At 33.3% G+C, this 72,089-nt stretch overlaps 1 long non-coding RNA gene across 1 annotated transcript; it reads right to left on the bottom strand.

Annotated features, from left to right (window-relative positions):
• Positions 1 to 24,308: 24,308 nt before the first annotated feature.
• On the bottom strand, positions 24,309 to 52,329 carry LOC141564815 (uncharacterized). The gene is made up of 3 exons (XR_012488739.1): positions 52,305 to 52,329; positions 50,930 to 51,038; positions 24,309 to 24,600 (listed from the first exon to the last, which is right to left on the bottom strand). It is a non-coding gene; the product is annotated as an uncharacterized LOC141564815 (long non-coding RNA).
• Between the last annotated feature and the right edge of the window lie 19,760 nt (positions 52,330 to 72,089).

Genomic DNA, 72,089 nt, shown 5'->3' with positions numbered 1-72,089 from the left:
TAAATTCTCTGATTTTCATCTCTTGAGGAATGTAATTGAGTTGATAATGTTAAAATACACACACACATTTTTAGGTGTATGCATATGCACATACAAAACACAAACAATATCAAGCTTGTTTGTACTTCTTCATTAAATTATGATCTTCTCAAGGGTAAGTATTGTCTTTTCCTTTTTGTGTATCCCCAGTAGTTTGGACAGTGCCTGGCACATAGCAGGTTTTTAATCAATGTTTACACACACACACACACACACACACACACACACACACACAAACACAATAAACACATAAACACTCCACTCTTCATGAGAAGAAAACCACAGGGATTTCCTGAGCTAGAATGTTGGGGAATCACTTTCTAAATTAGCATCAAACTACTAATGAATACTCTTTGGGACTGATTATTCATTTGTTTCTGAATCCCTCAAACTTTTCTATTGTTAGCCTATATGCTTCCATCTTATTATCTTATATCAAATTTTATAAATCCTTTGCTGGAATGTAGGCAAAATTCCCTTCCATGATAGAGTCTATTTTTTACTATCTTTATTATTTTACTATCTTTCTTCTCCTAAGCCATCGAAGGGCCAACTTGGAAGTTAAATTTCTTAACAAAAAACTTCCTGTACACAAAAACACTGGACTCACAATATGTGACACATAGGGAACAAAGCATAGAGTCAGAATCTTCTGTGATGCTATGGCATATAAGCTATTTTTTCCAAGGTTTGATTCATTTTTTTTTAAAAAAAAAGACAAATCATTGACAAAAATGTTTAATAGTATAAATAAAGATTCCTGGAATGTTCCTCTGGAGATGTCTCCCCAAATTGACACCATACTATTAGTGACTTGGGTCTGACCATTCAAGCAGCTCTGAATTCACCTAACTGGATTACTTTTTAGCTGCTTCATCTTTTCTATGAAGTAAACATATAGACAATTATCTAAAGCTTTACAAAAAATCAGGTAGACTTTATCTATTCATTCTGCTGTCAATTAGCCTTGTTGAAAAGGAAAGGAATTTAGTTTATCCTTATCTGTTCTTGAGGAAGTCAAGTTTGCCTTTGTGATAATGGAATAGAGATAGGGGATAGAGGATAAAGAGAAGATTTTCCCTTTAATGATGTTACACAATTTTTCCAAGACTCACAACCATTATTTGCAGATTTCACACTCTTTCCTGTTTTTGAAACCTAGAGCACCATTAATCCTCCTGGCCTAAAATATCTTTCCTTTTCCCTTCTGTTCTTCAAAGATCATAACAGCTTAGCAATAATACCCACCAGTTCTTTCAGCTTCTTGGGTTGTAGGTCTTTCATATGTTCATTTCTACAAATTTTTAATTTTAATATTTTTACAAGGGCTACTCACTTGCAGAAAAATATTTTACTCATGAATCTTATGCAACCAAGACTCATTCATAGCTATGAGGAAAATTGTTTCTCCTTGAATTAAAGTACCATGTATCTTCCTTCTTAAAGAATGTTAATATTACAGATAAAGGAACTGAGACTTGGAGAGGATCCAAGACTTACCTGTGATTATACTGATAAGAAAGTGTCAGAGGTCAGTGGGCTTTAAATCCAAAATTTAGAGCTCCAGCCAGTAGTGACAAAATAACTGGAAGTATTAGAACCCTTTTCCCATACTGTCATGTGATATCATTCAACACATATTTATTAGATGCTTACAGTATAGTCAACATTACTCTAGTATCTACAGATGTAATGAGGGCTTGTGGTTGAAGACATTGAAAGGCATTAGATAAGATACTGAGTTGAAAAGAAAGATGTATTTTAAAAATGATGAATAAAAGAAGACATTGTTATAGGAGAGAGAAGTGATGTTGTACATGGAAAGCTGGCCTATCCTAATTATCAACTGAACCCTGACCCAAGAGGGATTGTGGGTCCAATTCTTCCTCTACAAATCTAATATATCATTACAGAAAAATAATGATGGTTCTATCTCATAGCTTGTGGATTGCTTATTTTTAGAGTTCTTCCAATGCTTTAGTGAGAAAGAGACTAGTGAATGGGTAAGTAAGGGATATGTCTCACCCTTCCTTTACATTTCAGGCTGCTCCTTTCCCTTTCTGTTTCAGTTTCAGATCATATGACTTATTTCTTCTTTCTACTGATTTGGTCCATAAAAGAAAAAAAAACTTAGAAAGAACAAGATGGTGTCTCCTGACATCTCTGGCTTCCTTTCAGTCCTAACTACAATCCCATATTCTACAGGGAGCCTTTTTCAACCCCCTTTTAATTCCTGCGCCTTTCCTTTGCTAGTTCCTATTCATCCTGCACATAACTTGTTTTGCATCCTGCACATAACTTGTTGTCTCACCCATAAGATTATAAATTCCTTGAGTAAAGAGACCCTCTTTTGCCTCTTTTATACCCCACTCCTAGTGCTTAATACAGGGCCTTACACCTTGTAGGTCCTTAATAAATTTTTTAATTGATTGATTGTTTATAATATGAAAATGAATTAAATTATTCCATCTTAATTCAGAGGACAGAATAAGAATCAATAAGATCAATACAAAAATGGAAATTTGGATGTGATATAAGGAAAAGAAACCTCACAATTAGAATTACCTCAAAGTAATCTCGATGGCTTTAGACATTGTGGTTTTCTTTTACTTATAGTCTTCAAGGAAAGACTCGATAATCACTTGGCACATATTTTGTAGAAGAAATTTTTTCTGCAGCTACTGATTAGAATAGAATATTTGAAGCATTACCTGGCTCCTTCTGTCTGATTAAACTACTAGCTTTCTTAATGATGTGGTCAAGAGCATATAGACACATTTTTTTTTTTTGCACCTTAGCATTTTAAGAAGATATATTCTTTTTGAGAAGACACATGAGTTGATTCAAGGGGAAATAGAAATGGTTTTCAGATTACCTTCCTAGTTATAGAGCACCTACTTCTATTCAGAGAACCTGTGTTCAAAATGTGTTTTTGCTATTGATGTGGAGTAATTAAATTTAACTCTGTAGGACTAAGCTTCCTTATCTGTAAAATAAGAAAGTAAGTCCAGAGAGCCTCTAAGACTTTTGCAGGTTTAAATCTATAACTTTATGATGCTGTTTCTCTTGGATTAACTCTGTTTTTAATAAAGATAATCAGGACATATTAATAATTCAGTATTGACTTCTATAATAGTTGATAAAATATGGGAGATGCCCCATTAATACAAGAATTCAATGGATTTCTTTCAAGCAATTTACTATATCTACCATTATGGGCAACCTCATTCCCCAAGGGGCCGTGGGCACCATCACTGAAAGCATGATTGAAATGTTCATGCCAGTATAGAAATATAAATAGAATTTAGAACAAACACAAGGACATGATGAAAGCATTCTGGTTTATAATGAATGGAGCATTTTACTGGGAATCAAGAGCACTGAATTAGTGTGGTCATGGGCAAGAAATTTCCCTGCCTTTCATTCAATCCAACTTATCACAAGAATTTATTAAGCATCCACTATGTTCAAGATGCTGCTACTTTTTGCCTCAATTGCCTGTTTAGAAAATTAGGACAGGGACAGGTTTAGTAGATGATGTCAGAAATCCTTTTCAATCCTAAAGTTTTGTTACACTACTCATTTAAATTGTATTTGCACAAACATTTCTCAAAGCACTAAATTACTTTATTTACTTTTTGCAGTTATTTATTGTAATAATTTCATAAGGCTAGTTTCTCTCTTTTGTTACTCATATTAATTGCTGGAGGGGGAAGAAGAGTTAATTCAAAGATGTTTGATTGGGTTTTTTGTGCTTGAAATGTTGGAAACTTGCTGCCAATTGGTAGTAGGGATGCTCGATCACTGCACCACCATGAATAGATCATATCCAGATCCATGTCTCATTAACGTAGTGATGGGTCTGCCAGAAGGCCTTTAATACCCTAAAGAATAAGATGTGTTAAGCCCCCAAATGAGGTACAACAGACTTTAGGCAGGAATTGGAGCTTTGCAGGGGTCTTGATGGGGTGGTTTGAGTTGATCTAGAGAGTCCCCTGGGGTGACAAACACATAATTGCACTTATCAGCTTTAGGCTGCTATGATTAATGCAACCCACCATGATTTATCACCTAGAAGAGTTTTAAACTAGTTTTCTCATCATGGTAATAGAGAACACTTGAGTTTTAAAGGAATAAAATAGGTGCCTTAAGTGATTTGTTAAGTTGGCTATAAACAGACAAATCCCCAAATTGCCCACTCATTTTTAAGAGACCTGGGGTTTGTGGATTTCAGATACTGTCAGCTATTCACATGAACTTTCTGTTTGTTCCAAAATGAAATCTAACTTTCTTTCTTATTTAGTTTTTTTTTCAATCTCCATAAACAGATCACATTCAATGACTTATGAGATGTGTAATAAGGTATCTAAGTATTAACTTAGTTAATAGATAGGTGAAAGAAGTGTCCTGCTTCTGCACATGGGTTCCTGTTCCCTGGCAGTGGTGTCTGAGACAGAGGAACTGAATTTTTACATTTCATCTGAGATATCTCCTAGGTGATAAGGGAAGGAACAAAAGTGTATCATGCAAATAGTGGTTGTATGGGAAACATCCCCAAAGTAAGTTTACTCACACAGTGAACATGCAAACCCTTGCCTTCTGGTATTTTACTAAGACAGAAAAATGTTCTATAGATAAGACTTGGCTGTATACAGTAGCATTTTATAAATTCATAATTTATTATCATTTGTACCTTGCCTGGAATGAAATTACAGTTAGTACATGAGATCAAATTCATGATGCAAACATGCTTGACATAAGTGTGAGTAGGGTATGCTTAAAACTGGAATGACTTCAAGATATTTGTCAGCTACTTAGTAAAGTTTGGAATAAAACACTTGGAGTTTTCATACCCCACCCCCATACAGTGCTTTCGATATATATCTCTTATTCATCCCTAAACCTGAATGGGAACTCATTTTTATATTATAAATGAGCCAAATATCAGCAAGTGTTTTAAAACACCTACTATGTACAATCCATTTTGCTAAGCATTGAAAAAATAAAGAAAAGCAAAAAGCCTTAGTTCTCAAGGATTTACATGGTGGAGAATACATGCAAACTCTGTAAAACTATTGTATTTACAAGTTGATAATCTCAGAGGGAAAGCATTGTCTAACTCTAGGTATCAGATTCTTTAAAGTCAAAGACATTATCTTACTTAAATTGTGTATCTCCTCCAATACTTAACACAATGCTTTGCACTAAATGGGCACTTAGTGAATTAATAAAGAATTCATCATCAATTACTTTAAAAAGACCTCCAGGGGCAGCTAGGTGGCACAGTGGATAAAGCACCAGCCCTGAATTCAGGAGTTGAAATCTGATCTCAGACACTTACACTTCCTAGCTGTGTGACCCTGGGCAAGTCACTTAACCCCAGCCTCAGGGAAAATAAATAAATAAATAAAATAAAAAGACCTCCAGTGATGGGAAGTCCACTATTAGAGAGGCAGCTCTCTCCATTTTTAAATAGTTTTGCTTCTTATGAAGTTTTTCCTAACATTAAACTAAAATCTAGCTTACTTCTCACTCAGAGGTCCTGATTCTGCTCCTTGTGGTTCAGCAGAATGATTCTAATTCTTCTCATTATTATCCTCCATTCTTCACATCTCTTATTTGAACTAAAATATTAATGATTTCTAAAATTAAATTCTTATAAAGCTTGATCACTAAGTCCCACCTTGATCATTTCAATGTGTTTTTATCATTACTAAGGAGAAAGACATCATATTTTCTGGGAAGATATAAATTAATCATCAGAAAAAGGCTCAAAAGTTGTGTCCCAAAGGCTCATGAGACATGTAACAGAAGTGTAAAAATCTGACATAAAATACTTTTATTTTGCTTTTTCATTATATCTAAACATTTAGTTGGTGCATGCATTTGTATTAGACCTGGAGTAAAGAAGTCCCTGAGTTCAAATGTGATTTTAGACACTGACTTGCTATGTAATCCCAAAGTAAATCAGATTCCCCATCTTTAAAGTAAGGATTTAATAAAGTACTTATTTCACATGATTGTTGTGAGGATAAAATTTGATTATTTTAAAACTGATTTTCACACTTTAAAACTATGTAAAGGCTAGATATTTATGATGACTATGATAATAATCTGTTTTTCCCTTCTTCACCATTATTCAATTATTATTTGAGTCTCTGGGAAGGTAATAATGGAGGAATCTGAGACTGACCAACAGTAGGGTAAGTAAATGAACATCTGATTAAATGTGACTAGAAAGAGGTGATTATGTCTGAGTCAATCTCTTACTGAATTGCTTTCCTTTCAAAGTAAGAAAAGCCCTTATTTGTTTGTTTTTTCTCCCTCCTTCACTTACATGTTATTATGGAAAACCAACTTTATAAATTAAATTAATTATCTTAATGTTATTTATTTAATATAATGATTATATTTGAAAACAACTATCTTTTTTTTCAAGATTTAGGTAGGCTTTAGTCATTTCAAGGCTAACTATCCACAGTTCCTTCAACTAATTCTTATATATTAGTGATGAGAATTAGATAAGGAGTATCTAAATGAAATTAGGGTTAATTGAGGTTAAGTGGCAGGTTCAGGGTACAGGAAGTCAAATAGAGCTCTCCTGCAACCCCTTTGGAGTCGGTGCAACGATATAGAGTTAAATGAGGTTTAGTAGTGGCACAAGAGTTCTCTGTAAAGGAATTTACAGACCTGAAAACCTAGATTGATAAAAAAAGGTTTATTGTGGGGTTTGAAAGTAAGGTTAAAGGTAGAAAGACACCAGGGCCAGAACTGGCACCGGGCGGGCAGGAACCCTTGACAAAGCTGGCATAAGGATGCCATATTTGGGGCTCCTGCAAAGAGTGGACTCCAGTTTCCCTCTTTTATAATGGGGGCTTTTGGTAATCTTGAAGGGGCTCATGTGTGGAGTCCCAGATTGGCTCCTGGCTGGGTTTCAGCCAAGGTTAGAATTTGAATAGAATTCAATGGGTTTTTAGATAAGGAACTGTTTGTGCTTGGGGTGGGGCTTGGGGAAACCTGAGTAGATCATTAGAATGGGAGCTGGGACTGCCCAAGTTAGCTCAGATCAGATGGGGGCTGGGAATTAGAAAGGAATCTTAACCCACATCATTAGGAGTCAAAAGGTTTAAAGTTTCCAGTTACAGGGAGTTACTTATTTTAGGAGAAGTAGGTTCTCATTTTCATATTTCGTGGAGTTTATTCAAGATATCATAGTACTAGAAATTGAGAAAATAGGACTCCAGATGGTTACTCTTCTACTAGCTGTGTAATGTCCCACTAGTAACTTAAATAAACTCTCTGGACATCAGTCTCCTTTACTTTAAAATTTAGATCAGATGATTTATACTTATATTACCTCAAAGGAAATTACATGTTGACAAGAAGTGGGAGAATATATTTTAAATGTATCATAGGCATAAAGCATTCTATAAATATGAACTGTTATTATTATGATTTCCATCATGACCATGGCTAAGAAGGTCAAAAAAATATTGCAAACAGAATTCACTATGTCTAGGGCAAGTTTCAGTTATATCTTTCTTAGAAACTAACTTTATAGATTCACAGAATATCAGAAGATTTCCAAAGACTTCAGAAGAATTTTTCTCAAGAATCAGAAGAGATCTCAAAATGTGTACAATTAAACTCCTACCTGAACAAGTAATTAATCTACAAGATAATGAAAACATCCTTGCAAAACATTGTGTTCTAATTTTTTTTTCTCCTTCCCTTCCCTCCAGCATCTTCCCTAGACAGGAAGCAAACCAATATATGTTAAACATATACCATTCTTCTATACATATTTCCACAATTATTATGCTGCATAAGAAAAATCAGACCAAAAAGGGAAAAAATGAGGAAGAAAACAAAAAGCAATCAATTAACAAAAAAATGAAACTACTATGTTGTCATCCACTCAGTCCTCACAGTTCTCTCTCTGGGGGCAGATGGCTTTCTCTATCACAAATCTATGGGAATTGACCTGAATCACTTCATTGTTGAAAAGAGCCATATCCAATAGAATTGATCATCATATAATCCCGTTGTGCTGTGTACAGGGTTCCCTGGATCCACTTGCTTCTCTTAGCATCAGTTCATGGAAGTCTCTACAGGCATTTTTTGAAATCATGCTGCTTATCACTTCTTATAGAACAATAATATTCCATAACATTTATATAAAATAATTTATTCATCCATTCTTCAACTGATGGGTATCTACTCAGTTATCAGTTCTTTGCCACTACAAAAAGGGCTGCTACAAACCTTTTTGCACATGTGGGTACTTTTCCCTTTTTTATGATCTTTTTGGGTTACAGACACAGTAAAAACACTGCTGGATCAAAAGTTACGCATATTTTGATTGCCCTTTGGGGATTGTTCCAAGTTTCTCTCTAGAATAGTTGAATCAGTTCACAAATCCACCAGCAATGTGCCCCAGCTTTCCCACATTCCCTCTAACACTCATCAATATTTTTCCTGTCATCTGAGAAGTGTGTAGTGATACCTCAAAGTTGTCTTAATTTGCATTTCTGTGTTCAATAATGATTTAGAGCACTTTTTTTCATATGACTAAAATGGTTTTAATTTCTTCATCTGAAAATTGTCTGTTCATATCCTTTGTCTATTTATCAACTGGAGAATGGCTTATATTCTTACATATTTAAGTCAATTCTCCATATACTTTAGAAACAAGGCCTTTATCAGAATACTTGGATATAAAAAATGTTCCCCCAGTTTGCTGCTTCCCTTCTAATCTTGTATGCATTGGTTTCATTTGTACAAAAACTTATTTTTTAAATTAATTTTATAATTATAAAAAATTTTTTGACAGCACATATGCATGAGTATTTTTTTATAACATCATCCCTTGTATTCATTTTTCCAAATTTTTCCCTCCCTCCCTCAAGTCCTTCCCCTAGATGACAGGCAATCCCATACATTTTACATGTGTAACAGTATAACCTAGATACAATATATGTGTGTAAATCCAATTTTCTTGTTGCATGTTAAGAATTAGGTTCCAAAGGTATAAGTATAAGACAGTAGTGCTAACTTTACATTTGATTCCCAGTGTTCCTTCTCTGGGTGTCATTGTTTCTGTCCATCATTGATCAACTGGAAGTGAGTTGGATCTTCTTTATGTTGAAGATAACCACTTCCATCAGAATACATCCTCATACAGTATTGTTGTTCTTCTGCTTCTGCTCATTTTACTCAACATCAGTTCATGTAAATCTTTCCAAACCTCTCTGTATTCATCTTGCTAGTCATTTCTTACAGAGCAATAATAATATTCCATAACCTTCATATACCATAATTTACCCAACCATTCTCCAATTGATGGACATCCATTCATCTTCCAGTTTCTAGCCACTACAAAAAGAGCTGCCACAAACATTGGCACATACAGGTCCCTTTCCCCTCTTTAGTATTTCTTTGGGATATAAGCCCAGTAGTAGCACTGCTGGATCAAAGGGTATGCACAGTTTGATAACTTTTTGGACATAGTTCCAGATTGCTCTCCAGAATGGCAGGATTCTTTCACAACTCCACCAATAATGCATTAGTGTCCCAGTTTTCCCACATCCCCTCCAACATTCATCATTATTTGTTCCTGTCATCTTAGATGTGTAGTGGTATCTCAGAGTTGTCTTAATTTGCATTTCTCTGATCAGTAGTGATTTGGAACACTCTTTCATATGAGTGGATATAGTTTCAATTTCATCATCTGAGAATTGTCTGTTCATATCCTTTGACCATTTGTCAATTGGAGAATGGTTTGATTTCTTATAAATTAGAGTCAGTTCTTTATATATTTTGGAAATGAGGCTTTTATCAGAACCTTTAATTGTAAAAATATTTTCCCAATTTGTTACTTCCCTTCTAATCTTGTTTGCATTAGTTTTGTTTGTACAGAAACCTTTTAGTTTGATGTAATCAAAATCTTCTATTTTGTGATCAATAATGATCTCTAGTTCTCCTCTGGTCATAAATTCCTTCCTCCTCCACAGGTCTGAGAGGTAGACTATCCTCTATTCCTCTAATCTATTTATGGTCTCATTCTTTATGCCTAAATCATGGACCCATTTTGATCTTATCTTGGTATATGGTGTTAAGTGTGGATCCATATCTAATTTCTGCCATACTAATTTCCAGTTTTCCCAACAGTTTTTTTTTTCAAATAATGAATTTTTATCCCAAATGTTGCTATCTTTGGGTTTCTCAAACACTAGATTGCTATAGTTGTATTCTTTTTTGTCCTTTGTACCTAATCTGTTCCACTGATCTACCGGTCTATTTCTTAGCCAATAACAAATGGTTTTGGTGACTGCTACTATATAATATAGCTTTAGATCAGGTACACCTAGACCACCTTCATCTGACTTTTTTTTTTAATTAATTCCCTTGAAATTCTCAACCTTTTATTCTTCCATGTAAATTTTGTTGTTATTTTTTCTAGGTCATTAAAATAGTTTATTGGGAGTCTGATTGGTATAGCACTAAATAAATAGATTAGTTTGGGGAGTATTGTCATCTTTATTATATTCGCTTGGCCTATCCAAGAGCACTGAATGTCATTCTAATTATTTAAATCTGAATTTATTTTTGTGGCAAGTGTTTTGTAATTTTTCTCATATAATTCCTAACTTTTCTTTGGTAGATGGATTCCCAAATACTTTATACTCTCAACATTTGTTTGAATGGAATTTCTCTTTGTATCTCTTCCTGTTGCATTTTATTGGTGATGTATAAAAATGCTGATGATTTATGTGGATTTATTTTGCATCCAGCAACTTTGCTAAAGTTGTGAATTATTTCTAATAACTTTTTATTAGAATCTCTGGGGTTCTCTAAGTATACCATCATATCATCTGCAAAGAGTTTGATTTCCTCATTACCTACTCTTTTTCCTTTAATTTCTTTCTCGACTCTTATTACCCAGGCTAGCATTTCTAATACAATATTGAATAGTAATGGTGATAGTGGGCAACCTTGTTTCACTCCTGATCTTACTGGGAAAGGTTCTAGTTTATCTCCATTACATATTATGCTTACTGACAGTCTTAAATATATGCCCCTAACTATTTTAAGGAATAGTCCATTTATTCCTATACTCTCAAGCGTTTTTAGTAGGAATGGATGTTGGATTTTATCAAATGCTTTTTCTGCATCTATTAAGATAATCATATGGTTTTTATTAATTTGATTATTAATATAGTCAATTATAGCAATAGTTTTCCTAATATTAAACCAGCCCTGCATTCCTGGTATAAATCCTACTTGATCATAGTGTATTATCCTGGGGATGATTTTCTGAAGTCTTTTTGCTAATATCTTATTTAAGACTTTAGCATCAATATTCATTAAGGAAATTGGTCTATAGTTTTCTTTCTCAGTTTTCGATCTACTTGGTTTAGGCATCACTACCATGTCTGTGTCATAAAAGGAGTTTGGTAGGACTCCTTCATCCCCTATTTTTTCAAATAGTTTATATAACATTGGGCCTAATTGTTCTTTAAATGTTTGGTAGAATTCACATGTAAATCCTTCTGGTCCTGGGGATATTTTTCCTGGGAAGTTGATTAATAGCTTGTTCTATTTCTTTTTCTGAAATGGGACTATTTAAGCAATTTATCTCCTCCTCTGTTAATCTAGGAAGCCTATATTTTTGGAGGTAGTCATCCATTTCACTTAAGTTATCAAATTTATTGGCATAAAGTTGGGCAAAGTCACTCATTATTTCTCTAATTTCCTCTTCATTGGTGGAAAGATCCCCCTTTTCATTTGTAAGACTAACAATTTGATTTTCCTCTTTCCTTTTTCTGATCAGATTTACCAAAGGTTTATCTATTTTATTGGCTTTTTCATAAAACCAACTCTTGGTTTTATTTATTAATTCAATAGTTTTTTTTTTTAACTTTCAATATTATTGATTTCTCCTTTTAATTTTAGTATTTCAAGTTTAGTTTTTGGTTGGGGGGTTTTAATTTGGTCTTTTTCTAGCTTTTTAAGTTGCAGGCCCAAATTACTTCATTATTTATGATGCCCTTTAGAAAAATGTAATTTCCTCCCTTATATCTTTTAATTAGATCTACTTTTGCTTTTGCTTCATCTGAGATCAGGATCTCTACCCATGTTTTGTTTTTTGTTATTGTTTTTTTTTACTTCGACTGAAGCATAATAGATTCTGCTCCAACATTTTCCCTTTATTCTGTATGTATCACTCTGCTTTAAATGTGTTTCTTATAAACAACATATTGTAGGATTCTGGTTTTTAGTCTAGACTGCTATCAACTTTTGTTTTATGAGAGAGTTCATCCCATTCACAATCACAGTTAAAATTACTAACTCTGTATTTCCCACTATCTTATTTTTCCCAAGTTATACTTTTTTCTTTCTTTTCCCTCTTTACCTCTTTGCCTATGTTTTCTTTTGATCACCACCCTCCTCAATCTGCCCACCCCTTTTATAGCACCTCCAGCATTCTTATCTCTTTCCATACTTTCCCCTTTCTTTTCCCCTTTCTCTTCCTACTTCCCTATAGAATGAGACAAGTTTTTATATCAAACAAAAAATTCCTGATAATCTCTCTTTGAGCTAAATCTGATGAGATTAATGTTCACACAATGCTCATCCCCTCCCTTCTTTCTCTCAACTGTAGTCTTTTTTGCCTCTTTATGTGATGTAATTTACCCCATTTTCTTCATTTAGTTTTTTTTTAATCTCTTTTTGCATTTGGCCAATTGAACTTACATGAGTTGTTCAGTGCATTGTATTTTTTCCCCCCATTTCACAAATTCTATTTTTCAAGGAGTTGTTTTCTTTTTCCATTTCATTAAAACTATTTTTAAAGAGTAATTTTTTTCATATAATTTCTCTATTTCCATTTCCTGAGCTTTCATTTCCTTTCCTCATTTCTTTTCTAACACTCTTTTGGGATCCTTTTTGAATTCTTCCAAAAGAACCTTTTGAGATGGAGACCAAGTTATATCGCCCCTAAAATTTTATCTGGAGATGTTTTGCCTTTAGTGCCTTCATGGTTGGAGGTCTGTTCTTTGTTCTCCATAAAAGCTATCTATGATTAGAACTCTTTTTTGCTTTCTTGCTCATTTTTAAGATTGAGGTTTGCATTTAGGGCAAAGGGAATATTGTCCAAAGCTTCCTCTACAATTGACAGCAGCTTCACAGTACACTGGGGCCATGCTTCCAGTTTCCTCATGCTGTGCCTCAGGGGCTCACTATTTGCCTTCTGTAGTCATGTTGAAGGTCTCATAGGTAATCTGTTGATCCACTGGCCTTTGAACCAGGACAGAGTAGCAAATGTTGCTGCATTTTGGCTAAGAGTTTTTTATTATATTGCCCCTACACAGAGAGGCCTCTCTGCCCTGGGTCTCCCTATGCTGCACTGTATTTGTGCTGTAACCTTACTACCATCCTGCCCCCCCAACCCCTGTCCAAATTGAGTCAGACCATTCCTGAAGTTCTTTTTAAATATTCTCTGCTAGAAATTTGTTACACTCCAAATATTTCTGGGTTCTGTCACTCCAAAAACCATTCAGAGGGTAGACCTGATATTGATCTGAGGAAAGTGAGGAAGAGTTCAAACAAAGATTTGTCTACTCTGCCATCTTGGCTCTACCCCTTAGTTCTTTTCAATTCTACATATTCAAAGTTCTTCAAATCAATTCTTATACAGCATGATCTCACAAATATTCACTCTACTGGCACTTTTTAATTATACTTTTCCAGTTTATCAATGGCTTTGCTAAAAGATAGTACTCAAAATTGACGCAGTAGTCCACATGTGGTCTGACTAGAGGTAGAGATTAGTTGAATGATAGCTTTAGACCCTAGGACACTCAATACCACCTACAATTGCATTATACATTTTGCCTGCCATATCAGACGATTGACTCAAATTGAACTTAGGGTCCACAAACATCTTCAAGTTTTATTTTTTTCAAGTTCTTAATTTTTTATGCTTTTGAATAACATTCTCTCTAAACCTGTATTTATAAAATCTCTTTTTAAACCAATGTACAACTTGACAAATAACTTTATTAAATTTTATTTTAATCCATCTGACCCAATGCTTCAGTCTATGAAGATTTTTTTTTTCTTCTTTTTATGCCATTTAGCATGTTTTCTCCAATTCCTAGTTCTGTGTATTAGGCAATTTTTAAAGTTTCTCACTAATGTGGGTCACAGATGAAAATGGTAAATAGCACAAGGCCAAAGCACAAATTCCTAGAACATTTTCCTAGAGATGGCAGTTCATGTTCATACCATACAATTAATATCTATGACCATTCTGTCCAGTTAATGTTTTGAATCAATTTAATCATACTATTTTATTCCATGGCTTTTTTAACTTTCCCATTCATGACCCCTTTTTACCAAAAAAATTTTTACACAACTCTGGGCATATAGGTATATAAAAAATATACAAATCATGCTTTTACTGATGATTTCAAAACCTTCACATTCAATTATGTGAGCCCCCCCCCCCAATATGGGGTTGCAACCCACAGTTTTAGAAGATTTGTTATAGCCCATATTTCTTTATCTTTTCCATAAAAATTGCATGAGGACTTTTTCCTCAAATGATTCCTTCAACAAAGATTGCCCTTGATAAAAGCATGTTGGTACTTTCATCACTGCTTCTATTATTTTTTTCTTTAATATTATGCTATATTATTTTAATATTATATAATATATATATAAACATTATATATATTAATATATAATATTAAAATTCTTTAATATTATATTTGGCCATTTCCCCAGATACTAGATGGCCTGGCCAAACTTTTCTCTATGTTGCTTATTCCATATTCCATTTGCATGATTTTTGAATGACTATCTGTGTAGTGGATTCTCCCTCCTCATTCTTTGTTTAAGTTTTTAAAATTTATTTCATTAAATATTTTCCAATTACATGTAAAATGCTCAACAATGTTTTTTAACTTATGATTTCCAATTTCTCTGCCTCATTCCCTCTCCTGTGCCCTCATCCTTGAAAAAGCAAGCACTTTGATTTCAATTATACATGTGAAGTCATGAAAACATATTTACATATTAAACATGTTGTGAAATAAAACACAAACAAAATAAAATAATTAAAAATAATGTTAAAATATGCTTCATTATGCATGCAGAGTTCATCAGTTCTCTGCAATTGGATCACATTTTTCATCCTATATCCTTTATCATTGTCTTGGAGTATGGTACTAATAAGAATAATCAGATTTTTCATAGTTGATTATCTTTGTAATATTGCTGTTATTATGCTGGTTCTATTCATTTTACTTGGCATGAGACCATATAAGTCTTCACAGATTTTTATGAAACTATCCTGGTTGTCATTCACTATAGCAAAATAAGTTTCTATCACAATCATGTACCACAAGTTGTTACCCCACTTGATGAGTATTCATTCAATTTCCAATTCTTTACCACCACAAAAAGGGCTGGTATAAATATTTTTAGTACACATAGGTTCTTTTTCCTTTTCTCCTATTGGGATACTAATTTAATAGTGGCATTGCTGGTTCAAGGGGTTCTTAGTTTTATAGTTCATCGTATATTGTTCCAGGACTGGTTCACAATTCAACCAACAATGCATTATAGCCCTAATTTTTCCATATGCATTCCAATATTTTCCATTTCCCTTTTATATCATGTTAGCTAATCTAACAGGTATAAGGTGGTATCTTATATCTATCTTATTTTTCATCTTTTTAATCAATAGTGATTTAGAGCATTTTTTTTTAATTTGACAATTGATAGCTTTGATTTTTTCTTCTGAAAATTAGTTGTTCATATCCTCTGACCATTTATCAACTGGAGAATGGCTCCCATTTTTTAAAATAAATTTGAGTTGGTTTCCTATATATTTGAGTGACCTATATATATATAATTTACCTATAGTTTGCCTGCAATTTATTTACTTATAATTTACCAATTTATACAATATTTGGAATTAATTGTTTCTTAACTGTTCACTTGTGAATTCATTAATGCCTTATTCAGTTTCTTTTTTTTTTTTTTTGAGAAAGGCTTACTTTAGTGTTCTATTTTCTCTTCTCTTAACCTGAATAATTTATTTTTTGTAAATATTTATTAGCTTCATTTAGATTGTCAGTTTTACTGGCATATAATTGCAGAAAATAACCTAATAATTGCTTTATTTCATCTTTCTTGTTGGTATATCTATTCTTTTCATTCTTGATACCAATATTTTGGTTTTCTTTTTTTTTTCTTTTTAATAAAGATAACCAATGGTTTCTCTATTTATTACTTTTTCCATAAAACCAGTTTTTAGCTTATTTATTAGTTCAATTTTTATTATCAACTTCATCAGTATCGATTTTCAGAATTTCCATTTTGCTATTGATTTAAAAATTTTTAATTCGTTCTTTTTTCTACTTTTCTTTTAGTTGCATGCCTGATTCATTGATCTCCTCTTGTTCTCATTATTGTCAATCACTTTAATGAAATTAATCCTTTTGTACTTTGTTCTTTGATACTGTCTCTCTTTAGAATTATGTTAATTTCTTTCCAATTAGCTTTTGATCTATACTTTCACAGTCGTTCATTAAATGTAATTTTATTGCATTCTAAATTGAAGTCTAAAAGTATTCATATAATATTTCTAATTTTTTATGTGGTTATGGAGTTTTATGCCCTAATATGTAATCAATTTTTATGAATGTACCATATGCATCTGAGGAAAAGATATATTCCTTTCTATTCCCATTTAGTATTCTTTTCTAAAATTTTATTCATCTTCTTAACTTTTGTTTCTTGATGAGTTATGGGACTGTTAATTCCCACTTGCCAACTTCTAGTTTTTAAAGAATGTTTTTCCTTAGTGAATATCTATATCTCTTTTTTTAATTGGCCAATTCTAATTTTAAGACATTTTTCTTCAGTATTCTTTGTGCCTCTTTTAGCAAATTTCCTTTCATAATTTTCTTCCTTTTCATTCCTTTTGAGATAAATTAATGTTATACTATTTTATTAATATACCAGTTATTAATTTGTGATCAACTCTTTTTTTATTTCTATTAAGAATCAACTTTTGAAAAGATCAGTCGCTGAAGGATATGGTTCAATGCTAAGATTGCTTCTAGCTCCCAAGGCAGATGCTAGTTAACTAGTTTACCAGGAACCCACCCAATTGAATATAAACATACAATCTGGGCAAGTCTTTGATCTTCTCTATCAGAATTTAGAGTAATGAAAATCTTGAAGAAAAAAAAAAAAACTAGCCAGAGATCTTGATGGAAATGGCTTCCTCTGCTCAGATTCCTGGGGACTGTTTAATCTCATGATTAAGCCATTTTCTCAGCAAGAGAAGCTGAAGACTTTTAGTCCACCTCATTAAATGTTCACCAATCAATTATAAGTTTTGTTAGGGGAATTCTTTTCAGACAGTACTTAAAGTCTCATTTTATATCTTTTGTACTGAGAGAAACTACTAAACAAAATTTTATTGATTACTGGTTAAACAAATTAATAGGTTATTAATTACCCAGAAACTCTGTCTCTCAGGGGCTTTCCTTCACCATTATTTCATTACCTAATTTTTCCTCTGCCACTTTTTTCAATTACAAATTTTTTTTAACTCTTCTAGGAATTCTTGTTGGGCTTGTGTCCAATTAATATCTTTTTTGGAGTTTTGCTTATAACTGTTTTGACATCATTTTCTTCTGAGTTCATGTCTTGATCTTCTCTGTTACCAAAATATGTTTGTAATGGTCAGTTCTTTAGAGGTTTTTTTTTAATTTTTGCTCACTGTTTATTCATTTTCCATGCTATTCATTATTTTTGAACTTTTTAAAATGCTGGTCTCTGTTCCTAAGGTGAGAATACTCCTGTCTCTAGTTCAGGTTTTTTTACACTGATAGTTTCAATTGGAATTTTTCAATGTTTCCAAAGTAGCATTATCTGAGAAGATGTGTTGTCACTACTCTCTTGGTCTGAAATTCTTTCACAGGAAGGGCCCCTAATTCTTTTGTATTGCAATTGATAATGCTCATCAATACCTCTCTGCTTTTGGGACCAGAAACAATACTGTTCCTTAAGATTCTGATCCATTGTGATCCTGATGTGTTATTAACTCCTCCTGGCTTCTACTTCCTTTTGAATGAAAGTACTCCTCATCATACTCTCCCCACCCAGAAGTGAGTGCAGGCAATGGAGCTGCCAAATAGCAGCTGGTTCTGCATCTAGTGCTGGTACAGGATTATCTTGTGATCTCTCTCTGACCAGTTTCCAGGTACTCTCACCATTTCTGATATAGAAAGGCCTAAAGCTGATCCTGCTTCTCTTTCTACTAATTAGTTCCACCATTGGTGTGTCACCCATGTAGACTCCAGGTTAGCCTTCTTCCCTTCACCCAATTCTTTTTCTTACTTCCTACATGGGTTCTGTTGGCTCTATGACTCCAGAATTTTGTTTTTTCTTATTTTAATTTTTTTTTTGTGTGTGCAAACAATGTTAGGAGAGCTTAGCTGAGTGCTTGGTACATTGCCATTCTGATTCTGCCCGTGAAAATGGGCAGAATTCTTCACTCCCTCTCAAAGTGAAGTTCAAGCATCAATTTTTACTTGAAGTGATTTCTGATCTACTCTTCTCCTTTCTCTACTAACTTTTATTCATTATGCATATATATATAGTGTTTGTATACATGATTACAGAGATGTTTGGTGACTTGTCTAGTGTCACCTTGCTATGAGTTTATGAGACTAGATTTGAACTCTAGACCTTTCTGACTCCAGATCCAATATACCAATGTGATCCTTCACAGCCTCTCCATTATATTGATTATGAATTATTCCTTCACTCATCAATGTCAGACCAACTGAATAGACATTCTAGGATGAGGAATAACCCTATTTTAATTACATTAATTGAAAAGTAAGTTGATTAATTTACTTTAATTAATTGAAAAAAATGTCTACCTTTCCCTATTGAAAAGATAGAATATCCAGAACTTTGTTTTCTTGATTGAATTCAGGTTCAATTACTATATTCAAATGGTAATAAATCAGTTGTCTTGTGTGGAAAAAAGCAAAACGTTATCACTGTTGCCAAAATCACTTTTTGTCAATTATATTTTCTCAATGTTCATCATATCCAATCTCTTTTTTCTAACCCTACTGATATTATCTTAATTCAGACATCCACGGTCTCTTTTCTGGGCTGGTAAACTAGCTTTCTAAATATAATCTTTCTCCCTACTGTTGCCTATCTCCAATACATACTTCAAATCATTATCAAGCTAATTTACCTATTGCAAAGTTCTATGCTTCATAAAATTATTCAATTCTTCTTCACTATTAACTAAAGCATAAATTCCCAAATCTTGGGTCTCAAACTGTAGCCTTTTTTCATTTGTTTCTCATATCTTTGAGTATTATTTATAACACTGGGGCTTAATCAAATAAATCAGTTAAACAATCCTATCTCATTTATAATGATGTCTTAATGATATATTGAAAATCAATAAATCAATGGTTTTAGAGTACATGTAGGAAAGAAAAAGCTTTTATCACTTATAGTTACCTTTCATACAGAAAACATATTCTGATTAGCTGAAGAAAATGGTTAAATGTTGGTAGTCATTTTTAAACTATCAAGTCAGTTTGGACCTGAGAAACTGATAAAAAATGTGATCCACAAGTAATAGTTCTAGAAAAATAAAAAACTGCTGAAGAGGAACCACCTGGGACCATGGTAAAAGAGTACAAGAGGGAAAAAATGTTTCAGCCCCAACCTGTTTCCTTCCCTCTCCTCTGAATAGAGGTGTACTTGGCAAGCCATACAAGATCTGAAGGATTTTGAACTTTTCATATTCCCATCAGCATCCTAGCATCCCTACCTGAGATAGCAGCAGTATAGTGTCTGCATTGGGATCCAAGAATAGATTTGAATGTAAGGTAGAGAAGTCAATTCATAGCTCTGCAGGAGTCTTAGAATGAAACCACATCATGCCCAAGTTGAATTTCTTTAAAAAGGTCACAAAGTGGAGAAAAAAGAGCAAATACTATGAATTATGCTTTGGTATATAGATTAGCTAAGCTTGAGCCCACTTTTCCTTATTTTTAATATTGATGGAATAATATGGCACAGAATTTTGATGGGAGGTTTTGTACCCACAATTTTTTTGTTTTGTTTTGTTTTGTTTTTTACTATGCCATCTTTATAAATAACTTTTTTCCTAAGAAAGTTTAGCACACTAATAAACCATAATTATATTAGAAACTACATCAGTTGGACTTCATGAGCTATACCACTAGAAAAAAAAATTATCCCCAACCCCTCAGAAGTAGCTCTCAATCTGTAAGGGCACATGGCAGCATTGTGCTGAAGACCCAGAATGTCATTGGGGGTAGAAAGAGAGAGCCTTCAATATGTATCTAGGACCATTTCCTTACACATGTTCTACCTTGCAAGCACATTGAACTCTGCTCTGAACCTTGAATAAATCCTGTGTCTTCTTACCATAATGCTTTTCTTCATAAAGTTTGCTCTAGTGAAAATTAGTTTCATCTCTTTCTTATCAATCTCTGACACTTGAAAACCTACTATTCTTCACAAGAAAGCAAGGAAAATATTACTTCTCTGAGGCCTTCACTAATCTTAGCATCTAGGAAAACTTTTCCCGTAGCCCTTATTTTGTCTGCCTTTTTGTGATACTCCTATATTCCTTCATATTACAGTCATAATACTCATTTGATGTTATAGCATGTCATCCTCTTTACTAGAGATGCATTCCCCTTGACTGGGGGTTTGTGGGCTGCATAACACCATTAAGAACATTAGTACAGTGCCTTGCACATAATAGGTGTTCAGAATTGGATTACTGAGTTGAAAAAGCCAATGACACCAAGTATAGCTTATCCTTCCAGAAAGCTCTTTGCCTCAAGAGTTCTATCCCAAGTCCCAGTGTTTTGTCTGAACTCTGTCTCTGAATGAGAGTCTCTGGGAAAATTGCCTATGACAATCTAGTTTTAAAAGGGATTTGGGGAAAATAATATATTGAAAAGGGAAACTATGTACTCCTATGGGAAAAGATCTATATCATTCAATGTTCCCTAAAAGGGAGATATGTCTTACCCATGAAGCCAGATATCTACTGTGGAAAAAAAAAATAAGGCTCCATCCTCAGCATTGAAAAATTCTGCATGGAATTAATGAGCACAATTACTTTACACAGAGATCATCCTATATTTTTCCATTTCCTATGTGAACGGATGAGCAGCAGGTATTTGAGATCCCCACATGTCTCTGCTTGGAGACCCTGACAGACAAGGAAGCCCTCATTAGCATTTCCATTTTGCATTCCAAATGGATGGGGTGTGTATGTTAAAAACTGAGCCTGCTAGAGCTTTTTAAAGCATTCCCTAATTATATGTTTGATAATGCCTGAAAGGCAGAGGAATCCCTGTAAATGGGGAAGAGTCATAATTAGGTAGTTAAACCCTTTGGGAGTGGACACCAAGAAGAAGATAAATCATAGTGTGCAAGGGTGAAAGGCTCCTTGAAGGGTCATCTATTCTGTTCCATCCCTTCACCTTCAGGGAGAACCAGGCAAACAATTTCTGACAGATGGAAAGAGAGCTCATTTTAAAAGGTCATCAGAGTAGGAGCCTCTGCAACCCTCCTTGACAGGCAGCCCACTCCAAGGCAGATAAGCTAGTACAATCAGGAAGTTCTTTCTCATATCTCACCTAAATCTTCTGTACCATATTTCTATCTATCTATCTATCTATCTATCTATCTATCTATCTAGGCCATTTCTATTTGTTTTATTGAATCATTATTAAATAAAGAGAACAATTTTAAGTTTCTTAAAGACACCCCAAGTGTGAGTTTAAGGTGCGGGATTTTATTGATACATTTTGTTTTGTTTTTCTTCCTATTTCTATGTTTTAACTTGAACCTTTTCTTTGTATTTTCCCTATTCCTCTTTTCTTTATTTTTATTTATGTTAAGAGGAAGATATAGTACAGAAATTTAGTCAGTTTTATATGTTGTCTTTTCCTCCAAATGTCTAATTTTAATGTACGAGTGTTAACACTGAATGTGGAATGACATCAATCTTTCTTTCAAAGCATTTAATGTAAACCACATGACTGAAAAATAAAATGGAAAGGAATTCCTGAGAAAATGATCCCTCCTCTGTTATTTTGCATTAATATCCTGTAATACTGACCACCCAAATGCCTATGGCCAACTTATATCCATCCTTGACCCGTCCAGGTCATGTACTCTCTCACAGTCACTCTCAGTATTTACTAATTCATAACATGTCATAGTCTTTTCCCTCTGCTTCTTATTTTCACTTGCTATTTATTTCTGCCCATTTCTCCAATGCTTGGTCTTTTCTTGTTTGTATTTACACAATTTTTGTCATTTTTCCTCCCAGTTTTCCCCTCTTTCTCATGTTGCTTTGTTTCTTATTGTGAGATAGTTTCTCCTTCAAAAGTAACCAAGGTATGAGGAGTCCTAAGTATAACTTTACTATATTTGTGTATTCGTTATGTATTTGTGTATTTGATTTCATCTGTAAATATGTGTCCATGTGGTAATAATGTCTATACATGGGTGTGTGGAGTGTTTATGGTTATGTATCTAGAAAGGATGACACATACAGGTAGACTGAAGAAAATAAGTGAAGCAGCTATGTTGTTATGAATTGTGATAACATCTGCATAGATCACTTTTTTCTAGTTTTATTCAATTAACATTCTTAGAAATTTGTCCTCATTTTGTTTTGTTTTTACTCAGAAGTTAAAAACACAAGTTTTATTTTTTATCTCTTAAAAAAAAAAAGAAACAAAATCCTCAGCTGGACCAGCAAGTAATTAATTTTAAGATTCTAAACCTTTTTTTTTTTTGTCTAGATGTATTAAGTGTATTAAGTTATTAAGTGTATTAAATTAAGTGTATTAAGTATGAAGCACTGTGTTAAACCTAGGGACCTTAGTGGTGAGCTCTGAATGTGGAAAGTCTCCACTAAAGTAGACCAATAATTTGTCTAACTTACAATTTTAGAGAGTTCCTTAGGAGCATTAAGATATAAGTGTTTTGCTTTTAGGCATACTGTTAGTGTGTGGCAGAAAGAGGGCTTGATTGGTTCAAACTCAGGGCTTTCTGACTCCAAGGCTGTTTATCAGCTGTATTATACAATAGTTTCTCTCTTTTTCTCCTTTTAGAAAAAAAAAAAAGCAAGATAGTGCAGTGGATAAAGCACCAGTCCTGATGTCAGGAGGAACTGAGGTCAAATCTGGCCTCAGACACTTAACACTTCCTAGCTGTATGACCCTGGGCAAGTCACTTAACCCTAATTGCCTCAGGGGAAAAAAAGGCAAAATAAAAGTTTATACACAATTTTCATGGGTAGAACTCCCTCAGTCATTGACTGTCTTAGCTTTAAAAGATTATAGACAAAGAAAATGGTGAGAATATTTGGTGTGACATAATTCAACTTGCAGAAAGTTGATTAGTGACATAGGTTCTAGAAAGTAAGATCAACCAATCTGGCCATATCGTTATTAGTTCTGCTCTACAGTACTTTTGTATAGACTCAATGTCAGGTTACCTAGATAAAATGGTAATCCACATATGTTCTATAGAGTTGAACATGCTTGAATAACTGAATAATAAAAATCATCTTGAAAAAGAAAAGCCAGGGGCTCTGTCTCTATCATTCTAGTCCAGCCCCAGAGAAAAAAATGAAGAGATAAATGGTCTAGGAGACTTTACCAACCAAATAATCAAAGAAAGTCTTCCACACTCCACTCTTGGGATGACTTGTGATATAACACCCCATTGAATTTGATGCTTCTCTAAATAATCCAATAGTCAATTCCAGAGAATGGTCTGACCATCTGCCCGTAGCTGCTGCTTTGCTCAAGAGTATTCAGCAAAAGAAATCTCATACTAAAAAGTGATCCAATCCAAAGCACAATTTTGAAAATCCCTTTTAGAAATGAGCTCAACAGTAGAATGGCCAGTAGTCTTTAGATGTCAGGGAAATTGTATCTGTTCATCAAACTCGGTATAGAAAAGCGTCTGTGTCACCCTCTGATAAATTGGGAACGCTGATCCCCCACTGGTATATAGTGCTTTGTGGATATCATAGCATTGGGGGAGGGAAAGTCAATTTGTATGTTCCCTCATACACATTTACAATGATCTTCTCCATTCATCCACAAACAGTATGACATCGAGGGATAAAAAGACAAATCAACAAACAGAACTTTTGTTTTATGTACATTTCAGAAAGAAAGTAAATGGCGATATGTTTAAGCCATCTCTGTAAACATTTTGAAAGTCCACGGTGAATTTCATCCCATTAATCTTTTAAAATATGAGCTGTGGTTCAGTTCCTTATTTTCATAATCGGTATTCCTTGCTGCAGGATATCATTGCCTTACAGGGACATCTACTGGCAGATGAAAGCCTGGAACATGGAACTGCTACCTTCAACTCAGTTCTAGTCTTCCTTGTCCAATGCATCTTCTGAGTCAATAGCCTGTACATCTGTTTTCAGATAGGGAATGGCTGTTAAAATTCTAAATAGTTCATCATTTCAGAGTCAAATACTTCTCAGATCTCATAAAACACGCCCTCCCTTCCCATGTGCCTCTTTCCCGCCACAGGCTCACAGGTGAAGCTAAAGCTGTTCTTTCATACTGACTGTCTATCTTCCCTGAAACATCAAGTAATACTAGGACATAGAGATTTCAAGTCAGATGGCATGAGAACTGGAACACTTGCTGAAAACGGATTCACAATCATTGCCATCGCCTGTTCCATGTCTAACCTGAATTTGCATATTATGATGCATATTTGAAATATACTTTGGAGTGTGTTTCATATATTCTGTTTATGTTTGAATGAAAAATTCAAATTAGAATAATATTTTAATCCTTATGTCTGTTTTGTTTTGTTTGTTTTTGAGGGGGGAGAAAGCATTTCACTTTGATGACTGTACAAAGCTATAACTAAGCAAGTGATGACTAGTCAAGTTTCACAAAATACAATCTAAAACATTCCCTAAAGCATCTTTTTAAAATCAGTTGTGGTAAGAGAGAGAAACCCTGAAGCACCAGGAGGCAATTGCTATTTTGATAAATTATTGCAATGAAAAACAGCAATTTCTATGGAATCAGAGGACCCAGTTTCAAATCCTGCTTCTTCTTAAAATTTGTATGAGTGTAGACCAGTCACTTCTTAATTTCTATGACTCTCAATTTCTTCATCTATACAAGAGTTTGGACTTAATAGGCTTTGAGGCCCCTTTCAGCTTTATATTTATGTATGATCCTTTGACTTGGTGCTATGTTTAGTTATTTCTATTGGGCTGAAGAACTGTAAGTGCCTTAAATTTTGGTGCTCTGAGACAAAGCTTTGAGCATTCCACCCTGGTTTCATTTCTGTAATTGTACCAAGGTGGTACATCAGTTCCTACTCAGTTATTTTAGCTCCATCCACAAATCATATGTGATATCAACTCAAATTTTCATTGTTACATTCAAAGTAACAAAGAGACTCCCAAAAAAGGGACCAAATATAAGGTCCATTTGTCCATGATGTGTTTGGATCTAGTACAATAGCTATGCAACTCAGTACTTGTATGACCTTAGACATTTGGAAAATTTTTATGAGCCTGAGTTTCTGCAACAACAGATGATCTTTGAAATTTTCTAAACAAAACACTTTCCACACAAATAAAGTCAGATCTAATCAACTGAAAGAATATCAAGTGCTCATGGGTAGGCCAAGCTAATATAATAAAAATGATAATTCCACCTAAATTAATCTACTTATTCAGTGCCATGCCAATCAAACTCTCAAGAAATTGTTTTTTAAGAATTAGAAAAAAAAATAAGAAGTTCATTTAGAAGAACAAAAAGTCAAGAATTTCAAAGGAATTAATGAAAAAAATTACGAATGAAAGTGGCCTAACTGTAGCAGACCTAAAACTATATTATAAAGCAATGGTCATCAAAACTATTTGGTACTGGCTAAGAAATAGAGTAGTTGATCAGTGGAATAGGTTAGGTTGACAAGACACAATGGTCAATGACTATAGTAAATTTTATGTTTGATAAACACAAAGATCCCAGCTTCTAGGATAAGAACTCACTAACAGAATTTTCTGGAAAAATTGGAAAACAGTATGGCAGAAACTAGGTATTGACCAAACCTATATACCCTATATCAAAATAAGGTCTAAAAGGGTTCATGAGTTAGACATAAAGAGTGATAGTGAAAGGTTAAAATCATAGTCTGCCTCTCAGAACTGTGGAGAAGAAGGCATTTATGGTCAAAGAGGAATTAGAGTACATTATGGAATGAAAAGGGATCATTTTGATCATATTACGTTAAAAATTTTTATACAAACAAAACCAATGCAGACAAGATTAGAAGGGAAGTAGTAAATTGGCAAAAATTTTACATCCAAGGATTCTGATAAAGGCCTCATTTCTAAAATATATATATATATATATATATATATATATATAGAGAGAGAGAGAGAGAGAGAGAGAGAGAGAGAGAATTGACTCAAATATATAAGCCATTGCCCAAATGATAAATGGTCAAAGGATATGAACAGACAATTTTCAGATGAAATTAAAATCATTTCTAGTCATATAAAGTGCTTTAAATTACTATTGATCAGAGAAATGCAAATTAAGACAACTCTGAGATACCACTACACACCTCTCAGATTGGCTAAGATGACAGGAAAAGATAATGAAGAATATTGGAGGGGATGTGGGAAAACTGGGACATTAATACATTGTTAGTAAAGTTGTGAACTGATCCAACCATTCTGGAACATAGTTCCAAATCACTCTCCAGAATGGCTGGATGTATCCATAATTCCACCAACAATGTATCAATGTCCCAGTTTTCCCACATCCCCTCCAACATTCCACATTATCTTTCCCTGTCATTCTAGCCAATCTGAGAGATGTGTAGTGGTATCTCAGAGTTGTCTTTTTTAAATTTTCATTTCTTTATTTATCATTGACTTAATTAAGAAATACCAGATATTCCCTTCTGTCTCCTTATTCTCCTCTCCTCTCATTTTACTTCAGTTTTTTACCTTATTCTCACAAATACCATTGATTCATCTTAGATGACATGCTTACTTAGATTTAATCTATGGTGTCACAAATCTCAGAGTTGTCTTAATTTTCATTTCTCTGATGAATAATGACTTGGAGCATCTTTTCATATGGCTAGAAATAGTTTCAATTTCTTCATATGAAAATTGTCTGTTCACATTCTTTGACATTTATCAATTGGAAAATGACAGCAGGATAATTTCAGAGAGGCCTGGAGAGGACTTATATGAACTGATGCTAAGTGAAATGAGTAGAATCAGGAGATCATTGTATAAGGCAACAGCAAAAATATATAATAATCAATTCTGACAGACATGCTCTTTTCAATAGCAAGATGATTCAAGCCAGTTCCAATGATCTTGTGATGAAGACAGCCATCTGCAGCCAGAGAGAGGACTGTGGAAACTGAGTGTGGATCACAGCATAGTATTTTCAATTTTTGTTGTTGTTGTTTGCTTGCATTTTGCTTTTTTCTCATTTTTTTCCTTTTTGATCTGATTTTTTTTTGTAGAGCATAATAATTGTGGATGTATAGAAGAACTGCCCATGTTTAACATATATTGGAATACCTGCTGTCTAAGGAGAAGGGTTGGGGGGACATAGGGAGAAAAAAATTGAAACAAAATGTTTTTGCAAGGGTGAATGTCGAAACTATGAATGTGTTTTTAAAATAAAAAAAGCTTTATAAAATTATTTTAAAAAGAATAAATTGTTATCTAACTCTAAGAACTAAAATCTTAGGATTCTGGCCTTTCCATTAGCCAGATAAATGGAGTATAGAATTATATACTTTCTTTGGGGATTTCATTGAACAAGAGGAACATGTATGCCCTTTATTCCAAAACAAAAATACTTTACCTAATCATAAAAATGGGCATTTTCCAAAGTAAAAATTAACCTAAAACAGAAAAATAAATCCAACTCTTGTTTCCTTCAAGTGCTCTTTCTTGTACTAGCATGACAGCAAATACAACAATTATCACATGCTTCTCTGGTAATCTCTCCCTCCATTGTTTATTTTTTAAGAGTCAAATTGTTTCATCAGCTAAGGCATTCTCTGCCAAAAGAAACGACATAATCATTAACTAATTACTGCTAAATAGCAGCATTGCACATTTTGACAGACAAAGGCACATTCTACAAGGAGTTGAAAGTGACAGAAAAAGCCTAATAAACCTGTTAAACTCTCTAAGGTCTTTGGTGCCAATGGGAGCTATCTTTAGGAAAGAGAGCAAAATCCCAATTCATGGTCCTTTACCTGCTTCCCCTCTCATTGCCCACAATTAATGGGTTACTACACCTTTCACCAAGCCAATAAAACAATGACTTCCTCTTAGAATAGTCCCAGACTCATTTATGGAGTTCTTTGAAGCTGGCAAATTCTAACAAAATAAAAAAAAAAAATGTCACTTAGATTGCTGTTCCCCTATCATCAATAGCAGCAGTGAGGTGTGAGATAAACATGACAGCCCCCAGGTATGGAGAAAAGAAGGAAAAATGTCAAAACAAGCCCAAGACTCAATGCCATTGACCTTTACTTCTTCCCCATTATACTTTAATTTATAAAAAATTGAGTTGCTAGAAATGATTTTAAAATACATGTTCCTGCTCTCTTCATTGAAGGACTCTGTTTTTAATGTATTAAACTTAACATTGCCTCATTAAATAATACTTTGACAATGTTTTAGATATATTCTATTCTGGCACATCCTTGTATTTGATTATTCTCCCCCAAAAAGTCATTCTCTTTAGAGAAAAGAAAAAAAAATCCAATCACATTTGAAAAAAGCATTCTATAAAATACACAGAAATGGGGTATTTACATTGTTGGGAATTATTACTTTCCATCCTTTCACATATGATGAATTGATAAAGCTAAGAAAAGATAAATATACTGGGAATGCAAAAAAGTTTATGTTTTACACATTTCAATAAGACATATTTAATATCTTAGATGAAAGCTCAGGATCTATTTTTTTCTAGAAACTCCATAAATTTCTGATGTTTCTCATAATGATTATACACTTGATTCAAAGAGATTTTTTAAATCAGTCATTTTGCTACTAGAGAAATGTGGATGGGAAGGAGCAGGATGGGAAGTGGTAATAGAGTCTGCCCTAGCCGCCTGAAACCAATTACTATATAATGTAAGTAGTCAGATTTTAAACATCTCCTCTGCACTTATCATTCCCAATGCCTCCTCTATAAAAAGTGAAAAATTATTAAACAAAGGTCTTTTTGCCACAAAAAAAAATATTTGAAGAGACAAAAGTACCCAGAATTATTTTTGAAAAGATGTCAAATGATAAAGCTGGAGAATTGCACTGTGCTTCATAGAACAGAATGCATGAAATGATAGAAAGGATATTCATTTAGCAAACCATCATCACCAACATCACCATTATCACCATCACTACCAAAAAATTAAATCAAGGCAAGATTTTTAATTGTTTACCTTTCTAGTTCAGCACAAATGTCCCCTCTCCAATTAGCATGAGCTATAGCTTGGAAATTAACCAGTCATGTTGAGTTCCTATCTCCAGATTTACAATTAGTAATGCTATTAATGTGGTTCCTGTACTTAGCGTTACTAATTATATTGCTATGAACTAATGGTGTTAAAAATAGCAATCGCCATCAACTACCAATTAATGCTTAATGAGAGCATATAAACCCTGGCATTGTAATGAATTTCAAAATTATTGTTGCTAGTTGCAAGTTCTTGAGATAGTGCAAAAATGGGTGTAACCAGTAAACATTGAAGGGCACTGATTAAAAAAAAAAAAAGGCTAGCCCCTCTATGCAAGGAAAATAAGAAAAGAAATAGATAAACATGGAAGAAATCTCCATTTCATTTTAATCTTGAATTTGAATGTGAACATTGTTCTGGGGATGGGGAGGATAATTTTCAAGTATATTATGTTACAATAAAGGAGGAAGTCAAGAGTGGAAAATATAATTAAGAGAAGATAGGAGAAAAAATTAGAGAGGTATCGCTCAAGGTGTTAACTGGTCCTAGAATATATGACAGAGGATGTCACCGAATTCCCAGAAATAAACTGTGCCTTAAATTCTTAACGTTATGGAGAACATAAATTCCAAAATTTGGCATTGTGTTTGAAAGACATCTGAAAATGGAAGCAGGAACCCGGGGGCAAAGAGAGAATGAGAATCAATGGCTAAACATCTTTTGTTTGCAGAATCTTTTATGTTATTAATAGTCTACACTTTGTAGTTGAAGATGTCATGAATAAGCAGCTAGGTGATACAGTGATTAGAGTGCTGAGTTTAAAGTAAGGAAGGTTCATCTTCCTGAGTTCAAATCTAAACTCAGACTATCAGTATGACTCTGGATAAGCACTTAAAAACCTGCTTGTCTCAGATCCTTGTTTGTAAAATTAGATAGATTAGAAAATGGCAAACATTCCACTTTCTTTTCCAAGAAAATGAAATTAGGTCATGAAGTGTTGAACATGACTGAAAAAAATTGAATAACAAAAATATATCATGGTGTGTGGGGGAGGAAGGAAAAAAAACATTTTTTTTGAGGCTGTGGTTAAGTGACTTGCCCAGGGTCACACAGCTAGAAAGTGTTAAGTGTCTGAGACCAGATTTGAATTTGGGTCCTCCTGAATTCAGGGCTGGTGAAGGAAAAGCATTTTTGACTGAAAATTTTGGCTATCAAGTTATGTGCACTGGGTACATATGTATATATAAAGAAACATATAAACTCAAATCCATTTTCATTGCTATTAGACACATTGTGTTATCAGGCAGTCTTCGAGTAAAATAATCTCACCATGTGTTTGTATGTAGAGATATGTACATATAAATATACAAACATTACGTAGATTTTCAAACTCGTAGTCTTACTTTTCTCCTCATTTCTTAGTTCTTTGACATCTGTCATACACAGAAAATATCATTTAAAGCTGAGGGAAAAGAAAATTAAAATCGCCTTCTTTGAGCAATTGAAGGGCTTGTTCATTCAAGCAGTCTTTGATCATTTATTTTGAGCCTACTGGACAATCATAAGCAGAGCAGCTGCAAAGCAGCCCTGGTGGGCACAAATGTAGCACAAGGTGAGAGACCAAAGCCAGACCTGAAGCCTTAACTTATGACTGAAGAGGAACTGTACTTGCTAGAAGTGTTAATTAAGAAAATGACTCAAGTGAAATGAAAGAACTGGAAAGATCCCCATTCATTAATCATGGAGGATAATCACAGAAGCATCTCAAATAATGCTCAATCTAAGCCTTCTATTCTCCAACTATTTTTCTGTGTTTTAAATATTTTTTTATGTTTTAGCTGGAAAGAATTGTCATATTTTGACATGGAATATTTGGTGGAGCTGATAGACTCTTTTTAAATTTTATTTTTAATTTATGGAATAAAACAAGCATTTCCATAATGGCACAATAAAAAGATAATTGCACATGAAAAGATACATTCAAGAAATAGAAAGTAGGTGAGTCCATTTTCTACAATTACAAGAAAACTTTTAAATTGTCATGTACCTGAATATGTAGAATTCAAAAGGCACCTATCTCGATACCTGTTATAGTCTTTAAAGATGAAGTTGTTATTGGAATAGAAAAAGAAACATTTATAAATTCTATAATCATATTTCATTATTTCAAGTCTGACTTTCTCAGGGTTGGTAATTCCCCTCTCCCTGCACCGATGGGTAGATAAGTGTTTAGTGAATAAAGCATCAAAACTGGAATCAAGAAAACCTGAATTCAAATCCAGCCTCAGACACTTTCTAGTTGAGTGACCATGAACAAAGTCACTTAATTTCTGTCTGTTTCAGTTGTTTTTCATTGGTATAATGGGGATAACAGTAGTGCCCACCTCCCAGAGTTGTTTTGAGAATCAAAGGTCATATTGCTAAAGCACTTTGCAAACCTCAAAGTGCTATGTAAATAAATGTACATGTTGCTTCTATGCCATTTGGCTAACATTCATATCCTGGGATGAGTCCACTTTTGAACAGTACATTATATCTCTATCCTGGTCTTCAGAAAACAGAACTAGAGTCTTGCCATAAAGCCCATATTTAAGATTTCCCAGTTTTCTATCACCTGCCAGAATTTCCATTTCCCATGTACCGTCTTCAAGAACATTTACCTTCCATACAGCAAAAAGCCAATTAGAGCCTGACTTTAGCCCAGTCATCAATATCCATGCAATGTGTGAAGGCAGAAGTAAAAACTGATCTCTGAGATAAGAAGACCTGGGTGTCCTTTGACAAATATAAGCTGTGTGACTTTGAGCAGGTCACTAAATCACCAAGCAATTATCTAGGACTCTAAATTGTAAAACAAGTTCAGATCTTCCCTAGAAGAAGAATTTCAATATTAAGAGCTCCAATGCTAATGATGCCATGGGGTCAATCCAAAAATTAAAAAAAAAAATTAAGTAAAATACAAAATCTTAAACAAATGCTAAACTGTTAAAAAAAAAAAAAAGACAGAGGATGAGTGTCTGCTACAGTTGCTGCTACTGCTTTGGTCAGAACCCCTCAACGTCTTCCCCTCCCAGATTTACTTATTTATTTATTTAGATTTTTTTAATAGGTAAAAGGGGAGATTCTTTGCCTCAATTAATACCTGTCCTTAATCACAGAATAGCTGTGGCCTAAGTCAAACTGAGACCCTGTTGAAGACCTCAAGTTAAAGAGGCTAAAGTCTCTCATTTCATCCAGAGCCATCTCCAGTCATTTTGATCTACATCTATTCACTGGACCAAGATGGTTCTAGAGGAGAAGGTAAGGCAGGTGACCTTGCACATCCTTCCCTTACTTGCATCCAATTCATTTGCATGTCACGCATCCCTGAAGTCATGATGCTCTAAGAGAACCAAGGACAAATAATAATAATCAGGACTAAGAATGGATACCAAGTACATTACAATTATTATCTCATTTGATCTTTGCAACAACTTTGGGCAATAGATTATATCATTATCCTGTTTTACAGTGGAGGAAATTGAGGCAGTTAAAAGTTAAGTGCCTTCCCCAGGGTCACATGGCTTGTTCACATTCTTCAGTCATGTCCAGCTCATGATGACCCCATTTGGATTTTTCTTGGCAAAGATACTGTAGTGGTTTGCCATTTCCTTCTTCAGTTAATTTTACTGGTAAGGAAACTGATGCAAACAGGGTTCAGTGACGTGTCCAGAGTCATATTTCTAGTAAGTATTTGAGGGCAAGTTTTAACTCAGTTTTCTTGACCTCAGACAAGTCTTCTATCCACAAGGACAGCTAGATGCATTTTTTTCATATTAAAAACAAACTACTCATTTCAGTCAGGGTATAAGTTCAATATGATTCAACAGTATGGCATTGTGCTAAAGAAAGCTAATATAAACATAGACTACTTTAATAAAGGCACAGCACCCATTTGGGAATAATGGTCCCCCAGTCTTATGTCCTAGTCAGACCATCTATGGCTTATTGCATTCAATTTAGGGCATCATATTTTAGGAAGAACAGTATTAAGCTAGGCAGTTAGATGATATAATGAAGTGAGTCCTGGACTTGGAATCAGGATAACCTGAGTTGGAATCATCCCCTAAGATGCTTGCTAGCTGTGTGACAATAAATAATTCATTTAATCTCTCCTCCCTCTGTGTTTTTTTTTTTCATCCACAAAATGGATAATTTTATCATCTGTCTCAGGGTGTGAAGAACAAATGTGATAATATCTATAAAGTACGTTGCAAACCTCAAAGCACTATATAAATACTAGTTCTTTTGGTTATTTTAAGCTGTGAAGTATCCAAAGAATCACCAGTATGGCAAAGACTTCACAGTCTGGTTATATAAAACAAAGCAAAATAGCCATCATATTTGTTTGAACAAGTCAACCTCCAAAATTCAGGAACAAATTTGGGAGGCGGTACCCATTGGGAAATAAAGGTGATTTTTATAAGAAAACATCAATGAAATATTTGTTAATAAGAAAAATAAATAAATACATGTTATAGGGATGTGGAATTGTAGATAGATACACACATGGAAACTTCCTAAGTACATGTAATTGGGGACATTTAAACTGGGTTTACAATGGTCAGAAAACTTAATATTTGGGAAGCCACATGAAACCAAGCTTCTGAACAGAAGCTGACAGAATAAAATCACTCTCTAGCCAAAGATAAACTGAAAAAAGTCTCAGGAAATGTCAGTCTTACTGTAATGAAAAGAGTATTAATCCAGCTCAGATAGATTGTGGGGAAGGCTGGAAAAGGTTTTAATCACACCAAATCAGGGGGGCAGTTTCCAGTCCCAGCTCAGAGGGCCAACTCTAGGAAACTAGGTTTTTTTCTGAAACAAGTAGGTAAAGCTAACCCCTGCAAGCACAAGGGGCCCCTATATTCAAAGCACAGGAAGCTTAGGAAAGGATCCCCTTTACCCCAGGAACAGAGCTTGACCACAAAAGTAAAAAAAAAAAAAAAAAACAAGGACGCACCAAAAGAAAAGGAAAGAAAATGAGCAAGAAAAAGAAAAGAATCTTGATAATAGAAAGCTACTATGGTGACTGGGCAAAACACAAACTCAGAGGAGGACAGAAAGGTCACAGAAGAAATCTCAAAGAGTGATAAGAATTGGTCTCAAGCCCAAAGAGACTTCTTGGAAATGCTCACAAAAAACTTTAAAAGGCAAATAAGGGAGGTAGAAGAAAAAAATAGAAAATAAATGAGAGATATGCATAAGAGAGTCAAAAGCTTAGAAGAAGAAAGAAAAAAATTGCCTGAATAAAACACCTTAAAGGTAGAATTAACCAAATGGAAAAAGATATACAAAAGACAACTGAAGAGAATAACATATTAGCAATTAGAACAGGACAAATGGAAACTAATGATTGTGAGACAGCAATAAACAGTCAAACAAACTAAAAAGAATGAAAAAGTGGAAGAAAATGTGAGATATCTCATTGGAAAAACAGCCAACCTGAAAAATAAATCCAGAAGAGACCATTTAAAATTATTGAGCTACCTGAAGTCCATAACAACAACAAAAAAAAAAAAAAAAAAAAAAAAAAAGCCTGAATAGCAAAGAGATCATTTAGGAAAATTGCCTGAATAAAACACCTTAAAGGTAGAATTAACCAAATGGAAAAAGATATACAAAAGACAACTGAAGAGAATAACATATTAGCAATTAGAACAGGACAAATGGAAACTAATGATTGTGAGATAGCAATAAACAGTCAAACAAACTAAAAAGAATGAAAAAGTGGAAGAAAATGTGAGATATCTCATTGGAAAAACAGCCAACCTGAAAAATAAATCCAGAAGAGACCATTTAAAATTATTGAGCTACCTGAAGTCCATAACAACAACAACAAAAAAAAAAAAAAAAAAAAAAAAAGCCTGAATAGCAAAGAGATCATTTAGGAAAATTGCCCCAATATTCTAGAAAAAGATAAGATGATACTTATTGAAAGAATCCATCCATTACCTTTGAAAAGAGATTCCCACAAGGAAAACACCAAGAAATATTGTGAAACTCCAAAACTATAATCTCAAAATTAAAAGCTGCCAGTCAAAAATAATTCAAATATCAAGGAGCAACATGAAGAATTATCCAGGATCTGTCAGCTTCTATAGTAAAGAATCAGAGGACCTGGAATACCATATTCCAGAAGACAAAGGACCTGGGATTATAACCAAGCATTAACTACCTAACCATCAGCTTTCAGAGGAGAAGATGGAGCTTCATTGAAGTAAGAGACTTTCAATCATCCTATTGAAAAAACTAACTTAAAAAAAGAACTAAACAAAATTTAATCTACAATCACAGGACACAAGAGAAGCATAGAAAGATAAACAGGAGAAATATACACACACACACACACACACACACACACACACACACACATTATTTAAAGATTAAACCGTTTTCATTCCTAGGTGGGAAAACAATATTTGTAACTCTTGTATCTGTCACTGGGGCAGACAGAGGGGGGTAATACATGGACTGAGGATGTGGTTGTGAATGAATTCTGATATGATGATATCAAAGTAAAAGACATTAAGTGCTAGAAAAAAGCTATACTGGAAAAAGAGGAAAGGGGAGGCATAAGGGCATAAGGGCAATTAGTTCACATGAAGAGGAACAACAAACCTATTTATTACAATGGAAGGAAAGAAAGGAGGGGCTCGGTTTTGGCTCCAAGAGGATAATAATCATTCAGTTGGATATAGAAATTTATCTAACCCTAGAAAAAAATAGGAGAAGAAAGAGGAAAAGAAAAGAAAGGAAGAGATAGAAGGGAAGGCAGAAACACTAGTGAAAAAATGTAAATGAAGGGGAAGGCTTGATAGAAAATAAGTCAGTAGATGGAGTGGGTTAAAAACATTACTAAGAAAAAGGGGAGAGTTGTTAGGAGATAAGGTAGTAGATGATTGAGGACAGGGTGGAAAGAGAGAACAAAAGAATATACAGGAAATACAGAACTGGTAATCATAATTGTGAATGAGAATGGGATCCACTCTCAAAAAAAAATATGGAATTGGATAGCAGAGTGGATTAAAAAGCAATCCTAAAAAACCTTAATTTTCATGAATAGGATGTTCCAAAAAGTTTTTAAGGCATTAAAGCTTAAAATTGCAATATGACTTTGGGAACACCCTTATATTATGTTCTATTCAACAAGTTAAATGTGGTACTCCTTTTCATTTCATTGAAATGTAAGTGCTTTAAGCCATTCTAGGCATGAAAATATGAGTTTGTATGCATGGTCCAAAAAATGTGACCAGAGCCTGTATGCTTAACCTTCCATAATCAGGGTGTGAGACCCTAAGTCTTCCCTTAAGATTTTGTAAAAGGAATGAGTTCTAAACTACAGGGATTTTGAAGGTGTACATAAGAGAATTTAGAGTAATCATGACCTTCCAGCACACCACTGAGGAGCAAAGGAAAGACTCAGATATGATTGATATTGGGCATGCTCAGAAGGAAATACTCAGCTAGAGGGACATATTGGTGTGGCAAAAGACCCAGGATGAGGGAACTTTTTCTGCCAGTGCTTATCTATCTAAAAACTTTATATTGTAATTGTTGTTTTGTTACCAAAATGGTCAAGATTTACTGGGGAGGGAGGAGGGAGAGAACTCAACTTCTGTCTAAACATTAAGAATTTTCCCACCCAGAGGGTCAAAAGTATTGAGAGATCCACAATAGTTCCTTTCTCTTCAGCTTTAAGAAAGTCATTTACTTCTGAACCTCTGAGTCAGAAATTTCCTTATTGAACCTTATAGAGATTTTTGGCTATGAAATTGATAAATAATAACTTTGAAACTTAAAAGCTAGATTTTTGTATAGAGCAAAATTTTTTTAAAAAAAAGGAACACAGAATCGACCAAAATTATGTTTTTCATATCTTTCTGGGGCCTGTATTAGCATTATTGTGTGTTACAGTAGGCTATCTGTAGTCACAACTCTTTCTACCATTCAAATGTAGGCTCCATAACAGTTAGGACTGTATCTTGTTAGATTTTGTATTTCGCACAATGTTTAATCTAGAGGTCTGGACAAACATTTTTTTAAATAAATGCTTTCATCAAGGAAGTGCATGAATATGCTATATACTATTATGATAATTAGCTTGCTTTAAGACTAGGAAATAATACAATGTTCCCAAGGTCCATCAAAGTCACCAATTTCATAGCCAAAAATCTTTATAAGGTCAATCAAATGAAATATTGAATATTCTGTAGATTACCAAAGATACTATATAATTTTCCTAATCAAAAATAATTTTGAGGAAGAAAAGTTGCATGTAAAACATATATCCATAATCATGTTAAATTATATAAATAATATTAAAGTGATCTATAAACTACATGCCATTGACCTAAAGATAGATAGTAGGCATATACATCAAGGGATTCAAAGACACAGGAAAGATTCCAGATAAGCAAAAATCTTTATATTTTATTACATTTATTATTTTGCATCACATATATTGTTTTATTACATTTACACTATATTAATAACAGGAGAAATTAAGGAGAAATTTAAATAAATAATTTTGGAGAAATTAAGGAGAATGAATGTTGGGTGCCCTTAGATTGTAAAATGGCAGAACATGTGATAATGTAGGAATGTGGTAGAATTGTAACCGATGAATATGGAAAACTCAGAAAAAATTTGGAAATTGAATGTATTAATATAAATTTAAGTGAGCAACAAAGAGAACAATTTCCATAAAGACCGCAGAAATACAGAAGAAAATACAATTATTTTGATGCATATTTTCCAATTCTTGATAAAGAAGTGATGCATGTTTTCCTATTATTGAGAAAGAAGTGACACTTTATAGTCCTGAAGGAGTCCTCCATTTTTTTGACATGGCTAAAGTATAGATTTGTTGATTGAACCCATTTGTTACAAAGAAACAATTTATTGGAGATGGGAAGAGAAACATTAAAAAGGAAAAGTTATATAGAAAAAGGGAAGAATAAATAAAAATTTTAAATAAAGTAATATATATATATATATATATATACATATATATATATATGTATATATATATATATATATATATATATGTATTCTTTAAATATCCTTCATTATCATTTATCTATTTCTGGATGGTTTATTTTGTGGACAGCCTATGACCCATATTTAATCCTCTGTAGGTAAGTTTATTTTTTATTTTTCCTTCACAAACAATTGGTGTATGCATAGGGAGTACAAAAAACGTGAACTAATTTTTAATGTTAGCCTAAACAATAATAAATAATTAGTAAGGTAAATCTGGTGCCAAGATAAAATGATAATACCGTCTAGAGTCAAATAGCACACAAATTACAGTCAAATTATCTTTATTAAGATCCCAATTTTTATGTAAATGGAATCAAGTAGAATCAACATTGCCTTCCAGGATCTTCTGATCTAAAATAGAGGCACTGGTTCATAGAGGAAAAAGAGAAAGCAAATAAATATATTAATCATTTTAATAGTGAAGTATTAATCCTAGGTAGAAGACAAGATTGAACATATGTTGTGAATAGATGATGAGGTCAAGAATATTATTAATATGTACAAGAGAAAGAATAGCTATTGTGTCAGTCTTCTCTGAGAAATCTTTAAAAAAGTAGATATCAAAGAAATTCAAAGACTAAAATGGATGTGTGAAAGAATGATGGGACAGTTACAAGAATCAAAAATAAGGATGTACAAACATATTAACTTCTGAGTATAATAATAATAATAATAAGCCTTTAAATTCTGAACTTTGTAATAAGAATAGTTAATATTTAAGGTTTGAAGAATACTTTATAGATATTATCTCATCTTAGCCTTGCAACAATCCTGGGCATTAAGTATTATTATTATTCTCATTTTAAAGAAAAGGGAACTGAAACAAACAGAAGTGACTTTATAGGAAGTTAGTCACAAAACTAGGTACAGATGTGAAGTAAAGTCCTCCTGACTCCAGAAATTCCTCATTCTATCTAGGTGCTTTATAGCAGGAGTGAAATAAGGGCAGATAAGAGAAATGTGATACTCATAAGTATCCTGGTGGAGAGCTTTAGAAAGAAGAGTGAGTTTAAATTTGTGTCACTGGACAATAAGAAAGTACTGTAGAATGTTAAAAGAGTATCGTCTAACTGAATTAACAGAAATCATATGATTATCTCAATAGATGCAAAAAACATTTGACAAAATTCAACACTCATTACTATTAAAACACTAGAAAGTATAGGAATAAATGGAGTTTTCCTTAAAATGATCAGTAGCATCTATTTAAAACCATCAGCAAGCATAATATGTAATGGGGATAAACTAGAACCATTCCCAATTACATCAGGAGTGAAACAAGGTTGCCCACTTCCACCATTACCAATCAATGTTGTACCAGAAATATTAGCTTTAGCAATAAGAGAAGAAAAAAGAAATTAAAGGAATTAGAATAGGTAATGAGGAAACTAAATTATCACTCTTGGCAAATGATATAATAGTGTACTTAGAGAATCCTAGAGAATCAGCTAAAAAGCTAGTAGAAGCAATTCACAACTTTAGCAAAGTTGCAGAAACAAAATAAAACCACATCAATCATCAGCATTTCCATATGTTACAAACAAAATCCAACAGCAAAAGATACAAACAGAAATTCCATTTAAAATTGCTGAAAATAATATAAAATATTTAGGAGTCTATCTGTCAAGACAAAGTCAGGAACTATATTAACACAATTACAAAATACTTTCCACACAAATAAAGTCAGACCTAATGAATTGGAAGAATATCAAATACTCATGGGTAGGCTTGTAATATAATAAAAATGACAATTCTACCTAAATTAATCTACTTATTATATGTGATACCAATCAAACTCCCAAGAAATTATTTTTAAGAGCTAGAAAAAATAATAACAAAGTTCATCTGGAAGAATAAAAGATCAAGAATTTCAAGGAAATTAATAAAAATTGCAAATGAAGGTGGCCTAATATACATAAAAGTATATTATAAAGCAGCCATTATCAAAATAATTTGCTACTAAGAAAGGGAGTAGTGGATCAGTGGAATAGGTTAGGTTCATAAGACAAAATAGCCAATGACTATAGTAATTTTGTGTTTGATAAACCTAAAGACACCAACTTCTGAAATAAGAACTCAGTATTTGACAAAACTTGCGAGGAAAATTGAAAATTCGTAAGATAGAAACTAGGCATTGACCCACACCTAATGTCTTGGAGAAAGATAAAGTCAAAATGCATTCGTGATTTAGATATAAAAAGTGATACTATAAGCAAATTAGAAAAGTGTATAAAACATTAGGAGGAAAAAAAAAAAAAAACTTCTCAGATCTGGGGAGAAGGAAGGAATTTTTGACCAAAGAATACATTATAGAATGCAAAATGGATAATTTTAATTATATTAAATTTAAAAATTTCTGGACAAGCAAAAGCAATGCAGACAAGGTTAGAAAGGAAGCAGTAAAATGGGAAAAAATTTACATCCAAGGGTTCTGATAAAGGCCTCATTTCTTAAATATATAGAGAATTGACTCTAATTTATAACAACACAAGCCATTCTTCAATTGATAAATGGTCAAAGGATATGAACAGACAATTTTCAGATGAAGAAATTAAAAACATTTCTAATGATAAGAAAAAGTGCTTTATATCACTGTTGGTCAGAGAAATGCAAATTAAGACAATTCCAAAGTACTACTATATACTTCTCAGATTGGCTAGGATAACAAGAAGAGATAATGATAAATATTGAAAGGGAGGGGGGAAATTTGGGACACTAATACATTGTTTGTGGAGTTGTGAACTGATCCAACTCTTCTGAAGAGAAATATGGAACTCTGTGCCCAAAGGGCTATCAACTGTGCATACCCTTTGATTCAGCAGTGTCACTATTGGGTCATATCCCAAAGAGATAAAAAAGGGAAAATAATCTACATGTGCAAAAATACTTGTAGCATCCCCTTTTAAAGTGGCAAGAAACTGGAAACTGAGTGGATGGTGAAAAATGGCTGAATAAGTTATGGAATATGAATATTATAGAATATTATTGTTCTATAAGAAATTATCAACAAGATGATTTCAAAGAGGCCTGGAGAGACTTTCAGGAACTGATGCCACATGAAATAAGCAGAACCAAGAGATCATTGTATAAGAAAAAAACAAGATTATGTGATGATCAATTCTGAGGGATGTGGCTTTTTTTTTTTGACAGTGAGGTGATTCAGGCCTGTTCCAATGGACTTGTGAAGGAGAGAGCCATATGTATCTAGAGAAGGCTGGTGGGGACTGAGTGTGGATCATAACAGCATTTTCACTCTTTGTTGTTTGCTTGCATTTTGTTTTCTCTCTCATTTTTTCCCTTTTTGATCTGATTTTTTCTTGTGCTGTATGATAATTGTGCTCTATGGAAGAATTGCACATGTGTAATGTATATTGGATTACTTGGCATATAGGGAAAAGCATAGGGAAAAGGAAGGGAGAAAAAATTTGGAATACAAGGTTTTGAAAGAGTGAATGTTGAAAACTATCTATGCATATGTTTTGAAAATAAAAGGCTGTAAATAAATTTAAAAGGATATTTTCATAGTAAAAATGACTTTCATTTGGGTCTTTATGTTAGGAGAACCTGGCTAAATGCTATGCTTAATAGATGCTTAATAAAATTAATAAATGAAAATCTCCTCCTCTGGTGGCATTTCTCTGCCTCTCCCCCAAGTTTCCACAGCTTTATGTTGGGTATGTATCCATTGGTCTCTCCTCTTGAAAGATTGCCATCTTGGTCAGCATACTTCAAAGACTGATTAACACATATTCAGCTGTTTTGATGGGAAGTTCTAAAATGACTGATACCCAAAAGGACCATTTGGACAGGCAATAGAGTCAAACAGATGGCATAGGAAATAAAAAGTTAGATTTAGGCTCAGGAAGATTTGAGTTTAAATCTTGCCTCAGATATGAGCTATGTGATCCTGAACGAGTCGTTTAATCTCAATGTGCTTCCTTTTTAATCATCTGTAAAATGAAAAAGTTGGTCTTGACTCTAAGGTCAGTTCCAACTCTAAATCTCATGACACTATGAGTATCTCCTGCTTGCTCTACTTGAAACCATCAAAAGGTTTCTAGCCCTTACTCTAAGCATATATGTGACAAATAAATTCTTTTCTTATTTTCCCTATCCTGTGGACCATATACCTAGTTGTATATATGGTTCAAAAAAGTAAAATAACTTTCCCAAAAACACACAAGAAGTTTACAATGAAGCCAGTATATGAACTCCAAGCTGCTGAGTACAAATCCAGAAATTTTCCCACTTATAACTGTATTAAATTTTAACTCTTTTAAATAAAATTTATAAATTAAGAGCTGAAAGGACCAGAGACTATTATAATCATTCCCCTCATCATCTTCCTAAGTGAGGAAACTGAGGAGGGAGAATAAGTAATTTAAGAGAGAACGTCCAGACCAATGGCTAGTTGGGAACTCTTAGGCTAAGATTTTAGGGACCAGAAACATTGAGCTGTGTTCTCTATCTGCCCTTTTGATTTACTCTGAGTTCATGGCTCTGGGATTTCCTGCCATCCCTTCCATAGGGAAACTAGGCTTCCAGTGTTTCAATTGATCTCCATTATAGATTTCTAAGAAACAGCTGAATCTTCCCTCTTGTGTAAAGGCCTTCCCTAATGAGAAATGAAGTAAAAATAAAAGACCCTGAACACAAATAAAGGTCAGGAAGACTTATTCCCACTCAGAAAAGGAAAAGCTAAGCAATGAAGAATGATAGAATGATTATTAATCAGTTCAGAGTCTTCTATTCAAGCCGCATTAGTACATTTACAAACAGCATATTCATTAGCTATTTTATATTTCTCTTCTGCTGAGTTCGGCCTGTTCGGCTTCGAGCAGGCTCTTTTTCTTGTGGTCTCTCTTTTGGGGAGGAGGTCTGCTTTCTCTCTAATCTAACCAGTCTCTGCCTTTATCTGCAATTGCTTTTGTAGCCAATATTCCATAGCTAGGATGCCCTGAAAGGGAATGAAGCCAGATACTGTTTGAGATCTCATAAACCCCCATAACAAATAAAAAATGACAGAAACAGGAGCCAGATCCATCCCAGACTCAGTTTTAACCTTGACTCTCTGCCCAGTGGATTGAATGTCACCCTCTCTATTACCCATAGGGATAGTAGAGCCCATCTGGGGCTAAGAGATTTATCCTTATATTTCAAATTTCCCAGAAAGAAGTATGAAACAGAGTTTGCCCCTTTAGTATACCCCCAGAGTCCCAACTCAAGTCAACTTTAAGTCATTATAATCAACCATTACAGGATTTCTATGCAAGATACAAATTGGGGATAGAATGGGAAAAGTCCTGACATCAGTCCCTAAGGAGATACTGCACAAGCAGCAAAAGCAAGATCAAAACCCAGATATCTCTGATTCCAGAACTATTGTTCTTTCCTTTGTAATATCCCAATTTTCCTAATTCATAAGGTAGCACAAATTCTCATCTAAATTTGAAATTAGTGGTATAGCTCATGACACTCATAGCAATGACATATATTAATGAACTTTGGCTTATTGTAAATTTCATAAAGCTGTCATTAAACGACATAATTTTCTTAATTAACATCCATTTGTTTGTGACTTGCAATGTGTATAATGATAATCATATCTTGGTAAATATTTCATAATTTGATCTCACTAGACTGAACTTTTATTTATCATTCATTTTGAATGATCATTTTAGTCTATACCTAGTTAAAATTTTAATTCATTTAAATGTCGTCATCAAAAAAGCTAAAAACCATAATTCACATTATTTTACATCTCTAATTTTATTTGCAAAAAAATAAAATGAAAGGTTCTAATTTGAGTGAAATGTTAAAAGCTCCATAATCTTTAACAGCCTTTGCTCAGCCAATAACAGCAATGTTAATTAAAAAAACGAATCTTGGATTTAGGAACTTCCCTAAAATGTTAGCCATCACAGAAATAAAGGAACTTCCCCCAAATTTTAGCTATCACAGTTAAGTGATCACCAAAAAGCACCAATTTGAATAAGGATATTTATCAAGCAATTAAGCAAACATATTGTTGAGAAGTTTCACTTTATTTACATAGAAATGTGTAACAATGATATGTTTATTTATAATTTTTTCACTTGCAATTAATGTGACAATAATTAGCTCTAAAAGGCATCATGGCATTCTTGAAAAATACTCCTTTCCTCCACCATGGAGATAGGAGGATATAATGCTGGCTTTGATGCCAGCTATGTAACCATGAACAATTCACTTTAACTCTAAGTACCCCAGGCAACTTTCTAAATCAATAAATTAGAGATGAGTAGCTTATCTGCATTGGTGGAGAGTTTCTAGGCTAGGCCCTCCTCTATGCTGATGAAATCAGTTGTAGAGACCAAACAAAAAAAATAAATATAATAATGAAATTCCTCTGGAATTTTAGTTGACTTGATTTTTTAAAGATTTTTTTTTTCTTTTCTATATATCACTCTGGTCTTTCTAAAGTCATAGTTTCTTTTAATTTTATTCACATTTCTTACTACCTTTATTGTAGTCTATGATTTATATCTTCATTAGAGTTTCATGACACTTTTTTTTAAAAACAAAACTAAATACAACAATCTCCAGTGTTAAGGTTTGTAGTCAGACGCAATCATTAAAAAGAAAATAATTTAACATATGTAATATCTGATGGTGTTAATCAAAACAAACATAAACATTTATGCACAAAACTGAAACTAAGGTTCTTACTTTCTGCAGATCGCTAATCAAATCATCATTGGACTGGAAAGGACAGGGTCAGAAATTGTGTTGAATTTTACCTTTATATCCAAAGGTCTAATCCCATTATAAACCCTATGAATTGATGAAGGTGTCAACAAACACCCATGTTCAACAAGGACTGTACATATATTATACTAATATTATGCGATAACCTCAACCATTTTCAAAGGAAAAGGATGATGAGATTCATCAATAATATATAAGCTTATAGATAAATGAAAGCTATACAAGAGTTCTTGTTTTTGGCAATAGTGTCAAGCTCCACCACCAACTCTTTAACCAGAATTACTAATAAGCAACCAAATAGGCTGACTTAAGGGTCACTTCCTTTCCTTGTCCATCCTCTCGAGAAAGTGTTAATGAGTAGTGAATTAGCTCAAAGGTTGGCAGCAGGGAGGACATGTAGAAGCAGGGGGTCTATGGATGATCCACAAACTAATCAGCCTCTGAATAATTGGAATTAGATCTTTATTATTTTCTTTCTGGTCACCTTCCAATGTACGTGTACATTTTTATAGGAGCTTCTTCATTATACTCTGTGTTACAACTGTTTCTAACCCCACCATGCAAATTACCATAAGCCCACACAGTTGGATCCTGAAAGAAATTAAAGTAGTCCTTTTTAAAAGGCCAGAAAGTAAAATATTAATAAAATTTTAACATGCAACTTCCTTCCAATCACTTGAATACCAACTAATCATTGATGTTCCTTGTCTGTATTTCCTATTTAATTAATTTGGGGGTTGTAACCTGAGATCTAGGAGTCTATAGGTAGATTTCAAAAAGTTCATCAATCTGGAATTTTTAAAATTTTGATAACTATTTCAACATAATTGGTATCCTTTGTATTTTTAGGTATTTTATGTTATTCCTTTAACCACATTTTTCTGAGAAAGGGTTCACAGTCTTTGCTAGACCACTAAAGGGATCCATGAAACAAAACAAAACAAAACAAAACAAAACACAATATTGAAATCTAGTATCCCAACCTAAAAAAAAGTACTCATATCATTGATCATTCTCAGTCTTTCTTTCTCTATATCTAATTTGTCATCTCTTTATGTAAAATGTCTTTCAGATTCACCTCTACCTTCTTCCTCCTACTGCTCTGCGCAGAATCATTGGGTCCTGATCTTCTCATACCTAGATTACTATAATAGACTCCTGGAAGATTTTTGTACTTAATCCACCTGCATCCTGCTTCTGGAAGAACATTACTAAAATGCAACTTTTATCATTAATCTCCCCTAATATTGAACCTCTAAGGACTTTCTGTTAGTAACTTACAATACAAACTTCTCTTTCTGGCATTCACACCTGCCATAACCTGGCTCTACCTGATGGATTTCATCTTATTTCCCTCTGTTCCTTCACAAGATGCTAGTCCCACTATAGACCCACAAACCGTTCTCTCCTTTGGATTCTAATCCCCACTTTTTATTCTTTGTATTTGATGCTGCCCCACCTAGAATGTCCTTCCTTTAATCTTTCTCTTACTGAAATATCACTTCAAGATCCAGCTGATGACTCTCCTCCATGAAACTTCTCCAAGCTAATTGAACCCACAAATCTCTTCCTTCTCTCAGATCCTATAACTCTTAGAATAAGTACAAGTAGTCACTCAATTGTTCTCTAATTGTTTCATATTTCTCATTAGCAAGTTAGATTATAAGTTCCTTGAGAGTAGGAACCAGGTCACATACTTCTTTAATATTATTCAAAGCAATGGTAAGAATTAATACATTTTAGAACTAGAATGGAGCTTATAGAACAGCTAATCCAAATCATAATTATAGGAAGCATTTATATAGTGCTTTAATTTATAAAAAACTCTTAATGTGTTATTTCACTGGATTCTCATAACTAATATATGAGGCACGTGCTATAATTATTCCTATTAATTTTGGAAAAACTAAGCTGAAAATACCTAATGACTTGACCGGTGTATCACAACTAGTAAGTGTTTGAGACACTTCCCAGCTCTAAATCTAACTACTATGACACTGATCTGTTAGGTATGGAGAGAGAAAGAAGGGACAAAGCAAAAGAAAGAGAAAGAAAGAAAGAAGAAGAGAAAATAAGAGAGATAGAGACAGAGACACAGATGTGGAGTCTGAAAGACCTGAATTCAGATTCAGCCACGGACACTAATGGTGGGAGCCTTGGCAAGTCACTTAACCTTGTTTGCCTTAATTTCCTTATCTCTAAAATTAACCAGCGAGGGGAAAAAATACTTTTTTTTTTTCTAAGAAAGTTCCAGATGACCCCATGAAGAGGCAGACATGAATAAAAACAACAATTATTCTTTTGCACATAGTAGATGTTAAATATTAACTGAATGATAATTCTGGTGAGTTTTTTTGAGAAATGGACTTATTACCACCAGGCATTCCCTCTAACATTCTGGTATTATCTGTTCTATGTTTCTTCTTTTCATCCAATGAAACCATTATTTATATTCCCCCAAATCCACTGCAGGGAATCACTTGTTTTCAGGTACCTTCCACTATTACATAGATTCCAATGGAATACATAGGCAGCTTATCAAGTGTTATTCACTCTCACCACATGATTAGCCCATTTTCCTTTTCTAATAATCCAGAGACAGAGCTACCAACTGAGAACCCAAGTCTTCTAGTATGAAAAAAGAATTTCCTTTTCCTGATTAAAACCTATAGGTATAACAATTCAAGCCATTTAGTGAGAAAAACATGGGATTTTGTAGATTAAAAAAAAAACCCTGGATTCAAATTTAACATACAAAATAGGAAATGTAAGACCGTGGGTGGAGAGTTATTATTTAGTCTTAATTTTTCTTAACACTGGAATGAGGAAATTGGACTTAATGATCTCTGAGTCACCTATCAGATTTCAATCCCATAAGTCTAAATAAAGGCAGAATGATCTCTATTAAATACTTTTATAAGTTCATTGACTTATATAGGTTCCTTTATAGTAGAAAGACTCTAAGACTAGATGAATGGAGCTGAGTATTACACTGAAAGAAATGAGAGAACAATATAAAGTGTTTTTATTCATACCTTTGTAGATGGTACAATGGATAGAGCACCAGCCCTGAAGTCAGGAGGCCCTGAGTTCAAATTTGATTTCAGACACTTAACATTAGCTGTGTGACACTGGGTGAGTCATTTAACCCCCAACTACATTGCCAAAACAACAAACAAAAAAAGCTAAATAATATACTGCTTTAATTGTGTATTGTTGTGGGGGGGTCCTGTTTATATAAAACACTCAAACACATATGTGTATAAATATATAAAATATACACATTATCTTAGTAGAGTGTGGTCTCTGTGAAGGCAGGATAATATACTTCCAGTATTCCAATATATTTCCAGTACATAATGCATGTTAATAAATTAATTTATTTGGAATTATATGTGAAATATTTCATATAAATATAATCATAAATTGAGACCAAAACATTTTTAAAAATCACTTTAATAAATCTCGATTGATTATAAAAGGCAGAATCAATGTGGTATCCCAAGACATAAGAACTTAAATGAGTTTTGATTAACTGTGACTTTAAGATTTTTAAAGAATGTAAAAATTTTGGCTACAAATCCTGGCTCTGCAGTGTAATGTCTTTATGACCTTAAGCAAGCCACTTAACCTATCACTTCCCTTATCAATAAGATAAGTACATTAGACCAATACTTTCTAGAATATCTCCAATTTGAAATACAGAGAAACAGATGGTGTGGTTTTAACAATTCTAATATTTTGATGAAATGTAAATAACCCTTTATTTCAGTTCAGTTCATTGACATAAAATTCAATTCAGTTCAACAAATCACTGACATGTTTATTTGGAACTTGCCATGTGCCAGGAACTGTGCTTGATTCTGGGTTTATAGAAAACTTGCTACTCTCAAGGAGATTGAATTGTAATAAAAACATACAAAGTACCTAAGGGATCAGGGCAAAGGGGGGAAAAAAGTACAGATATTTTCATAGAGCAACAGATTCCATCCATAATGCTCATATTGATATCATTGTTATTGCCAGCACTAGAGATGGATAGGGTGACAAAGTTGATAGAATTAAGCACAAACCACAAATGCCCATGCTGAATAAGCCCAATGCATGCCCAAATAGGTTGACTAGGTCAAGTGGATTTGGTGGATTTTCACTCATTCAATTTTTTTTTCTTTTAAATTAGAGGAGAATGAATTAAGGGTAAAAAGTGATGGCTAGGAGTTAAAGATAATATACCATATTGTTGCCCAAAATGTTATGCTTTAGGGAGTTAAAAGATAGATACTTCTATTTGGAGTGGGATTCATTGAAGAGATTGTATTAGATTGGATTGAGGTCTTTAAAGATGGGTAGGATTCCTGAGCTTTCATTGTATCCAAACAGATCTTTGTATAATAGTTGTTCTACTTATTTTGCTCAATTTTAATATTTATAATAATTTGAACTCTCTAAGGCAAATTTTCTAAGTCTATAAATTACAGATGAATTTTAATCTGCAACAGCGAAGGGAATTTCCACAGCAGGAGGTGCCTATATAAATGAAATCATAAATTGAGACCAAGACATTTTTTAAAAACACTTTAAATGATTCCCTACTTTATTTAAGAGCTATACCCAGTTCCATATATCGTGTCAGTGTTCTATCCAACCCACTACAGAGACACTAATTTAATCCAATGAATTCAGGAAAGCACTTAATAGAAATCATTCTGCCTTTAGATAGAACCATGGGATTGGGAGTTGGAAAGAAATCAGAAATCATCAAGCTCAGATCCCAGGACAGTTAAGAAAACTGAAGCTCAAAGGGGTTAAATACCTTCTTTGCTATTAATCACGGATCTCACAAATCAAGATTTGAATCCAGGTTTTGGGGCTCCAAATCCTATGCTTTTCCCACTAAACCACTTAAATTATTATTCTCTTTCCTTCTCTCTATTCAGTTAAAAATATGCCAGATGGATTTTTCTGTAAATGGTTCTTTCAATTAAACACTACAATTTATTGGGCACATATTAAATAATGTTCCCTCTTAAATGACTCCAAATTCAAAATTTCCTCTTAGGTATTTGACATGTGATTTGCATCTTTTACACATCTATAATGAGTATAATATGTTTCTCACAAATCTTGTTGGGGATCACAATTAGGAATTCTGCTCTTTGAGCTCTACTCTGAAAAACAACAAACTGATAAAAAAAAGACCACAAAATACTTCCTATTCCTTTCAATATATTCATTCATTTTCTTCCACCATCTCTTTCTTCTTGGAAGAATAAGCACAGAGAAGGTTTTCTGAGCTCCCTGAAGGGAAGAGCTTAAACTTCTTCAAAAACTATGATATTTTTTCTTATGTTACGCAACTGCATTATCAAAAAATCAGTTTTATGATGGGAAGAGGTTTGCTTAGGTGCTCCTGGGAGGTGTAATAACTTACCAACACAAGGTGGTGCTCTATTCTTATGAAACAGTAGAATGTCTTTGATTTGGATGTTGAAAGTAGGGGTCAGATAACATCTTTATAGCTTGACCACTTTTTCCCAACTCTAAAAAAAGAAGGACAAAATAAATTAAAGGAAAAATCATCAAGTAAAAAATAAAATTCACCTGAACAATTAATGGCTTTTAGAAAACTATTCCTTTATCTTTTAAATTATTCCCAATAACTTAATCTTCATTCAAATTTAGAGATGGAGGGATCTTAATTATCATCCAGTCCCACTCCATTCTTTTACAGATGAAGGAACCAAGGCATAGAGAGGTTAAAAAATGGACTGATTCAGCTGGATCATAAGTAAAATTTCAAGGTAAATTCAACTCATGGATAGTAAATAATGTCTCTACAAGTAAAAATCTTAGAGCTTCTGACGCTAAATTTAATAGTTTACATTAAGCTATAGTGACTAAATTAGTGGTATTTAAATTGATGGTAGTTGATTACATATCTTTTACTGACTTTTCCCCATTTTTTTCATTTAGTATTTTTGTTTTTGCTTTTGCTTTTTCATTAGTTCATTGCTTTGGGTTTGTTTCATTGCTATGGTTTCTATGATTTTTCCCCAGGTAAAAGAGTTTTGAATAATTTTTATACACACACATACATACAGATATATACATTCCTTCACAAAGAAATAGAACATCCCAGGAGGTTTTAGTCTAATACCTTGTCATGATTGTATACAGACCCTCACACTATACCAAAGTCCATGAGCTGACTGGTCCTATTATGCTTAGAAGGACTTTGAATACTGATCCACTGAGAATCCATATATGTACAAACCAAGGACTAATCTGGCTAAGTTTGGGGATACTCTTCACCGGACGATTAGTCATCATCAACCAGGAATTTTTCATCAGACCATTTCATGAAATCAATACATTAAGGTAAAGAAAGGCTTAGGATCTTAATTTTGCATCAATGTAATCAATCACAGATTGTTGAAGCATTAAGGTTTTCCCTTCTATCTAGGACTTATCTAAGATGTGAGAAAAAAGTCATACAAAGTGATAAGGTGTAAATGAGTTGTGACCAATACTGATGAAAGGATCAATAAATCATGGATTCATTGAATCATTGAATGATTGAATGTGTATGTGTGTGTGTGATATAGATATAGGTATAGGTATAGATATAGAAAGATTTTATACACACACACACACACACACACACACACACATATATATATGTATGAGAGAGAAGAAGAAGAAGGAGGGAGGGAAGGAGATATAGACAAGAAGTAATAGAAAAGAGAAAAAGGAAAACAAGGGAGTCAAACAGAGATAAACAGAAAGAGACAGAAAATGTCTCCTACCTTTTCAGTATCCCACCAATTCTGTACAGGAAAACCAACTGTCGTATATAGATTCAAGCCCATTGCAAGAATCTAACTTTTCCCTAAGACCTAAGTTAGAATCTTTCACAATGACAGCTTCTGTTATATAAACCTAATAAAATAATTTGCCGCTTACAATCATCTCTCACAAGGATGGCCTAAGTCATTGGCTAAAGTTTTTCCTGTAACCTTCTCCCAATAAATGTTTTCCTTTAAAAAAAAAAATAACTAAAGAGTTTTAAAAAGCTACAAGTCAGCAAGAATTGATTAAATGAATTTGTGAAGAGGAATTTAGATGAATTCTGGCAATGTCAATAATCACTTAATTCTAAATATATGTCTTGTTAATGAAATCATAGGACTGAATTTAATTTAGATTCAACAGACATTTGGTGATTCAGCCCCTACTTTGTTCAAAGAATTGGAAAAAACAAAAACAAAAATGAAAAGTCCCTGTTCTCAAGGAGGCCAATTTTGTTTTTATTAGGTTGGGGGCTACTCCCAGGAGATTAGTGAACACAAGATATCTACAATGTAAATACCAATAATTGGGATTAGGAGAGAGGGTAACCATTAATGCAAAATGGATCAGAAAAGGCATTGTGGAAAAAGTGACACTTGAATTTAGACTTGTAGGAATCTCAAAAGATGGAAAGGATCAGGTAAAGATATGATGAACTGACTGTGTAAACACACATAGGTGGTAAATTGAAAATCCTATACCAAAAACACAAGTAGGTAAGTGCATTATTCTGAGCCAGGCTTTATTTATTTCAGTGGAAAACAAGAAAATACTTTTAGACCATGTTCTATCCAATAGAAGACTTTTTAAACACTACAAGATGATCAATAAGTATACAATATTAAGCAGGTGGGCTACAGTTTTCCTGTATTTTTACCTTTGCCACAGCAAGACTCCCGGTCAGAAAAAAAAAAAATGAGTTGCCTTTCATGGCAGGAGGAATTTCTTCAAGTCTGAGAAATGTACACTCCTTTTAAGCCTTTTATGCACCAGGCTGACCAGGAAAATACATCAGCTATTTGAACCCCACTCCCATGGGCCAGTCAAGTCTTGAAGATGAATTCTCTGACCTTTTGAGGAGAAAACTAGCCCGGTCTACATGAAATGACTATAACTCCTGCCCCAAGACTCAGAGGTATGGAATTTTCTTCTTATTGGTGGAAATGAATGCCGTGCCCTAAATAAGGGTCACGGCTTAGTTGGCAATAGACAGAGAGCTTCAAATCTCAACCAGTCCCTTTTGAGATTTTCTAAATGAAGTTCCTCTATGAGTATCCTTTGAGGACTTTTCAGGGCCAGTCATCCTTTGGGACTCTTGAAGGCATAGTCCCCCTTCCAAATTCTTCAGAGATAGTTTACTCTGTTGGGTGATCACTCTCCATTATATCCTTATTTCCAACTTGTGACTCCAGAGACTGTTTCCTCTTGGGTGAAATTGGGTCACTCACTCTAGCTTGAGCTGAGTTTTCTCCCTGCCATGGAGATATCTGCTACATATTCTCCCATGTAAACTTTCTCTCATCCTTGATTCTGTTTTGGTATGGTTTGAATAAATGAGTTTCTTTATTATTTGCAACATGCATTCATTTTGGAATTGTTATTAAGTGGAGGAAGAGTCAAATCTTAGATATAGAGAGTGAGTTCTTTCCTTCCTCCCCCCAAAATGACAAAGCAATCAAAATTTAGCTAGAATCTAATCATATCCCCTAGACTAATATTTAAGCTTGTATAGCCTAGTATCCATCTCTCTCGGAGGAGATCAGAATGGCCCAAATCTCCTGCTTCCTTTTCTTGTCCTGAGAGAAAGGTGAGGGGAGAAGAAGGCAAAAATTGTATTCTGAAACCCCTTAAGTCTCACAGGAGTCCCTTGCCTCATGTGGCCCTTTCTAGACACTGGATAGAGCCCCACTACTCACTACCCTCAATCTTTACCATAGCTCATGTGGAATGATATGAAATTATTCTGGAAAAGATGTTGGACCCTTCTTAAAAAGGCCTTAACAATTAAAGAGTTTGTATTTTATTCAGAAAGAAAGAAGATCCCCTGAAACTTCTTGATCATGGGAGTGAAGGAATTAAATCTCTGTGATGAGTATCAATGTCACCCATATGGAGAAAATATTAGAGAAGGAAGAAAATGGAGATAGAGAGATCAATGAATGAGGACAAGCTTTGACATTTTCTAGCGCCTGATTGTCAGACTCAGATAGAAACAGGGGCTATTCAACCAAGGATCCCCACAGTTGCATTTTGACTTAGAAAACCAAATATTAACATTATCTATGTTATATAATATTTTTTATTTTGTAATTTTATTTTGTTAAATATTTCTTAATTATATTTTAATGTGGCTCAGGCTGTACTTTTGAGTGTGGTTAGTCAACTATAATTCATGGGATTTATATTTAACACTTCTGATTTAGACCATTCCTTCTTTATACAGAGAAAGAAACTGAGGTCCTTAAAGGAGTCAATGGCTTTCCAAAGAGACAATGGCCAAATGAGATCCCGGATCTCTTGACTGTCAGTGGTCTTCCAAGGCAAAGTTGAGCTGTCACTTAAATATACATGCTTTTTATCCTCAATATACCCCAAGAACCCATTACATAAGGATTCCAGTTACTGAGAATTTACTTTGAAATCATCTTTATTCAATATCTATTCCATTTGGAAGTTGAGAAGTACAGTTGTCTAGTTTAGAGCCCTGAGCCTTTTTAGCAGACAGAAGAGTAAAAATAAAAGTGCCCCAATGCATCATGTTGAGAGAAACAACACATTTCTCAAATGTCTTTAAAAGCTCAGAGCCAAAATCATTCAGGAAAAACTCCAAGCAACCACACATACACCCTGGTCCAGCCTCTTGTTATACAATCAGTTCTCTAAAGAGATTTTGCTGAAGTCATGACGATGTTGGAGGCTCAATTCTCAGCAAGAACATATTGTCTGGTTACTATAGCATCTCCAGATATGGATTAATGAGAAAAGGAAATGTGGATAAAATTAACTCTGAAATTAAATGAACCCCCTCACAGGGAAACTAATTACAACACTTGTGCCCACTGTCTGCTTCACTTACTATTGAAAATGTTAGTTGCCGAATGGAACATTATACTCCTGACTCTAGGAAGAAAAACCAGATCTCCAGTTTTTCTTGAAGACTACTATTGTTCTTGTTACTTTTATGATAAAAGTCTTCACCGGAAAATACTTAGAATTTGATAAGGCTCCCATTACTCTACTCTCCACCCTGCTTCTAATGGCCATTATTCTATCTTTCCCAGTGTGAGATAAGGAAACTGTTCTCAATCCAGAAGTGTTGGGGATGATTTAGGAGAGAGTGTTTCTTCCATAAAATTGAGAGAAATTAGTATCCTATCAGGACTATGTACACAATAAATGTTGTTTTCTCAAAAATAAAAGGAAAAGTAAGGGGAGGAAGAAAATTGAACTTTTATGAATTGGGAAGAGCTTTCCTAGAGAGAAAGGAAATATAGATAAATAGATAGATATGTATATATATTTATATATCTATACATCATATAGATATATTATTATATATTATATGTATATTGTAATATATAATATAATATATATTATGTATATTGCAATAATATGTATTATATATAAAACATAACATTATATATACATATATATCTACATGCATCTCCATTATATATATAAGATATTGCAAAGAGGCAATTGGCAAGAATATGTAGCTGTTTATTGGTGATGATGATAATGGTAGCAGTGGTAGTGGTGATGGTGACACTAAAAATAAGAGGAACATATTTCTATTGTTTTCTAAGATTTACAGAACCATAGAATCTTTGTATTGGAAGGGATACCAGAGGATATCTGATTAAAATGAGGCTTGAATAAGATTATAATCCTATATAATCCTCAAGGAGGATTTATCCAACCTTTGCTTTAAAACCTTCGGTAACTAGGAATCTACGGTTGTTCTTGCTGTGGCTGCTATTGCTGCTATTATTGTTTTGTTTTTAGGACAACTAGGAAGTGCAATAGTTGGAACAGGGTTGATTTGAAATAAAGATGTCTCATCTTCACGAGTTCAAAAAAGGCATCAGTTACTCACTAGCTATGGGACCCTCATAGCTAGTCATTCATTCCAGTTTGCCTGAGGCTCCTCATCTGTAAAGTGATCTGGAGAAGGAAATGGCAAACCACTCCAATATCTTAACCAAGAAAATCGAAAATAAAATCATAAAACATTGGACAATCCTGAAGTAGTTTAGCAACAGCTTCACTCTACTTGCTGAAGTAGCCCATTCCAATCTGGGTTAATTATACTTGGGAAGTTTTCCTTTCTATCAAGCTACCTTTATTATTATTTTGAAATATATTTTTATTTATTAAATTAAATTTTATTTATTTAATATAAATATAAATTAAAAATAAATTTTAAATTACTTTTTTATTACTTTTGCCCATTGCTGCTAGTTCTTCCCTCTTTTATAAAACACTTTTCAAAGAAGTAGGATTAAAGTCAACCCCAAATTATGAATCAAAAGAAACAGGTTTTATGGGAAAAGATAATGACTCCACTTTGAATCATTTGAGTTCCACTGATGTGGAGAAGGGAGTTGAGGTTATGGGTCTACTCAGAAGCAACTCAAAAGGCACCTGCATAGAGGTAAGAGATGAAACCATGGGATGGAGTTAGGTCCTGCCATCCAAGGTGGTATTATTAATATATTGGTAGAATTACATTAACTCAAATCTATAGAGACACAGTATTAATATTTTTTCTCAAATTCTTAAGGTATTTGAAGCACTCTTTCTAGTGACCAAAAAAATCATTCTGAGATTATGGCAAGAGAAGAAAAGTCTTGACCTTTCTGATTTTTTAACTTTCCTCTCCGACTTAACTCAGGGAACAACAAAAAAAAAAAATTCCATAATCAAAGTTTTAAAATCCTTTTTTTCATCTAATCTTTTTAGCAAGACAATTTTGGTAGAAGAAAGGAAAGAAGCACTTATTAAGCATCTGATATGTACCAGACACTGTTGAAAATTTATTTATAAATATTTATTTTATATTTTATAAATATAAATCATTTTATAAATATTTTATAATATTTATTCTTTTATATTTTAAATATTTATAAATATTATCCCATTTGATTATCAAAACAACCCTAGGAAATAGGTGCTATTATTATCCACAGTTATATTTGAAGAAATTTAAACTTGCCCAGGATCATATGAACTCAGGTGTTCCTGACTCCTGTACTCCCTCTAATGTACCATCTGGAAACCAAAGACAAAGTAGGCACACTGCTCTCATATAACATCACAGGGTCAATATCTAAGTTGGGTGGTACATAGAAGAAATGTTCATTTCCCCTAATATTAATCTGTCCTAGTTTTTTGTAGTGTTTCTGACCAATATGCAAACACATTCTTCAGAAGTCTGGAAGGAATTTAATAACCTTATGGATTTTATTTTAAATATATATATATATATATATATATTCATTGAGAGACATAATGGTGCAATAGATAGAAAGCTGACCTTACAACCAAGAAGACTTGAATTTGCCTCTGAATCATGCAACACTTGACATTTCCACACTGGAAATCCCACGCTTATGAGATGCCTAATATCCTTTGTTCTCTCCCTACAAAAGTTCATCCAGTAGATGATAGGATAATTTTAAAGAGTCTAAATGATAGGATTGCCATGCATTGGGAATGCTGTCTCTTGGGGACCACAAATTCAGAATATCCAAAAAAGTTTTCCACTGCCCCCTTAATTTTCCTAATTCAGTTGAAGGCACTCATATTCACAAGTTAAAATCCATACTCAATTCTTTACTCTCCACTATTTTTTTATATACAACCCATTGCCAAATCAGCTGTACCAGCACATTTCTCAAATTCGGAGGATCATAGAGCTGGAAAAGGCTATTTCAGATCTATTCAGGAATCTTTTCCTTTTCATACCAAGCATCCTTTTAGTTCTCTCTTCCCTCTCACCTCAACTAATATAATAATGCCCTAATTGGTCTCTTTGCCTCAATTCCTTCTCCAAACCATCCTTCCTATGGCTACCAAATTTACACTGATAGAGACCAAATTAAAGCCCATGTTACTCCCTACCCGAGGAAGTTGAAGGAAGTCCTTTTCCCCGAGGATGACATATGAGCTCCACTAATTGACACTGAAAGTTTTAACAATCTAACTCCAAAGTCTCTTTACAATCTCAGGAGTCTCTGCTCCTCACACACACTACATTGCATCCAAACTTGACTATTTACTGTATCTTATATATAAAAATCTGCAACTATGCCCTAGTGTCCCCTGTTAAACACACACACACATGTTCTTGTTTCTACATGAGATCTTTTCTGACACATCCACCCCTCCCCCAGCATTCTCATAACTATTCCAGAGCAAGGCTGTGTGGATATACATATATATATATATATATATATATATATATATATACATATATATATATATATAATTAATATGTTATATATATAACTATATACATACATATATAATTATATATAAATACATTTATATATATGTATGTAGATATGCATATATGTATGTATGTGCCTGTACACATACTTTATATATATGTATATATATACATATATAAGTATAAATATATATATACTTTGAAATCAGGGACAAGCCAGGGAAATCCAAGTTAGATGTCCTTTCCTTCCTCCCTCCCATCCTCCTTCCCTCCCTCTCTGTCTTTGTCTGTCTCTGTCTCTATGTCTCTGTCTCTCTTTGTGTCTCTCTGTCTCTCTCACTCACTTTGTCTTTCTGTTTCTCTCTCTCACTCATTCACTCTCTGTCTCCATCTCTGTCTCTGTCTTTCTGTCTGTCTGTCTGTCTCTCCCCTTTTCTCCATTTCTCCCCCGTCTCTGACTTTCTCTATTTTCTGTCCCTCCATGTTGTTCATAACAAGTAGAAAGCTACTTGAGAGCAGAGACTGTTGTGGGCTTTTTTAGACTAGTTTTTATTTGGCTTAGGTTTAGTTTTGGAGTTTGTTTTCCTATCCTTCAAATTTAGCACAGTGCCAGGCACATAGTTCAAAACACAACTTCAAGTGTCTGAGAAAATTATTTTTTAGTAGTAAATTTTGGATCCCCTAGCAGGCCACCCTTGACTCATCTCTGTTAATAAGTGGATTATTAGGATCCAAAACTTCCAAAGGAGAATACTAGCTCATCTTTCTAGAGTCTTGCTATCCCAAGTGTATGAATTTTACTTTGAAAAAAGACAGCGTTCAAAATAGCAAGTAAATTAATCCAGCAATTCATTCAGTAAATATTTATTTATCCACTCTGATCCAACAAGCATTTATCAGGTACCCACCATGAGAAAAGAAGTATATATGACTCTGGTGCTGAGGAATAAACCAAATGAAGCAAACAGAAAAGTTGGTATTCAAACTCTTAGAATTTTACCAGGGTAGGGGCCAATAACACAATTTCATGGAAACCCTTGCTGTTCCATCTTTTTGTAGCTTAAATCTCTCTACATAATCTATAATCCATTGACACTGACATATCTTACATCTCTCTTTTTAAAGGTCTTCTTTCTTTTAATTTAATTTTAAATTAATTAATTTATTTTAATACATAATTTCTTTATGAATCATGTTGGGGCAGAAAAATCAGAACAAAAGGGAAAAACCACAGGAGAGAAAAAAAACAGAAAAAAGAAGTGACCATAGTATTTGATTATTTACATTCAATCTCCATAGTCCTTTTTCTGGATGTAGATGGTGTTTTCTATCTAAAGTTTATAGGGATTGCCTTGGATCATTGAACCAAGACTTTCATAGTTGATCATCACACATTCTTGCTGTTATTGTGTACAAAGTATTCCTAGTTCTGATTGTTTTGCTCAGTATAAAGTTCATGTAAATCTTTCCAGGTTTTTCTATAATCAGCTTGTTCATCGTTTTTTTTTATAGAACAATAATATTCCATTACCTTCATATCCCACAACTTATTCCGCGATTCCCTAACTGATGGGCATCCACTCATTTTCCAGTTCTTTGCTATCATAAAAAGAGCTGCTATAAACATTTTTGCACATGTGGGTCTTTTTCCCTCTTTTATGATTTCACAGGGATATAGACCCAGTAATGTTACTGCAGTTTTATTGTCCTTTGAGCACAGTTCCAAATTGCTTTCCAGAATGACTGGATCAGTTCACAACTCCATCTACAGAGTTATTTTAATTTGCATTTCTCTAATAAATAGTGATTTAGAGCATTTTTCACATAATTATATTTGATTTTAATTTAGTCATTTGAAAATTATCTGTTCATATCCTTTGGTCATTTATCAATTGGAGAATAACTTGTATTCTTATAAATTTGTCACCTTTGTTTACATATATTTTAAAAATGAGACCTTTATCAGAAACATTAGCTGTAAATTTTTCCCAGCTTTGTACTTTTTTTTAAATCTTTTTTTCTGTTGGTTTTATTTATGCAAAATATTTTGATTCAACATAATCAAAGTTATCCATTTTTCATTTCATAATGTTCTCTAGTTCTTTGGTCATAAATTCCTCCCTTCTCCAAAGATCCACTAGATAAATTATCTCTTGCTTTCTAATTTACTTATGGTATACTTTTTAGGCCCAAATCATGTACCCATTTTGACCCTACTTTAATATGGAGTGTGACATCCTTCCTTATATTTCTTACACAAAACCCTCCATCTCACTATTCCTAGGTTTTGTTCCATATGTTCCCATTCATAGGATGTTGTATCTCCTCCCTCCACTTCTTAGCTTCCCCAGTTTCCTGCAAGACTCAACTCAAATCTGACCCTCAGCAGGAGACCTCTTCCTGTTCCCAGATTGCCATCCTCTTTTCTTAAGTACCTTCTCTCAGAGATTTTTCTACCATCTGCCCCTTTAAGATAATTAGATTCATTTTAAGCATAGGGGAATTATTTTGACCCCTAAAATCCACATGGTTTCTTCCTTTAAGATTCAGGGTATTTATTTTAGACAAATGTTATGATTTTAGTAATAAATGTTCTAAACCCCAAGTCAAGAAAATTACTATGATTTACACAGGGAATGTTTTTTTCTTCTTCATTATATATTTATTTTTATATTAGTTTATTCCTGCTTTTTTATGGTTGAAAATTTTGGGTAACACAAGAGAAGCTTGTATTATTACTGTATCTATGGTTAGATAAACACCATATTCATGAGGATGAGAAACTTGGGGGAAAAACAAAACTTTTCTCCAGGCTTTCCTCAAACCCTGACAAAGTAGCTACACTGACCTTATCAGCTTAGAAATTCTGCTCCAAAAGCCTAGAAAGTTAACATAATTTTTAATATCTCCTATTCAGTAAAAAGAGAAAGAAGGTAAAACCGATTACCCCAGGACTATTAAAAGGCTTACCTTTTTTGTCCTCTTTGACTCCTACCTTTCTCTTTTCTTTTAAAAATTCCTTATGGGATAATCAAGTCTCTTACATAATGGCTTTGATTGATTCAAAAGGTTATACAGGCCCTGCTCATACTTGCTTCTGGTGAATTAATTCAATCACTAAAAGATGTCTTTTTAATCTAATAAAGGTATTTGCTGTTCATGTGTGAGATAATCAATGGAGTCCTAACTGTTCTCCTAGTTTTAATTTGTCTTATATATATACACATGCAGCTATATCCCACATTAATGCAAAGTCTCCACATTTGAGTTCCCACTGCATATTTCTATTGGGGTATAACCAATTAGCATATTTTATAAAGTTATAACTTTGAATAAAACAAATTCAAATACATATCGGCTCTTCACAGTATTTGTTACTCCTACTAATAAAGACCTATATTTATTTATTTGCATATTGTTTCTTCCATTAGAATGTGAATTCCTTGAGGGTATACCAGTCTTTGTTTTTTCTTTTTATTCCTTGTACTGTGTCTAATTGATTATTAACTGATGAACACGCAAAAAAAATTCTGTCCTCAAGTTGATAATCTAGTAAGAAAGAAAAGATACTTATACAAACAACTATAATAAATAAGGTAAGGAAGCTAAGAAATCCTTAAATTGACTCTAATGTTTAAAAGAGCAGTTCTCTAAGCTATTTTAGATAATTATAAAACTGAATAATGCTATGTAGGTTTCCAAAGAAATATCTTCAGTGACTTAATATTATGCCCTTAATTTTTTTGGATGGGTTAATATGGAAAATATGGATTTGAAGATATTTTCTATTTCTTCTATTCATTGATCAATAAGATTGATTAAGTACTTTCTAGGTGCCAAAAACTTTGTTAAGCACAAAAATAAAACTAATATAGTCCCGGTTCACAAAGAGCTTACATTCTTCTGAAGAAGACAAGACAGACATATAATTATTTACAATAATACAATTTATTGATAAAAGGCAGTAAGAGCTGGATATCAGAAAAGAATTCATGCAGAAAGTGGCAGTTGAGTTCTACTTTGAAGAAAACTAGGATTTTAATATTCAAAAGTGACAAAAAAGTATATGTATGTGACTGTCTCTCCAAAAGCATAGAGATAGACACTGGAGTTTGTTTTCCTCAACACCATTTATTATTTTCATTATTAATTAAATGACAAGAAATGAAGCATGATGTGATAAATAGCAAGTAGGAAATATGGTTATTTTGCAATTGTGAAAATGGCTGAAGTGGAAGAACACTAGAAAAATGGAGTGGAGCCAGATTTTGAATGCTAACCAGAAAATTTTATATTTGATCTTAGAGGTGATTGAGGAGTCACTAGAGTTATTTGAGAACATGATAGAGGGTAAAATGAACAGGTCCACCCTTTAGAAAAATCACTTTGGACATCACATAGTGCATGGATTGGAACAGGGGTGAAACTTAAGATAATGAAAGTGATTAGGAGGCATTTGCAGTAGTCCATGCTGAAGATGCTGAGGTTCCTAACATGGAAGCTATTTAAGTATAAAGGAAGAGACATATACCACATGTGCTATAGCTTGGATAGGCTTAGAGAGTTAGAGAGTTAATTAGAGTTAGTTCAGAGAGTTAATGAAGAATCATGGTTAACTCCAAGATTGTGTACCTTAGTGACTAGAAGAATGATAGTGTTCTAAGTAGTAATAAGAAAATGTGGAAGAAGTGTTTATTTGAGGTGTGGGAATAAGTTCTATTTTGGATATGTTGACTTTGAGAAGATGAAGGAACACTTCAAAATGTTAAAAACCCCAAAACCAATTGATGATCAAGAATCTGCCATTGGATATATACCTCAATATGTAGATCTGGTTATTTCCAGTAAAATATGAAAACTAAATCCAAAATATAATGAGTTTATCAAGTAAGAGAAATTAGAAATAGAATAGAAAACCTCCACAAAAGGGACTTGGACAGGCACTGTTGGGAGTTTGACTTAGTTAAAAATAAAGCAAAGAGCAAAAGATTAACCACTTGATGATGGATCCTTGGATCATGGCAATCTATTAAGTATCACTGTGATTTTTAATGTTGGGATAATTTATCTTCTATAATCCTTGACAGAGACAATTGAATTTGTCACTTAGAAGATCAATGGAAAGTTTGGAGAGAATAGTTTTGATTGAATGAAGATTTTGGAAACTAGATGGCAAGGAATTAAGTAATAAGAATAGAAAAAGTAGAGGCAATATTCAAGTGTCATTTATATTCTGAGAATATTTGCAATTAATGGTAAGTTTGAGTTATGGGAGCCCATCTGCATGAAAAACTGTAAACATTTTAGAGAAAATCAGACATAGCCCTAGGAAGATATAGTTGTATACCTTTTTAATTGCAAATCAATTTTTCTTCTGTAGTTCCAAAGATGCTAGCAGGAACATTAGCTCAAGTTAGAACAAAATTTCAGTGGGAAAAATCTAGTACAGAAAAGTGTACTGTGAAAGAAAACAAATTAAAACTCCAAATGAAAATGAATCTACAGGATAGAGACTATTGTTTTATCTAAGTCATTGGACCAGGGGACAGTGAAATTCCAGGACCAGAAAAGAAGAAAATAAACATTATATTATATTGATTTTCTTTCATTTTTAATTTTTTATTTATGAAATAAAACAAGTATTTCTATAACATAGTATAATAAAAAAAATCAAGTGTCATTATTGGTTTTTCAATTGCATGTCATAGAATTAAGACCTTAGAAATAATTTACCTCCATTTCACATTTTCCAGTGGCCCAGAGAAGTTCAGTGCCTTAACCTAGGTCAGACAGAGGAGTTTTTAAATTGAAATAACAAGCTCAATTTAAAGGTAGAAGAAATATTAGAAATCTAGTTTTGGTCTTTTACTCTTAACTTCCATGACTCTCTTCTCTGCTGCTTCTCTGCTTGCCCATTTGATTTCTCCTTTTACAAGTCTTTTTCTAGATCATCATCCATCTCCTATCCATAGTTATTTCCAGAATTCTATCTTCTGCTACTTCTTTTTTGTCTAAATACTCCTTTAGATATGTACCCATGGATTATAATATCATCCCTACATGAAGGGTTCACAAATCTACATATCTAACTCTAATCCTTCCACTGAAATCCATTACCACATCTTGAACTGCTTAAGGCATATCCTCCAGGATGTCCCATTGGTGTCTCAAATACAACATGCCTGAAATGGAACCCATTATTTTTCCTCTAAATTCTCCCTGCCTCAGACTTTTCTATTTTTGTCGTGGGAGCCACCATCCTCCCCAAGGTTAAAAGTTATAGAAATAACCTTTGAGTCATTGTTGTTTCTTTAGTCTCTCACTTTCTATAGCCAACCGATTTTTGTGTCTTGTCAGTTCTCTTTCCATGACATCTCTATTCTCTATTCCCTAATCTCTATTCACATGGCTTCTACAGTAGTTCATTGTTTCTCAAATATATAGTAACCTCCTCATTTGTATCCCAGTTTCTGCTTATTAGTTAATTTCAATATGAAATATTTTATATAATGGATTGTTTTCTGATCTTTTCCTCACTTCTTTTTAATGGTGAAATCTGGCTAGTTAGATGAATGGGAAAGGCATATAAAAGTAACATAGTTATTTATACATCACATTCAGATAAAACAAAATAATTTAAATTTTCAAAAACTTTAATCAGAATTCATTAACAAAGTAACACTAGAAAATATTCAAAATTATACATTTCTGGATTAGAGCATTGCTCATGTTATACAGCATTATTATATTAGAAACTATAGCATTTTGTAGAACAATGATTTTTAAAACAAATAATCAGTTATTGAAACTAATTATTGTGACTTCATATGGCAAATTCTAAAAAAGGTAAAACCTTGTATAAGTTTTTTTTTTTTTTGCAAATAGTCAATCTAGAGAACAGAATTAGAGAATAAAAATCAACTAATTGAAAGATAAAAGAAAAGGATGAAGGGTTTTCTTGTGTGTTTTTCTTGCCTGAATTATGAGGTACCCTCTACCACATCCCTATAATCAACCAACATTAACTTCAAAAGATAGATGTAGATCATTATAGGTCATCAGCAGGTGACCACACATAGAGGCTTCAAAATTCCAACAAGAATGTAGATTATTCAGTGAGAACTGGGAGAATTTTTTTTTCCAGAACTAGAATCTACTTGATCCTTGTGAATTCTAACTTTTAAACTGACCTTCCGTCTCTAAGGAATTTGAGTTTATTTAGCTTCTTGATTCTGACTGCCTGCTAAAAAAAGAAAATTTCCAAGTGGTGTCCAAAAATTTCTTGGACATCAGGTAGCCCTCCAATTTACAATTGATGACTTATACATCAACAAATTAAAAACATATGGATTCTATTTCTCTCAAGTACAAATTGTTTTCTCTTTTTTAAAAGGAAGAAGGGAAGTACTTGGAAATGCCTTAAGGGGATTTAACTATGCAAAATATTGTGGATGAGAAGAAGAAATTTAATATATACAAAAACTAACTGGGTTTTTCCATGTTCAAGATAGAGATAATCATGTTTCTGAGCCTGAAAAAAAGTGTAACTTGGAAATAAGAAAGCAGTATTCATTGAATAAGAATAATTTACTTTGAGCTTATTTTTTGTAGACACACCTTGGTATTTACCTGCATTTTTCTGATCATCAATTTCTTGATAGAATCATTGAATATTGTGCTTTGTAGACAGCTAAATAACATTCAAATTAGGAAAGGAGAAAGATGATCAATCAATCCAAACAAATAATTATTTTAAGTGGATTTATACACTAATTGTCCAAGAACTATATTGATACGTGCAGTATTGATGTCCACATGCTGAAAAGATAAATTAGGTAATATAAAAATTGCATTTAAATTTATGTGAAGTTTACTGTTGAAATTGTAGCACATAACTACCAATTTACATTCCCTCCTTGTAGCACTTTTTTTATTGACACAATTTTTATGACACCATGTCATTTCATTTTGCAAAATTTTGCCAATGTTTACACAAAATGAACATAGAATTTTGCTAAATAAAATAGCCATTTATGAAGGTGAATGAAAGTTCAATAATGAATATTAATTTTTTCCAAATAATATATCTCATATAGATTTTTTATTTAAAATCAATTGTGATTTGTTTTAGATTTGTACATTGGACATTAGCCAATGGCAAGCAAGTTTTTAGTAAAGAACCTGATATATCCACAAAAAGGCTAATGTAACATTGAAATCTAGTTTAAAAAGTTGAATTGTGATAAGCAAATGAGATGGAATGTTCAAAGGAGAAGCGAGAACAAAAGAGAGGAAAAAAAGATGGAAGGAAAGAAAGAAGGAAAGGAAATGAGATAAACATCCAAATGGAAAAGTTTGGGAAAATAGAGTCTTAAGCAGACTAATTTTTTTAATAGGAGTTTAAACTAGTGACTAAGAAAGATGAAAAGGACAGATGAACTGAGAAACATCCTATACTGGCAGCACTAGTGTTGTGATCTCTCAAGAAAGAAGGGATCAGTTTGATGCCATTTTGAGCACAGTGTGCATCCAAATATAAAAGGAAGAGGTGGACAGGAAGCAGAGTTGAGCTAGAAAAAGACTGGAAGGAAACACTGCAGGAGGTGAACTTAGCAGTTAGACACATGGGTGGATGGAAAGTCTGGAGCATGGATAAAGATGTTCAATGATGATGCAGCTAAAATAGAAAAGGAAAGCTGTAGATTGGCTTAGTTGTGCAGAATGACAAGAAACCCACTATCTTATTAAATATGAGCAAAAATTACTTCAGTCACTCACTAGGATATTTTCAGATGCTCTTTTGTCCTTTATAAGACTATTTCTACCTTTCTTTATCTTCACTTAGCCCCAAAGTTTTTGAGAGCTTTGCTTATTTCTATACCTCTTTAAACTCTAATTAGTGATAGATGTTTTCCATGTCCATGTTCATGTTTCATCTATTGAAAGGACCCTAACCCTTTGTTGGCTAACAATAATTTAGTTAAAAGAAAATGAAATGGACTTATCTGAATTTTAATGAAGAAAGTTTAGCTAAAACATCAGATAATAGGTAGGACTCAAAACATATTAAAAGACTAAAGTATTATTATGAAACATCATTGGAAAATATTGTTTTATCCTTTAATTAAAATATGACTTCCAAAGTTCCAGATGGAGAATTAGAGAAAGACAGGAGGTCATCAGAAATAGATGTTGAAGTTGTACTGGTCATCAAGTTCAATATTAAACAGCAGCATCGTCAGGCTTCCAGGAAAGCTAATGCCATCTTGTGCAGCCTTTATAGAGACTTACCATGTGGGGAGAAAGAAGTAATAGTCCCTCAGTATTATGTCCTAGTCAGATGATATTTAGAGAGCTGCATTCCATTTGAGACAATACCTTTTAAGAGGATGATGACAAGAAGCACTTTGCCCAGAAGGGGAAATCTATAGTAGGAGAATGAAATCTCAGGTTTATGTGATAGACAGATCAGGTGAAAAAAAAAACTAAAGATGTTAAGCTTGGTGAAGAAACTTAGGAGGAAAATTATATTTGTTTTCAACTAGTTGAAGAGCATCATAAGGAAGATAGATTAGATATAATCTGTTTCATCCCAGAGGACAAAAATAGAAATAATGTACATAGGTGGTAAAGAAACAGATTTAAGTTTGACAAAAGAAAAATCTTATTAATTGTAGTCATTGAAAAGTTGCCTTTTGCCTCAGAAATTAATGCGTTTTCCATGGGAGTAGGCTACAGGTAGTTCAGACTGGTTTGTTAGAGCCGATTGTTAAATTTTTATTGGAAGCATTTATACTTCAGAAATCAGAAAATGCAACAAAACAGGAACTGATGTATTATTTTATTGGTTGTCTAGAGTTAAAGGAGTAATAGAGAAAATTATACTAATTCAAATACTATTTAAATATGTCTCTCCCCCCCCAGAAAGACAATTGTTTGGTTTCCCATCATTTGAAGTCCTTGACTTTAATACTCTTCTCAGGTAAGCTATAAAGTGATTGGGAAAGTGACACAATGTGAACAAAATGGGCCTGAAGTATGTTTTCCACCTGAAATTCTATAATTCTGTGAAATCCTATTCTAATGTCTCAATATAATAATAATAACATAAAGCTCAGTTATTAAAAGTTAGTCTAATCGATTTTAATTTCAGACAGATCATTCTCAGGCTGGAAGATACGACCACAGTTATATCATTTTAGACATAGAAGACACATTAGTAACAATCTAGTCCAAGGCCCTAATTTTTCACAGTTGAGGAAACTGAGGTCCAAGACGTCAAATGACTTGCTTACAGTAACACAAGAACAAAGTGAGAGAGTCAAATTCGAACTCAGATCCTTTGACTCCAAATTCAGTACATCTCTTGATATACTAAATTTCTAGAAAAGCCTAGAAACAGTCATTACACATTTATCTATCATTCAAGGACCACTCCACTAAAGGCAGGGAGGTTCATCATCCAAGTAAGACTGACACTAAGAAATATTCTGTTTCTCTTGTTATTGCTGTTGTTATGTATTGTTGTCTTACAGGGAGCAATGACCAATGAAGCTCAACTACTAATTGACAGAGAAATTTTCATGTCTGTCATTAATGGAAATAGTAATATCTTACTAGCATTAAACTTCTAATTGAATGACTAAATTACTAATTGAAGAATCTAACATTCATTGATCTTTCTCTTCTGTTTTTATATATCTTAATTATTTAATTCCTCACATCCCTTTCTGCTTTCACAATGGGTTCTGAAATGTCATTACAATGAAACTAATAATAACCCCTCTCATAGTCTGATCCATCATTTATTCCATGGAGTTGTAAGAAAGGAGAAGACAAAAGCAAATACAGAAATCTAGATAAGATGATGTATAATGGGGACTTTATGTGACCTGCAGTCATTTTGGTATCAGGAGCAGCCTGGGAGGAACTATGAATCATTAACAAAATGATCTCTGATGATGTCATCAATTGGATCATCACCTCAGTTCAGTGTTAAATAACTACTCTTAAAAGTCAAAGAAAAAGATAATGTTCTTGGAGTTGTAGACTGACTTTATGCAAAAAAACTTTTGAGATGATTGTCTTGACACATAAAATAACAAAAGGAGCAATGTTTGTTTCAGTTCTAGGAGCAGAAGAAGGAATGTCACACTGGAAAATCTTACACACATCTATATTCAATCTGCTGGAAATGCTTCATTATTGGTGGTTCTGACTAGTATAGCATGTTCATGAATGGCCGAAAGAGATGAAAACATCTATTAGGTAACAGTGCTATATCATCACAATATTAAAAATAGATACTACCTGTTATAGGCAAGAGCATCACATTGTTTTGCCATTGGTATCCTTAGATTAAATAAAAATAAGAATAAGAAATTGATGAGTTATTAACATCTTAAGAGGGAAAATTTAAATATTTTTGAGGTCATTAAAATCTTCACTTAAAACCAACTCCCAAAATTCTACCTAATAACAAAAATAATTGACAAAAACAACAATGGTGTCTCAAATAATTTTAAAAGGAGATAGGCATACTGAGACTGGAATTCTGAAATAGCCTTTTTAGCATTTGAATGTAGCTAGAAAACCAATTAGATAAAAAAGAGTAATTTTAAAAGCTAACATTTGCTTTATTCATAATGAATAAGAACACTCTCTGAAAATATGGGACAAAAGTTTTAAAACATTTAATACCTCACAACACTATATGCAGTAGCCATTTGAGACAATAAGAACCACAGAAGGGAAGGTAGAACAATCAGGAATTGATTCCTAAGGCCTAGTATCAAACACTACAATAATAGCAGCAAGTTAAGAAAATTTTTGAGATCTTTGGAAAGGCAATAAGAGTTCATTACATTGCTATATTAAATTAATATAAAAAAACTAAGAAAATGTGAACACTATATCTCCTAGTTAAATATAATATAAAAGGAAACATAGAATAAATCAAGAAAACAAGCTTATCAAAAAGTCTAAATTCTCTTGTTTATAAAATAAAAGTAAAAGCAAAAGTTTGCAATTGTAAGATTCATAATAATTAACTCAAATGCTTTATAAAGGCGCCTAAATTACTGGAGAAATATTTTGGCATTTTTTTATCAGATATAAACCTGATTCCAAACTTTCTTAATAAAAAAAAATCAAATATCTATTTATTACTAAAATATAGAAACACCAGTGATTTTTCCAAATATAAGCTAATTATATATTTGCTCATTTCAAAAGTATTAAGTATAAAAACTTATTGAATCATAACTTATTGAAATAATTTCCCTCAAGCATCGTGGCATTTCTATTGCTTTACTGCTTACCACAAAATCTTTGATTCAGTTCCATATTCCAGTTTAAATATTGCAAATATTTTAAAAGGATAAAATCACAGGATAATAGAGTAATTTGATGTCCACATGAAAAACTGCTCTCCATAAAGAACATACCACTAACATAATGTCAAGAACATTTGGAAGAAAATATCATTTTTTTAGGCAAACAGTATATACCCAATATGATTCTGCTTAATCTTAAATTTGCACTTGCCACTTCCCTGTTTTGTAAGGTAGTGTTTTGGATAGTTCCATTGGCTTAAATATGTCATTTTAATGGGACACAATCTTTTTTAAAAATTCAACTGCTTTATATGTGTTGTACTTTTTTGTGACTCTATAGATAACCAAAATTTTCTATATTAACTCTGTGTAGGGATTGTGTCAATATTTTGTAAAAAAAAAAAAAAAAAAAAAAAAAAAAAAAAAAAAAAGAAAGAAAAGACATTGAATTCACTGTGACTTTTGATTCACCTTAAAGTTTTAATTGATTATTATGTTATTCAGTTTTTGTTTTATATATATATATATATATATATATGTATATATACATATATCATATTAAGGCATATAACTCCACCAAAGGCTCTTTAAAACAACTCTTTCATCTTGTTGAATCTTTCTACCATGATTTCATAATGTCATTTGGACATAAATGTAAAATAGTTCATGTAAACCCAGGAAAGATAAAAACAAAAGGATTAAAGTTTTCCTCTGAAGATTAGATTGAAATACTTGAAAGGCTAAAAATTACCTGTCTACAATATTCCTACTCATTTTGATAAGACATAAGCACTCCTACTCATATACCTTCAGCCCCACTCAATTAGTCACAGGATCTTACTGATTTCCCATTGATAGTCACACATGACTGACATGTACATGCATAATTACTACTTTTACATTATTATCTGACTTACCATTTACTTCTAATTTATCCAAAAAGGATGTTTAGCCAA

The sequence above is a fragment of the Sminthopsis crassicaudata genome, chromosome 3 (assembly GCF_048593235.1).
Source record: "Sminthopsis crassicaudata isolate SCR6 chromosome 3, ASM4859323v1, whole genome shotgun sequence".
Classification (NCBI taxonomy): domain Eukaryota; kingdom Metazoa; phylum Chordata; class Mammalia; order Dasyuromorphia; family Dasyuridae; genus Sminthopsis; species Sminthopsis crassicaudata.
This window is presented reverse-complemented; position numbering and strand designations above follow the sequence as displayed.